At 44.3% G+C, this 72,089-nt stretch overlaps 1 protein-coding gene across 1 annotated transcript; it reads left to right on the forward strand.

Annotated features, from left to right (window-relative positions):
* Positions 1-9,448: 9,448 nt before the first annotated feature.
* Positions 9,449-55,458, forward strand: TRIM16 (tripartite motif containing 16). Its single transcript, XM_029600289.1, has 6 exons — positions 9,449-10,074; positions 20,903-20,998; positions 28,560-28,793; positions 29,453-29,624; positions 32,834-32,929; positions 53,243-55,458. Exons 1-6 carry the CDS (start codon positions 9,484-9,486, stop codon positions 54,088-54,090), a joined length of 2,037 nt encoding a protein of 678 aa, XP_029456149.1. The 5' UTR covers positions 9,449-9,483; the 3' UTR covers positions 54,091-55,458.
* Positions 55,459-72,089: the final 16,631 nt, after the last annotated feature.

The raw sequence follows: 72,089 nt of genomic DNA on the forward strand, positions 1-72,089 counted from the left end.
TCACAGACGGCTGCGACCTTTGCTGCTCACCTCATTTTTCCCTATAGCTCTGATTCTGGTGAAGATGGCTACCACTGCTTCTGCTCGCCAACCTCCCTGGCTTTCCCGGGACGGTGTGGGTGATCCTGGTCGCCATCTTGAATCTGGTGTAACTTAGAGCATGCGCCTGCCTCCATCTTATCCATATCATGGCGTGAACCTCGGGGGGAGTCCCCTCCGCATGACGTCACTGCCTACGTGTACTTAAGCCTACCAGACTTTCCTACCAACGAGTTAGCAAGGATTCCATCTTGTTCAATTCCTTTCTCAGAGACGCTTTGCTTCACTGTTCCTGCATTCCAGACTGAGTGACTCAGATACCCGCTCCTTGGGGGCCTTGCTGCATTCAAGGCTATCCGCTACTCAGAAAACCTTCTCTGTGAGTCACACCTTCACCAGCTTAGTGAGTACCTCTTGCTAGTACCACAGATGACCCTTCAGTGTTCCTGCTCTGGGTCTCCACTGCTGCTACAACAGTATCTTTACTACAACACCACGAGTGAGTACAAGACCTGATCTCAACTCTGCTTCTCTCTTGCTGAGCGATCCTCGGGTTACCGTACTTTGCGGACCACTACCAGATCCATGCTGTCATGTGCCTGCTGCCAACATCTATATCTGGCCTACCCCATGCTGCGGACCACTACCAGAGCTACCAAGCACAAGAACTATCAAGAGCCAAGTATTTCCGGGTTACCCCGCTCTGCGGACCACTACCATAGAATCCATCTCAGGTCTTCCTAATCAAGGACTGAGTTTACAAACCTGCTCCTTGGGTTTCTCTTGCTGTATAATAAATATATCTCTGACTCTTGTGTCCATCACTGCTGAGACCCCACCTGTCGTGGAGAGTCCCCACAGGGCTCTTCCCTGTGGGTGGAGTCAGCTCTCTCCACGACCCAAGGGCCCACAAACCAAGTTCAAGTATAACACACAATTGCAGATTCTGTACTGTCTACCCCAAATCTCTGCTCTGAATCCCCTACTCCGAGCCCCAGATTCCGTGTCCTCCTGAGTACCTACTTACCCCTAATTACCAAGACCCTGCTGTCTCCATCAGTCACCAAATTCCTGTTCTTTCCTTGTTTTCCCCCAAATTTTTGTTCTTCCCTTGTTCTCCCACCCCCAGTATCCAAGTCCCCCCTACTCTCCCCATCTCCAAGTGACAGCTCTGTTCTTCCCCTGCTCTGTGCCCACTAGTCCTCATTCTTCACCTGATCTCCCCACCCAAATCCATGAGACCATATTCTTCCCTTGCTCTCCCACCTAATTCCTGTTCTTCCCTTGCTCACCCCCAAAATCCCCATGACCTCCTTGTCTTACTCCCACTTTTCTAAGAAGCTTCTTGTCTGGCTGCTTATGCCCCCGGCATGGTGCCTCTTTCCTCTTTGAGCCTCATGGTTGAAGCTGGATCTCAGCTGTTTGAATCACAAGGCTCTGTCTCTATGGGGACCCATGTGGTTCAAATAACTTCCATTCATACTGCACATACAAACAGCTGATGTTTGAATCTCACAGGGCTCTGTAGATCCAGTGCTCTGCAGTTCAAACAGCAGAGCTCAGGTTTCAACTGTGGGGTCAGAAGAATAAAAAGGAACTGCCAGAACAAATTGGAGTGGGAAAGGTTGAACCCATGTTCTTCCTGCACTACCAGCCCCCACCATGAATCAGGCATTAATGCGGCAGGCCAGCAGTGCTCTTGAGCAGGCGCCTATGGCTGAGGCCATATTGGCCATAGGCTAGCTATGGCTCTGACAATCAGCCTCCTCTCCTGTCCTCCTTTATATGCAGCAACATAGTTCAGGATTCCCAGCCATGATCAGCCTTGATGTCTCCCGCCCTGTCCTGTGGCAGTGGCTCAAGAAGTCACAAACAGCAGCAGCCTGAGATCAGAGCACCACATGGGTGAGGTCAGCCTGCTCTTTTTGTTGCCAGCTAAAGTTGTTTGCTTCCCTTCCTGCATACCCCCTGTGATGGTCTTGGAGACTACTAGAAGTACTCAGACCATCGATTGGGAACTACTGCACAAGATAGGTACAGAAGTCAACAAAGCAGCTCTCTCTAGATGGGCTGGATAATAATAATACAATAAACTGACAAACTGAAAAAACATTTGATGCCATAGTTGTGTTTCTGGTGTCTTGTGCCAATTACAGCCTGAGAAAATGGAGGCTTGCCTTCCTTTTACATAAGGGAATAAAAATTATACCCTAGCAAACACCCATTACAAGATAAAGACAGTAGTATAAGTACATTCTGAGGTAACTTCTGATGTTATGATAATATCTGGCCTGGTTGCTTGTTCAGCTTTTATTCAAGCTGTCTCTATTAATCTTTCAAAACATGACAACTTTCTATTTTTACCCAAAATAGATATTTTCTCCTTCTCCTAGGCCAGGGATGGACAATGCTGGTTCTCAAGAGCCGCAAACAGGCCTGGTTTTTCAGGATACCTATAATTAATATGTATAAAATACAGGCATCGTGTGCCAATCTATCTCAAGGATATTTATTGTGGATTCTGGTCACCGCATCTCAAAAAAGATATTATTGGGATGGAGAAGGTACAGAGAAGGGAGACCAAAATGATAAGGGGAATGGAACAGCTCCCCGATGAGGAAAGACTAAAGAGGTTAGGACTTTTCAGCTTGGAGAGGAGATGGCTGAGGGGTGATATGATAGAGATGTTTAAAATCATGAGAGGTCTAGAACGGGTAGATGTGAATCGGTTATTTACTCTTTCAGATAATAGAAAGACTAGGGGGCACTCCATGAAGTTAGCATGTGGCACATTTAAAACTAATCGGAGAAAGTTCTTTTTCGCTCAATGCATAATTAAACTCTGGAATTTGTTGCCAGAGGATGTGATTAGTGCAGTTAGTATAGCTGTGTTTAAAAAAGGATTGGATAAGTTCTTGGAGGAGAAGTCCATTACCTGCTATTAATTAAGTTGACTTAGAAAATAGCCACTGCTATTACTAGCAACATTAACATGGAAGAGACTTAGTTTTTGGGAACTTGCCAGGTTCTTATGGCCTGGATTGGCCACTGTTGGAAACAGGATGCTGGCCTTGATGGACCCTAGGTCTGACCCAGCATGGCTTGTTCTTATGTTCTTAGGCCTTGTAGTGGCTCTTGGGGACTGGAGTTGATCTCTTCTGCCCTAGGCCACCACAGAGTGAGTACAACACCTGATCTCAACTCTGCTTCTCTCTTGCTGTGTGGTTCCTCGGGTTATCCCGCTCTGCGAACCACTACTGGATCCATGCTGTCATGTGCCTGCTGCCAACATCTATCTCCGGCCTACCCCGCTCTGTGGACCACTACCGGAGCTACCAAGCACAAGAACTACCAAGAGGCAAGTATTCCCGGGTTACCCCCTCTACGGACCACTACCGGAGAATCCATCTCAGGTCTTCCTAATCAAGGACTGAGTTTACAAATCCGCTCCTCCTAACGGGAGTTAGTGCATGCTAACGTTTTAATGCTAGTATGCACTAACAGGAGTTAGCACACACTAACCCGAAAATGGGGCCCACGAAAATAAAAACCCCAAACCAAGGAAAAACAAAGTTTCCCGGGGTTCCCTGAAAATGAAGCCCGAAACGAAACTATAAAACAATGCACATCTCTAATTAACAGTTATTAGCTAGGTAGACTTGGGAGTAAGATACAAGAAATAGATAAACTATTGGGCACCTGATGGGTACTTGTCACCCAGACTGGCCACTGTTGGAGACAGAATGCTGGACTCAATGATCTTGGTCTGACCCAGCATTGCACTTTTATTAGCCTGCAGTAAATATGTTTGTTAATTTGCAAATTTTTCAGAATACATGTAGTAATATACACAAAAGGAAAATTGCATTTTTCCTGCATCCTTAAACCTAAGTTCTTACCATAACCCCTTTATGATTTCCAGCAAGTTATTTGAAAACCATATGCTGTTTTTACCCAACTTTAATGCTGTAATTAATTTAAAGGGTTTAATAAACATGTAGATAAAGGTGAACCGGTAGATGTAGTGTATTTGGATTTTCAGAAGGCATTTGACAAAGTTCCTCATGAGAGGCTTCTAGGAAAAGTAAAAAGTCATGGTATAGGTGGCAATGTCCTTTCGTGGATTACAAACAGGTTAAAATACAGGAAACAGAGAGTAGGATTAAATGGACAATTTTCTCAGTGGAGGGGGGTGGGCAGTGGAGTGCCTCAGGGATCTGTACTGGGACCCGTGCTTTTCAATATATTTATAAATGATCTGGAGAGGAATACGACGAGGGAGGTAATCAAATTTGCAGATGATACAAAATTATACAGACTCAGAGTAGTTAAATCACAAGCAGATTGTGATAAATTGCAGGAGGACCTTGTGAGACTAGAAAATTGGGCATCCAAATGTCAGATGAAATTTAATGTGGATAAGTGCAAGGTGATGCATATAGGGAAAAATAACCCATGCTATAGTTACATGATGTTAGGCTCCATATTAGGAGGCGCTACCACCCAAGAAAGAGATCTAGGCATCATAGTGGATAATTCTAGGGATGTGAATCGGGCTTCGGACAATTGAAAATATCATCGATATTTTCAAAATCGCCAGAAATCGGGGGCTCCACCGAAACGATAGGAAAACCCCATGATACTGATCATGGGGGTTCTCTTATTGTTTTGGGGGAGGGCAGGAAAAACGGCACACAAAAATAACCCCTAAACCCACCCCAACCCTTTAAAACTAATCCCTTTGCTTCCCCCACCCCCCCAAAAACATTTTACAGATACCTGGTGGTCCAGTGGGGGTCCCGGGAGCGATCTCCCGCTCCCGGGCCGTCGGCTGCCACTAATCAAAATGGCACCGATGGCCCTTTGCCCTTACCATGTGACAGGGTATCCGTGCCATTGGCCGGCCCCTGTCACATGGTAAGAGCACTGGATGGCCTGCGCCATTTTTAAAGATGGCGCCGGGCCATCCAGTGTTCCCTCCATGTGACAGGGGCCGGCCAATGGCACGGATACCCTGTCACATGGTAAGGGCAAAGGCCATCGGTGCCATTTTTATTAGTGGCAGCCGACGGCCCGAGAGCGGGAGATCGCTCCCGGGACCCCCACTGGACCACCAGGTACCTGTAAAATGTTTTTGGGGGGTCAGGAGGGTGGGGGAAGAAAGGGATTAGTTTTAAAGGGTCGGGGTGGGTTTTTTGCTTATCGGCTCGGGCTCAGCCGATAAACAAAACCGTGATCGGGCCCAATGAAAAAAAAACCCACATGTGAATCCGAACCGGAATCCGAACCGATTCCGGTTCCAATTCACATCTCTAGATAATTCATTGAAATTGTTGGCTCGGTGTGCTGCAGCAGTCAAAATAGCAAACAGAATGTTAGGAATTATTAGGAAGGGAATGGTGAATAAAACAGAAAATGTCATAATGCCTCTGTATCACTCTGTGGTGAGACTACACCTTGAATACTGTGTGCAATTCTGTTCTCCACATCTCAAACAAGATATAATTGCAATGGAGAAGGTACAAAGAAGGGCGACCAAAATGATAAAGGGGATGGAATAGCTCCTCTATGAGAAAAAACTAAAGAGGTTAGGGCTGTTCAGCTTGGAGAAGAGACGGCTGAGGGGGGATATGATAGAGGTCTTTAAAATCATGAGAGATCTAGAATGGGAAATTTGTGAATCAGTTATTTACACTTTCGGATAATAGAAGGACTAGGGGTCACTCCATGAAGTTAGCATGTAGGACATTTAAAACTAATCGGAGAAAGTTCTTTTTCACGCAATGCACAATTAAACTCTGGAATTTATTGCCAGGGGATGTGGTTAGTGAATTTATCTGGGTTTAAAAAAAGGGTTGGTTAAGTTCTTGGATGAGAAGTCCATTGCCTGCTATTAATCAAGTTGACTTAGAAAATACCACTGCTATTACTAGCATCAGTAGCATGGGATATAGTTAGTTTTTGGGTACTTGCCAGGTACTTGTAGCCTGGATTGGCCACTGTTGGAAACAGGATGCTGTGTTACGATCCCCCCTGTTGCTGCGCTGCAGGAGGTATCTCACCTTCTCCTCTGGAGGCCGCTCCGAAGCCAGGGCCTCACCTGTGTACCATCCAGGAATTGCTCCAGGGCCTGGGAGGCCTAGCTGTCCTTGAGGCCTGCCTGTGGCTTGCTTGTGCTTGCTTGGACTTCCTGGTTCCAGCCACGCCCTTCTCCCTAGGGGCCGGCCCGCGACACTCCACCTCAGTTATAGGGCCAGCAAGGGGCGGTCCAGGCAAACTCCTCCCAGGGAGTTGCCTGCATCCTGCAGTATAAAAGGACTTTCACTTCACTTCCTACTTGCCTTTGGATTGGGCTCCACAGTTGCCTGTGATCTCTCCCGATCCAGGTCCACCATGGTCTCCTGTGTCTTGATGGCTTCGTGTTCAGTGTCTTCTTGTTCCTTGTTTCCAGTCCTGATGTCTGCCTTCGGATTGGGCTCCACAGTTGCCTGTGACCTCTCCCGATCCAGGTCCACCATGGTCTCCTGTGTCTTGATGGCTTCGTGTTCAGTGTCTTCTTGTTCCTTGTTTCCAGTCCTGTCTGCCTTCGGATTAGCTTGCACATCGCTGTGTTCTGTCTGCTGATCCAGGTCATCCGTGGTCTCACTTGTCTTGACGGCTCCCTGTTGCCTTGATGTTCGTTCCTGATGTCTGTACCTGATCCAGTTCCTGATCCAGTTCCAGATGTTCCTGCTTGCTTTAGGCTGCCAGGAGTGCAGCAACTTGCCTTAGACTGCCAGGAGTGCAGTAAACCACGGCAGGGGAGAAGAAAAAAGGGTTCACACTCACAAAGCGGGGAGTAGCTGGCTTGTTACGGCGGTTACTACCCCAAACCAAATGTGCCTGATACTTCACTTTCGATGCATATCCAGCATAGCTCCCTGCTTCAACGGCAGGGGAGAAGAAAAACAACCAATAAGGGCTGTATAACATAGTCTGAGTAAAACAAATAAGCATGGGTGTAGCTTGCTTATTGCGGCGGTTACTACCCCTACTACCCCTAACTTATCAGCTAGATATTCACTTGGATGCAGCTCCATCACTGCTTTCTACATTAATGGTGGGGGTAGAAGGGAAATAGAACCAAGAGCTAAGAGAAACAGATAAGTATGAGAGAAAAAAGTGTGTGAAGCTTGCTGGGCAGACTGGATGGGCCATTTGGTCTTCTTCTGTCGTCATTTCTATGTTTCTATGTTTCTATAAACCCACCGCTTCCTCTTTCCTGTGCTCGTCCTGCTCCTGCGGCTGTAGGACAGGGTGGTCTGTGACCAGTCCAGCCATGCTGGCTGTGTAGGGCGCCCTGAGAGACAGTGCCAATGTCTTGCTTTCCGGATGTCTCTGCCTGTTTCCCTGATGTTGGCTCCCGATGTTGCCTTGATGTTGTTCCTGATCCAGTTCCAGATGTTCCTGCTTGCTCCAGACTGCCAGGAGTGCAGTACCCCGCCTCAGACTGCCAGGAGTGCAGTACCCTGCCTCGACTGCCAGGAGTGCAGTATCCCGCTTCAGACTGCCAGGAGTGCAGTATCCCACCTCGACTGCCTGGAGTGCAGTACCTTGCTTCTTCCCTGCGCTCTCCCATTCTCATCGTGGTCCGCGACCAGCCTCCCTGGGCTGAGTAGGGCGTGTATGGGACAGGGTGGTCCGCGACTCAGTCCCACGGGTGGGCTGAGTAGGGCGCCCTGAGGGACAGTGCTCATGTCTCTGCTTCAGCCCTCGTCTATGATGTCTCTGCTTCAGCCCTCGTCTTTGATGTCTTCAGTGTTCTAAGGACTGTCTGCCCTCGTCCTCTGTCCGGCCTGCCGCCCTATGCCGTTACCCAGCGGCAGGTCCGAAAGGGCTTGGAACAGTCGGAGGACCGTTCATCAATCAACATTGCGTTGTTGGTTGCCATGGCCGTGCAGGTCCGACTGAGGGTCAGACTGTTCCATACTCCTGCTTCAGTACCTGCCTGGCTCACCATGCTTGCATCGGCTCACCTCCCACGGTGTGGCTTGGGGCTCCTCCCTAAGTCTTGCCGTGGCTCAAGGGCTCACCATCCGCTCTAGAGGCGGACGCGCTCCTCGTGCCTACAAGAGTACCCGAGGGCCTCTAAACCCTTGGCCCGTCGGCGGCGTGGTGGACGCACCCGTAGCATGCTGGGCTTGATGGACCCTTGGTCCGACCTGGTATGGCATGTTCTTATGTTCTTTAAAAAAGCACTGTTCCCACTTATGTGCGGATCCAGTGACAAAAGACAGTACAGCAGAGCACCATTTATCCAGAATGGTCAGGACCAAGGCCATTCTGGACAATGGACGTTCTTTGATAAAAGAATTTTGAATAATGAGAGGTTTTTTTCCACATAACAGATCATATGAAACCAACTAATTTTTGAATAATAGAAGTTTTCCAGAAAATGGTGATCTGCTGTAACCAGACTTTACACACTTGAGGTGGCTGTCTGTATGTTTCTTAAGTATTACAGAACTGCAGGACATGAAAGGCTCCTGTTTCGATAAAAGGCCATGTATTTTTGTAACCACCTCAATTGATGAGAGAGCGTGAGAAATAAATCTTGTAAATAAACAAATAAATACATTCAAACAAATTATTATTTATTCACAATTTCATTATTTTTGGACCATTTGGTATATGAGCAATACATCACACATCATATAAATAAACATAATAATAACAGGGAGGAGAATTTTCAAACCTCATTATGTGGATAAATAGTAATTTGAATGTGTAAATTGCCCTGTCTGAAAATTGGCCTTGCTTCTTGATGCGGCTAAATGTGTGCCTGGTGTTCCACAATGCATGTTCTTTTAACTGCATTTCAAGCAGGTGTTCCCGGGGTGGTGCGGGAGATGCATGTTTTGGGCAGAGGAGGAAATTTAAGATACGTGGATTGTAGTTTCAATTCTATGCACGTTATTTTCCAAGAAAAAAGTACCGCACAGAAAACAGATGCGAATGAGACCACCTGCGGCGATCTTTGAACCGAAAACACGAGCAGACCTTTCTCTTTGAGACTTGGTGCAGAGTCTGAAAATTGCCCCAGTAAGGTCTTCTTTATAACAGGCCTTAGATAGAAACATGCTTAAGTAACCCGTGTGCAGAATAGCCAGCAGTCTTTGCTATAACAAACTTTAATAACATTGTTAGATTGTCAAACTGTTGAATAGAAGCAGATATGTACACTATGCCTAAAACAACTCTTACAATCAGCGTGCAGTTTTTTCCGAAGGACTGTGTGACAGGCTTCTAAGCAATATGAGCTCAAATCAGGAAGCAAAGAGTTAATGGCCTGAAGCGGTCTGCATGGCTTAGGTGTGGCTTTTTTTTTTTTTAGGTTGGGTACGTATAAGTCAAGGCTGCAGAAGCAGAAGTCAGCAGCATAGTTAACGAAGGAGTTCCTGGAAAATGGCTGACAGTAAAACCTCTTCCAGCCTTCTTCCCAAACCCCCCAGTTGTGAGGATGTACCAACTTGTGCCACCTTGTCCTGTGGGGAGCAGGTCTCTCCAGGCAGCAGCCAAGAACAGAAAGCCAAGGAGGATTGTGGTGGTGGCAGCAGCAGCCTTGAATTGAAGCCAATTTCAGACTCCGGGTCTGCAACAGAGTTTGTCCCCGCTACAAACGGAGCCCAGGAGTGCGCCGGAAAAGCGAATGCCCCGGAGCAGGAGGCAGCTGCCCAGCATGCTGAGGACGAGAGCGAGGGGGTCTTGTGCGATTTCTGCCTGGAGGAAAAGGTGAGGGCGGTGAAGTCTTGTCTCACCTGCATGGTGAGCTACTGCCAGGCTCACCTGAGACCCCACATCGAAAACCCCAAACTGGAGAACCACAGGCTCTTGGAGCCAGTGAAAGACTTCGACCTGCGGACATGCAGCATCCACGGGAAGCACTTGGAGTGGTTCTGCCAGACTGACCTCAAATGCATCTGTGAGGACTGTGTGACCGAGGAGCACCACGAACATGATACTATCACATGTACAGAAGCACGGAAAGACAAAGAGGTAACCTCTACATTTATACATTCTTTTTTGTGTAAAGAAAGACTGTCAGTCTGCCTTGACTTAAGGAACGAAGCATGCTCTGAACAGCTGTTCACAAATGTATAAAATGAGTCCAGAGCAAAGTATCACCTACAACTTATTTGTTGACCTTTATTACTGTGTATCCAACAGAACATGACTATTATGATGCTTTACATTGAGAGAAGTGAAATGTGAGAACAGAAGTATCGCAAAGCAGGAAATTTATGTTTCATATGCTTCCAATAGCTTTATTTCTCATTTTAAGCTGCTAAAATTGGTTACTTTTAGATTAGGTGGCAAAAATGTTGTTTAAAAAATTGAATTTGCTAAGTAAAAGAAGTTGGCCTACATTTGCAATAAGAAAAAATCCTCAGGTATGTGAGAATTAAAGACAAGAAGGCACATGTTTTTGCTTCATGTATACCCATGACTGAAAAAAAATCTAGTGATTCAGGAGTATCTGATCCTAGAATAGGTTGCGGTGAGAGGGAGGGAGGGAGAAGTTAGTTAACCCTGAATATGGGTTAACCTGCATGGAGGTGGCAGTAAAAGCCCTAAACAACAACACCATACTAGGTGGACTGGATTATCTGCCACCATTTACTATGTACTATGAGAAACTCCTAATAGGAAATGACTTGGCATGATTGCCAGTTTTTTTTTTTCTTTTTGCTGGACTTAAAAGAAAAGAATTGCCTGTTCTTTTCCCCACACATCCAGACCCAACTGGTTTCTTTTTACTGTAACTGGGAGTTCCTGCAGCGCCTGGCATCACGTTAGTAAAATAACAAGGCCACCTTGATGAGGGCAGATGCATCTCACCTTTATGATATGACTAGCAGGTGCAGTCCTGGGCCTTTCATGTGTGTCATGAATGTCCGATGGATGCCAGGCAATGAAGATCATATACCTCCAATACACATTAAAAAAAACCCAATCTGTGTGTTTGTAATATGTACACTGAGAATCAGAGGGTGTGATTGTTTCCATTTCAGTGCGCTGTATCAGTATGCTGTAGTATGTGAACTCTTGGATTGGTGATTTAGGATTTCTTTGCTCCATCTCAAATGATCAAAAATGTATTTGGGTCTGTCTCCATGTGATCTTAGGAAAGCTACTTAGAAGTCCATATTTAAAAGCATTTAGCTGGATAACTCAGACGTTATCCAGCTAAATGAATGTTTCGATCCTTATCTGGCTAAATTTTAGCTGGCTAACTTTTTATGTGGCTAAAATTTAGGCAGATAAGTCAGGAGCATTCCGGGGGCGTAACTGGGAGGAGCTGAGTTAGGCAGATAATTTGTCCTGCTAACTCTGGTTGGCTTGTATACCTGTCATAATGTTATCCGGATAAAATTATCAGGCTAACTTTAAGGTAGCTGGGTACATTCAATGGTGCACCCAAGGTTGCTGAATATATAGGCAAAGTTAGCCGGGTAGCGCTAGGGGTAACTGTGCATCCCTAGCACCTCCGCAGCATCGGGTGCCCAGGAGAAGTGGCTGTGCGCGGGTTAGGAAAACGGACACTCGGTTTTACAAGCGAACATTTCCCTAACCTATGCACTGCCACAGGTTAGGGAAATGGACTCTCGTTTTCCTAATCTGACCGCTGGCAAGACATTGTTTTCTTTAATTTTTTTTTTAACTTACTCCTTTTTTTCGATTTCTCCGACTTGATATTGCCACAATATTAAGTTAGAGGAACTACAAAAAAGCAGTGTTTTCTGCTTTTCTGTTAACTTTAGTGGCTTCTCAAGACTTAACACCTGGTCTGGAACAGGCGTTAATTTTTGAGATAAAAAATGTGTGCGCTGGGTGCACATTTGTTTTTTACATAGGTGGGTAATAGCTAATAGCCTCATCAACATGAATTTACATGTAAGGAGTGCTATTAGCTATGTGCTGGTTTGGACCTGCATTTAGAACATGCTAATCCCCTTATTGCATAAGGAGTTATGGATGCATGTCCAAGCGCTTCTTAACCTATGCACTAGGATCAACACTCGATATTGCATTGGCCTGATTGTCTGTAAAGCATATTGAGTTGCCATTTGAATGGAAAGTGCTGTATAAATAGAGATGCTTTTCTATTATTATTATTATTATTAATAATAATAATGGCTCTAACAAAGCAAGGCTGAACCATTTCTGATGTTCCCAGAACATGCTTGAAGCATTCTAATTTATCTTGGCTTGCTGATAACAAGGAAATAGGATCATGCGGCAAGAAATCCCTTTTCTTTTTTGGCATGTAAGTGCCTTCCCAGGGCCTCTTGTCAAATTAGGATGACGTATTCTTTGAGAGGCATTCTTACATTGCAAGTGTAATTGAGGTCTGATATCTGAGTCACCTGCTTGGCAGATGGCTGTATTCAGATTCATATTTGGAAGTATTCCTTTAGGGTTTTTCTTAGAAAAACATCCTTCTGTACAGTGGCATACAGTAACATTTATGGTAGGGGATTCAGTCTCGTTCCTTCAGTCCCCTCTTCCCTTCCACATTTGCCACCTGCCCACCTGCACTCCCTCCCTGGTCTACAGCAGTCTTGCTCCCTCTCCCCTAGAAAGGAAAGACACATGGAACCTATATGGCATTAGGCCTGTTGTAACATGTAATGGGTGAGGGCTTGGCCCTCAAAAAGCCATGAATAAACAATTACAATATAGTAATCCTCCCATACCAAGAACTGTTCTAACTGCCAGCACTCAAACTACAATCCTACCAACTTAAAGGCAACACTGCAAATATTACATCAAGTTCTAAAACACCAATATACCTCCTATTTAGAAAGCAAAGCAAGCCAGGCTGCCTAAAATACCTGTAAAATAAAAAAATATATATGTACCTAAAAATATTGTACAAAAGCTTTTAGATGTGAAATAAGAGACATTCACATCTAAACACGGGTCCTATATTGTCTCAATTATCCATGTACAGTATTTTTGGATAATGCTTACACAGTTCCAATAAAAGCTATCACAGCCTGCTAAAAATACAGTTACTTCAACAGACAAATCTGCCATATCAAAACAATGCTAACTTAACTCCCAGGACTGAAACAGCAACAACCCTACCCAGGAAAGAGCAACACTGCAAACATTACATCAAGCCTTAGTAAGACCAATATACCTCTTATTGAAAACAGAAGACAAACTTTTATAGATGCCTACACAGAAAATATACACTAACAGAATCCCACACCTCAATCATGAATACAGAATACAGAAATACCCCTACCAAAGGCAAAATAAGACACAAAAAAACAATAATAAAAGAAAAACCATGTTGTGAGTGAACTGTTTAGTGGACCCTTGGGCCGACCTGTGAGAGAGGTGTACTACAGTCTCTGGTGAGTGACAGGTCGGGAGGCGGATACCAGGCAGGAGCTGGACGTGAGCTTCACCCTGGAAACCGGTACTCCCCCGGGAGGAGCCCGTAGGAATCCGGCCGCTGGGTCTTAGAACACGGAAGCTGGAGCTGAAGCAGGCAGGCAGGGATCAGGAGACAGGCAGGAACTGAAGCAAGCTAGGACTGAAGCAAGCAGGAACTGAAGCAGAACTGGCTACTGGAACCAGACAGGAACTGAAGCAGGACTGGCTACTGGATCCAGACAGGAGCTGAAGCAGGACTGGCTACTGGAACCAAACAGGAGCTGAAGCAGGACTGCCTACTAGAACCAGACAGGAGCTGAAGCAGGACTGGCTACTGGAACCAGACAGGAGCTGAAGATGTGTACTGGAACCAGGCTGGTGCTGAAGCTGAAGACGGATACTGGAACCTGGCTGGAGCTAAAGCCGAAAATGAGTACTGGAACCGGGCTGGTGCTGAAGCTGAAGATAGCCGGAGTCAGGCAGGAGCCATGCTGGGAGCAGTGGCGTAGCCAGAAATGAATTTTTGGCTGGGCCCAAGGTTAACATGGGTGGGCACTAAAAGTCTGAGCCATGGAATTCATATTCTTATTGATAAATACTTTCACACACACACACCTGACAATAGATTTCTAAATAATCTGCTACAGCTGTTATACTTTTAATATTTTAAACTCAATTACTTCAAGCAGCTACCAATGCTAAACCTAATATATAGTTATGAAAGCATTTCAATTATACTTAAAGAGATCTCAAGTGGCAGTATCCCATAACTTAAAAAGAACCATATACTAGTCTACTATAAAGACAGATATCTCATCATACATCACAGTATTCTGTGAGATGTTTTAAAACCCTCTGGAATGTTGTACCAAAATATTTCTACTTGAAAAAAGCTCAGAAAGGCAATGTACTTTTAGGATGGAACTAGGTTCAAACTAATTACAAATTCAATGATGAAGGAACCCTCTTTCCTATTTTCTTAAACTTATCAAACGCAGTAATTCATGACCATCATAATAGGCATCATTGTGTGGTAAAGTATACCTTTGTCACTCTGCCTTATGCTTAATCATAGGTCAGTCCATATTTTTAAGTGTTTTTGTTGCTTAATTCACCCCAGTGATATACTCCAAATTTCTAGCAATAATCTTGTTACATCAATTCAAGGATACTTTTGTTGAAAATTATGAACCAAACTTATCTGGATAATACGATGTTATTACTTCTTCTTAACCACCATCGACTTTGAGCTTGATGCCACACCAAGATACGCCATGCTGTGGAATATATTACGCCCTTGAAGAAGGACTCGATGCTAGTCCAAAACATTGTGAAATGTCGGGCATAGAACAGCAATATAGTGAATTCTCATATTGCTGACAGTTTGAGGGCATCAAGCTCAAAGTCGATGGTGGTTAAGAAGAAGTAATAACATTGTATTATCCAGATAAGTTTGGTTCATAATTTTCAACAAAAGTAACCTTGAATTGATGTAACACAAGATTATTGCTAGAAATTTGGAGTATATCACTGGGGTGAATTAAGCAACAAAAACACTTAAAAATATGGACTGACCTATGATTAAGCATAAGGCAGAGTGACAAAGGTATACTTTACCACACAATGATGCCTATTATGATGGTCATGAATTACTGCGTTTGATAAGTTTAAGAAAATAGGAAAGAGGGTTCCTTCATCATTGAATTTGTACCAAAATATTTACCATAATTGAGCAAATGCCTTATTAATCTGTATCAATAAAACAGATAAATATCTTTGAAGATTTCTTTTCCTTTCCTATGACTCAACTATTTAGTTTTAGTCTTCCTCTGATGCTGACATTTGCTGAATCGAATCCAGGGGCTCCTGACATTCATCCCCATTTCTTTACAAAGGAAGAACAGAAAAAAAGACTGTTCTGGATAAAGAGATGTCTTGAAGGTGGTCACACCCTTTGGCTGACAGCTGGGATGTATCCTTAGCAGTGTGGAGAGGATAACTGGGTAGACAGGAGAAAAAGGCTATCCAGCCCTGTCATTTACTAAGCTATCATCATGTAAACATACACTCTGCATCCACAAATAAGATTGATACAATTGCCTACATGCTAGTAAAATACCTCACCTCAGGCACACACACAGAACCGACCTTCACCAAAGTACAGAAAGACTACACATTATAAATATGGAGATAGAAACTGGAATGGAAAACCAAAAAAAGCCACTCTGCATGCAGTGCAAACCTGGAGAAATGGAAAGAGAAATATAGCACCTAACAGTCCCAGGATCTGCAATAATGCACACAAACTAAGCCGCAGAAAGTTACACCTGCATTATGGAACATATAACAACCCTATCTATGAAAAGGCAACACTACAAATATTAAATCAGGTCCTAAACACTAATACACCTCCTATTAGGAAAACAGAACAAGCCAAGCTGCTATAGAGCCCCACACAGAAATAACTGTAAAACTATATTAATAAATGTTTCAAAACAGCTGATGAACAGAATAACATCCAACAAAACTCATAAAAATTATTAAACATTGTCCAAATATCAATAAAATATTTCAAAACAGCAGACACATCACATAATACTCAATAATTAAAATGGCATTCAATCAAGAAAAATAAACTTAAAATGCCACTTTTACTTACCATCTCCAGCAACTCTCCTACTCCTTTCCCTTGAAAGCACATACCAGGAGCAGCAGCTCTGTCTCTCACACACACACCCCAGTCACCTCCCTGCCCAGTCTCTGTCTCACACACACCCCAGTCACCTCCCTGCCCAGTCTCTGTCTCACACACACCCCAGTCACACCCCACACACACCCCAGTCACCCTCCCTGCCCAGTCTCTGTCTCACACATACCCCAGTCACCTTCCCTGCCCAGTCTCTGTCTCACACACACCCCAGTCACCCTCCCTGCCCAGTCTCTGTCTCACACACACCCCAGTCACCCTCCCTGCCCAGTCTCTGTCTCACACACACCCCAGTCACCCTCCCTGCCCAGTCTCTGTCTCACACACACCCCAGTCACCTCCCTGCCCAGTCTCTGTCTCACACACACCCCAGTCACCTCCCTGCCCAGGCTCTGTCTCACACACACCCCAGTCACCCTCCCTGCCCAGTCTCTGTCTCTCACACACCCCAGTCACCCTCCCTGCCCAGTCTCTGTCTCACACACACCCCAGTCACCCTCCCTGCCCAGTCTCTGTCTCACACACACCCCAGTCACCCTCCCTGCCCAGTCTCTGTCTCACACACACCCCAGTCACCCTCCCTGCCCAGTCTCTGTCTCACACACACCCCAGTCACCTCCCTGCCCAGTCTCTGTCTCTCACACACCCCAGTCACCTCCCTGCCCAGGCTCTGTCTCACACACACCCCAGTCACCCTCCCTGCCCAGTCTCTGTCTCTCACACACCCCAGTCACCCTCCCTGCCCAGGCTCTGTCTCACACACACCCCAGTCACCCTCCCTGCCCAGGCTCTGTCTCTCACACACACCCCAGTCACCCTCCCTGCCCAGTCTCTGTCTCACACACACCCCAGTCACCTCCCTGCCCAGTCTCTGTCTCACACACACCCCAGTCACCTCCCTGCCCAGTCTCTGTCTCACACACACCCCAGTCACCCTCCCTGCCCAGTCTCTGTCTCTCACACACCCCAGTCACCCTCCCTGCCCAGTCTCTGTCTCACACACACCCCAGTCACCCTCCCTGCCCAGTCTCTGTCTCACACACACCCCAGTCACCCTCCCTGCCCAGTCTCTGTCTCACACACACCCCAGTCACCTCCCTGCCCAGTCTCTGTCTCACACACACCCCAGTCACCTCCCTGCCCAGGCTCTATCTCACACACACCCCAGTCACCCTCCCTGCCCAGTCTCTGTCTCTCACACACCCCAGTCACCCTCCCTGCCCAGGCTCTGTCTCACACACACCCCAGTCACCCTCCCTGCCCAGTCTCTGTCTCACACACACCCCAGTCACCTCCCTGCCCAGGTTCTGACTCACACACACCCCAGTCACCCTCCCTGCCCAGTCTCTGTCTCTCACACACCCCAGTCACCTCCCTGCCCAGGCTCTGTCTCACACACACCCCAGTCACCTCCCTGCCCAGTCTCTGTCTCACACACACCCCAGTCACCTCCCTGCCCTGCATTTCCAGCCCATGGCTTGAACACTGCCACTCCTCCCACCCTGATGACCCCCTTCTTCCTGCCCCACCAGCCAATCAGAGGCTTCCTCCTTCCACTGGCAGGAAGAAGGCTTCCGATTGGCCCGCGGGGGCAGGTCGAAGGGAGGAGGTTTCCCATTGGCCCACGGGGGCAGGAAGAAGATAGGAGGTTTCCCATTGGCCCGCGGGGGCAGGAAGAAGGTAAAGGGAAGTATTACTGGGGCTGTGGGACACCGGGAGCCGCAACACACCAGCTGATTTTATTTTTTTTTCTCCCTTGGGTGCCTGCTGATGCTGCCTGCTTTTATTGGCTGCAGTGTCTTGCAAAGAAATTTGGGTGGGCCTGAATGGAAAGTGGGTGGGCCACTGCCCACCCAGGCCCACCCGTAGCTACGCCACTGGCTGGGAGGCCAAGGAAGACAAGCAGGAATCGGACAGGAGACGAAGCAAGCACAGGGCCTGGTGAGACGCGTCGGGGCCCGGTGCAACGTGTGAGCGCTAGGGAACCCTGTTGCAAGGCCCTGACTGAGAGCAGGCGCCGGGGTTACATACCCCCCCCGGAGTCTGACGTCAGCGGAAGGAGCGGAGCGTCTCATGGCAGGAACAGGGCTATATCTGAGCCCTTCTTGTGCATGCGCGTGCGCGCGCCTAAGGCCTAGGCGTCCCCCGGAGAGCCTCCGATGGTGTTGCCCCTGCGAGGTCGCCGACGAACAGACCGGCCTGCGCACCGGCGGGTGCGGGAGGAAGGAAGTAAGGTCCCGGTCGTGACCGGGACCACAAAAAACCATACTAATAAAAAGAATACATATTTAAAAACAACTGGTGAACAGAACATCCAGTAATTAAAACCTCATAAAAATGTTTATAAAATTTCCCAAAATACCAATATATTTCAACACAGCAGACATAGCAAATAACATCCTGTTATAGTTGTGGACCCTTGGGCCAGAGAGAGTGGTGGTGTGACCACTGAGGGATTGCCCCCAATGGATCTCGTCTCTGGTAAGTGGAGCTGATGAGGACAACCCGGCTGGACCTTTACCTATACCAGCCCTCTTTCCCCGCAGGTTGAGCCCTTGGGTGCTGGGGCCGGCAGGACTTAGGTGCGGGTGCCTCGAGGAGGAAGATGAAGCTGAGAATGAAGACAGAGTCAGAGGTCTGGGTCTGTGCTGGCAGCGAAGGAGCGGAACGGAATCCAAGCAGAAGGTCCGGGGCAGGCAGCACACAGGCAAGAATGAAGTACCAGGACAAGGGTCGAGACGGGCAGCAGACAAGCAGAGACGAAAAGACAAGCCAAGGTCAAACCAGAAGTTCAAGCCGAGGATGAGGTCACAGGAACTGAGGATCAAGGAAAAGACCGAAGACTGGAATGAAGGCATAGACAGGAAAGCAGGAACTGGATCACCGAGACAGGTCTCAAGAACACAAGGACTGGAGTAGAAGCAGGAATGGAACCAGGATCAAGGCAGGAACAGGAACGAAGACATCTGGAATAGCAAATAGCACTCCAAGGAGATGACCTGTTGCAAAGGCAAAGGACTGCAGGATGCTGTGGGGTTTAAATACCCCTCCCTTGTGATGTCATCTTCTGGGGCCGGGCTAGGTTTTCCTGCTGTGGCCCCTTTAAAGGGCAGGGCCCCACGCATGCGCCTAGGGAGAGCCCCTGCCGGACGGAGGAGGACAGTGTTCGCGGCCATGCGGTAGGCCGCGGTTGGCCTGCCACGGAGCGGGTTGCGCCACGCCGGGCTGCAGCAGAGACTGGTGGAGGAGCAGGTAGGGGGGACCGGCCGAGGCCTGCTGCAGCCGGGATCCGCAACACATCCAATAATTAAATTAAAGATTTTAAAAATCTCCTGCTCTCCATACCTGGGATGTTTTGATTTCCAGTCACTCTAAAATTGTTGTGGATTGGGGGAGGGGGATCTGTACAAGCGTTATCCTCTCTCACTCTCACACACACACATTGGCTCTCTCCCACTAACTCATACTGGCTCTCATCTACCCACATACACACCAGTTCTCACCCACCCAGCTCTCTCTGTCTCACACACACACACACACACACACACACACATACATACACACACACATGGAGTCTTCCATCCACCCTCACGCATTCAGGGTGTAGGTCCCACATACACACAGGTGCTCACCCAGCTGTGCGCTCCCCCCCACCCCTACACACACCCAGGCTCTTAACTCACACATACACACATCCTCTCACCCACATATAGACAGGAGCTCACCCAACCAAGGAATCATCCACAAAACACAGAGGCAGGCAGTCACACCCACACACACAGCCTCTCAAACCTACATAGTCACACATAACCAGGCTCTCACCCCCACACCCAGGTACTAATCGACACACACACACACACACACACACGCTGTCACCACCCCACCACCCATGTTGTACCCTAGCCACACACATACACACACACACGCATGGGGTCCGCTGGCCATGCTAGGTTCTTCTTCTTCTTCTTTCAGGCAACCAGCGGGATGAAGTCCACTGGTGGCCACCACATCCTCCTCCTCTCTTCAGCTGCCAAAAGGATGGAGTCCACTGGCAGTCATCACTTCCCTCTTCTCTCTTTGGCTGCCAACAGGGCAGGCTCCATGGTGGCTTGCCAAGTTGTGAGGTGGGTGATGGCAGGAGTTGCATTTATCTAAACATTATCTCCTGCTGCTGTGAGGCTGGTCTCACAGTAAGAGCTGCGAGATTGGCCCCGTGGAGGCAGGCGATAATGTTTGGATAAATGCGACTCCTGCTGTCCGGTTGGTATAGAGAGGTGTGATGCCACTGATCGGATCGGGCAGGGGTTTGGTTTATCCCTGTTCTGATGTATAAAATTGAGTTGACACTTTGCTGAGAAACCTTTTGGGTTGGTGATTCACTGAATCCTTTCAAGGCCCTGGCTGCAAGCCACTGCTTCTATATCTACATCATCGACACCAAGGGGGATTCAGGTACAGTGAGGTCAATATTCAAAACACATTCAGTGCTTTAGTCAGATAAGCAGGACTTATGTGGCTAAGTAGAGACAGCTTTGCTGTGCTGCTGAATATACATTGTAACTTAGTCGGTTAAGTTATTTCGGCTAAGTTACTTAAATGGTCAGCTTTGAATGTTGCCCTCATTGTGCCTTGCTAGGTCCAGCATCTCTGTTCATCATACAGGAAAAGTAACAGTAGTGTCTTTTGGGTTGCAGTTAGATCTAGCCTGCACTTTGCTTTGTGTTACAGAGGGAGCTTCTTCAGACCACAGCAGACTATGATAAGAAGCTAAAGTCTGCAGAGAATGCCATCGTGAAGCTGCAAGCGAACATGGCTTCCATACAAGTAAGAAATCAGCCAAGATCCAGTTTTTTTTTTTACTTTAGCACCTGAAGTGCAAAATTATTGCAGTGACTGAAAAAAGCTTTTTTTCATAAGCTCCACTTAACTAAAGATCAACATAATCAATCAGACTCACCCCTTCTGATGTTACCACCAGGACTTTTTTGACTTTAATATGTCAACTATAGAAGAACACACACATGCAATAAAACTCACCTTAAATTAGTTTTAGCATGCGATTCTGTAAAATTGTAATGTGCATGTTAGTATGGAACTTAATGTACTATCACATGTGAAGAAAGGCAAAACATATTACACAAATCAACAAATATATTAGTGGTATTGAAAAATCTTACAAAAAGTTCCTTTCTAGTATCATTATCCCATCTTAACCTTGAAGCTTCATCAGGCAGTTGGAACCCAGCTCAAGGCATACTTTCTCTCCCCATCATATTACATTTTTGGCCTTAGTGAGCAAGATAAATAGAATGTAAGGAGACTAGACCATGCTATTTACCATGCACATGTTAAAGTCATATTTGCATATAATGCTCCTTCATTTACATATGGGTAAGCACTAATTTAGCGCATACACATTAATGTATTGAGGGACCATCTTAATATGCACTTTTATCCCATATTGCATTGTACACTATTTTTACAGTTCACAAAAGACCCTTGCCATGCATGCTAAATGATAAGGTTTAGTTCATAGATCCCAGCGTAAGAACTGTACCCAGTTTCAGATCTAAAATATTGTTATGGTTAGATGGCCCTCACTACCTTCTGAACATTAGCTTGTAGGCTACTTGATAATTGTTATAGCACATTTCCCATAAGATAAACAAATAAAGGGCAAATTTTCATAGCTATTTCCATGGATAAAGCAAAGTTGCTTACCTGTAACAGGTTTGCTGTATACAGCAAGACAATTCAGGTACACAAGTGAGCAATGTCATCAGACCATGCCATTGCTGAATGTGCTCTATCAGAGCTCAGAAAGAAGTCTTTCTGAGCACGTTCGGGTGTTCCCATGTAGCTGATTCCTTCAACTCTATTTGGAGAAAGGTGGGGTTATGTGACTAAATTGTTCTGCTTTCAATAGCAACTTGCTTTCTTTGCGAGCAAGCAGGACTGAATTCAGCATACAAGCGGGGATTCCCAAGCTGAGGGTTGCAAAGTAGTAAATAGATCCTTTAGTTTAGCTGTGAAGAAATTGCAGCACATAGAAGAAAGGATGGAGGGAGAGCTGAAGTATTTTGTTTAAAAAAAAAACCCTCCCACGTACTGTCTGGCCAAAGCAGCTGTCTCTGTGGGATTCATTTTCAAGATAATAATGTCTAATAATACCAGTATGGATAGAAGACCAAGTGCCTGCTTTGCAGACATCTTGAATAGAAGCAAAGTGAAGATGTGCTAATGAAATGGAAACAGCTTGGCCGTGATGCGCTTTTCCTTTGCTATGAAGTTGTTGGCCAGCATTCACTAGCAGTAGGAGACACAATCAGATAACCAGGTAGAAAGTGTTGCTTTATAGCACAGGTTGCAAACTCCGATCCTCGAGGGCCACAAACAGGCCAGGTTTTTAGGATATCCACAATGAATATACATGATATAGATTTGCATGCTCTGCCTCCAATGTATGCAAAACTATCTCATGCATATTCATTGTGGTTATCCTGAAAACTTGGCCTGTTTGTGGCCCTTGAGGACTGGAGTTCGCCACCCCTGCTTTATAGGTTTGAAAGAAACAACTGAGGATATTTTCTGAAAAGCTTAGATCTTTTTAAGAATAGAGCTCTTATCTAATCCAAAGTATGGAGGGCTGGTTCTTCCTTGTTAGAATGAGGTTTTGGGGAAAATAAATGTTGGTAGGACTATGCATTGGTTTAAGTGAAACTGAGAAACCTTAGGCAAAAAAACTTTGAATGAGTTCTTTACTTCCCTATTCTAAAAACTTTGAGTATAAGAAGATTGGACCACCAAAGCCTGGAGCTCAATTACTCTGTGTACTGTGCTATAAGAAACAGTACCTCCCAAGAAAGCAATCTGAGATTCAAATTTCAAAAGGAGGCTTCCTTAATTGAGAGGGAACAATATTTAGCTCCCATTATGTAGGAGGGATTTTTTTTATCAGAGATTGAAAATTGATGAGGGCTTTCAGGAATTTTGCTACCATCATATAATGAGGTGCTGGAAGATCTTGTAGGTGTTGATGGTATGCTACAACAGCACTTAAATACACTCTGATAGAAATGGTCTTTAACCCCAAATTGGAGAGGCTGAGGACATACTGAAGCAAAGTTGATGAACAAATGAATGGAACCTTCCTGTTTAATGCACAGCTGATGGCAAATCTTTTCTGCATATAGTTGTAAGAAAACTTAGTGGATAGTCTTCTTGCTGCAAGAATAACTTCTTTGATTTCCAAAGATAGAAGCATGGCCTGTACTATTCTGCTTTCAACATTCATGCTGTGAGTGTCAAAGAGTGAAGACTGGGATGAAGATACATTCTATCGTATTGAGAGAGGTGGTTAGGAAATATATTCTAGAGATGTGCATTTGTTTTTGTCGAATTGGAAAATGTCAATGAAATTGTCCAATTCGGCATGTTTCGGGGAGCCCGGAAAACGATCAGGATGTTCCCATTTTTTCGCGAAAAATAGTTTTTCAGGTTAGTGCGCACTAATGGGAATTAGTGTGTGCTAACTCCCATTAGTGCGCGCTAAATCCTGTTAGCACGCACTTCCAAAAACTAACAAAAAGTAACAAAATCTAACGGTATTTGTTAGTGCGCACTAATGGAGTTAGCGCCCACTAATGGGAGTTAGCGCACACTAACTCCCGTTAGTGCGCACTAACCCAAAAAAAGATTTTTTGCGGGAAAGAAAACCCCGAACTGCAAAAAAACGACACACAAAAAATGATTCACATCTCTAATATATTTTGTTGTATTGGTTGAACAATGTTTAGGCGTTGGAGGAAACACATACATCAGGCCTTGATTCCATGGAATGAAAAATGTGTCTAATTCTATGCAGTTGTGTGCTGGTCATTTGGAGCAGTAGAAAGGGAGCTTATGGTTGAACAAAGCTGTAGAGGTGTCTACTTGCATGTAAGAAATGCTATGATCTTTTACTGATTAATTGCCCTTAGGATACACTTAAGAAAATTTCTAGCAATTGGCAGACCATTCCTAAAGATTCCTTCTTTGAGGCTGGTCAGCCATCCCCTATAAATGTGGGTGGTACATGTATAGAGGTCGTGGTTGTAGTTTAATTTTTGGAGAGGAAAGAAGAGCGTGATAGTGCACCTTTTTAGGATTCACAGCCTTTTTAGTTGATTGGGGCCTTGCTTTCACCAGTGCCCTCATGTACCTGTGAGATACTGTCCTTTGGAGGGAGAAGACGTTTTCAAGGAGCTTTGTCCATTTTGGACAAGCTTATGTTCAGTAGTGAAGTTCCTGTTCAGTAGTTCCTGTTCAGTAGTGAAGTTTCCTTACATAGAGGGGGGCAGAATTTGTAACTGTTTATTCCTACCTACCTGTAAAAGGGAGAGGCTACAGTGTCCTCTGCTAGAAGAGAAAGTTTCCCTCTATTTATTGAACATTTTTCCAGTTGTTTGGGAGGACAAATTTTGCCATCAAGTCCTGCCCAGAGGGACTTTGTTTTGACTTTGGCTTTTTTTTTTTAGGTTTCTGTCATCAGAAACCCACCATTTGAAATTTACCGTCAGGGGAGTGATATAGGAGATCCTTGCCCTACTGGGACCTACTTCCTATCATCCAGGTGTGGAATTCCCAACATCACCACCAAATGGCTCAGTTTTATCAGCTTTAGAACTGGCACCCTTGGACAATTCTTTTTATATGAAGATTTTATTGAGATTTCTTTTTGTGAATTGAACTTTTCAAGCATCTTGGTTACAGTAAACATTATTTTGAACACCACATTTGAGTGTCTCACCTGGTTCTTCTGGAACAACAAAGCCCCAAGCAAGGACTTTAAAATTGTGAGTATCTTTGTGAGAGACTGTTTCCTGGTCCCACCCCTGTGAGCCTAGGGCCCTGGAGGTTTATCCTCCTCCATGGCAGTAGAAGAACCCTGGCATCTTGATAGCCTATTGAGACTGTGTCTGAAAGAAATAGAAAAGAGAGGAGAACTGTGAGTAAGATTAGCCTCAGGGTTTGTTATGAGCCCTTGATTCCAGGAGGTCCCAAAAGAAAGGGTTACATGCAGAATTTCCTACAGATGAAAGAGAAACTGAGTCATGATGGGATGGAATGACCATTAGTGAAATTGAAGATGGCAACTCAATGTGTCCACAAAGACATCTATTCTAAATGGACCAGAAATTCTGCTCTGTAACATTGCTGATTGAAACACTTTTTTCCCCTGTAGAATTTAGCCATTTTGCATCTTTTTCAGGTGGTGTATTGAAATGAATCTTGGATCTTTTTGCTCTTTTTAGAACAGACTTCAGCACAATGGTCTCATGAGGAAATTGAACGTTCTTGTGACCTAGACAGAGTTGTAGTCTATACTGAAGGTCAAGCTTCCTGGAAACCAGAAGCATTGAGAGAGGAGTTTGCCACAATTTAGTCTGAACATCTTGTAGGACTATATGAGCAGAAATAGGTTACTTTAGTGTTTGTAAGCATTTTTAGAATATCTAAAATCTACCTATGGATCTTGCTCTTCTGTTGACTTAAACACAATTGCTTCTGACATTTTATGCTGAAAAGTAGGGTAAGTCATGTCTTCCTGTGGAAAGGTTCTTCTAGCTGGTTTGGGTCTAAAGGTAGTCCATTGAGTCATCTAGAGATTGATAAGAGCAGAAGTTGTAAGAAAAATGGTAATCATTCTCTGAATCAGAGAGCTTTATAGGTCTCTAGAAGGTTTTCTATCTGTAGAAGAGATAGAATTACAAGACTTTTTCTGTTCTGACTATAAAACCTTCAGGAATGAGGATTGTGAAGATAGTTGTGTAGTTAACTTTTCTAAGATTGGTTGCATGAGCTGAGGAGGTGGAGTGGATAGAAAATTTCTTCTTATAATTGTGGACCTTCTTGGACCACATTTTTATCATTTATTTATTTATTTAGAATCTTTTCTATACCATCACAACGGTTTACATATAGGCACATAAATTCAGTAGGTGAATGTTTACAATGGTACATTCTAACAAGTGCCAAAGGGTTCGGTTACATCATGTCTAATTAAAAACTTGTTTGAAGGGTGAGTTAGATTTGACCATATATATATGTAAGTTACTTCTTTACAGGTATCATGAACGGATTATGTTCTGAAGTAGGTAGTAGAAGTACTCCTGAAGAAGTGTCCGATACCGGCAGCAAGATAGGTGGCTTATATATTTCAGACAGCTATTTGGACTTGGGATCTTCAGGTCAAGTTAAAGGAATTTTGGTGCTGAAGGGGTTTCTTTGGCCCCGGTGAAGATTAAGTCATTGGCATTGGTATTGATGAAACCAAGGTAGAACTTAATGGTGCTGGGGTAGAAGATGTTAATATCCCCAATAGTTTTACGCCAGAGGTGGATGAAGCTGGCATTGCTCATGCCATAGGCTTTTTAGCACAATGTTTCCTTTTGGATTTCCTCAGTGCCAGCAGAGAGAGTTTTTTTTGACTCCTTTTCGAACTAGTGTCCATAGCCAGAGTGTTTCTGCTTCAATGATGAGATCACACTGACCCATTTTCTTAGGTGCTAGTCCCTCATGGAGAGGACAGCTGGAACTTCAATTTGAGATCTCTGTAAAGAGTCTGTGGGGACATTTGTCCATATGCTGCACAGTTTCCAACTTTATGGGTAAGTCCCAAATAGTGTAGGCAGAGCTCATGAAAGTCGAGGCGTGACATTTTTGTAGTTGCCTTTGGCACAAAGCTTGAATGGCATTTTTCACAACATGACAAAAGATGAGAAGCACAAAAGAAAGGATACCTAATCTAATTAATTAATTAATTAATTAATTATTTTTTAGGAGACTTGAATGAAATATTACTGGGAATGATTCCAAAACATTTTTTAAAATTTTGAAACAAAACAAAATAGAGAAAATGTTTTCTCTCTCTCTCTCTGCACTTTGTCACATTCTTTCATTTTAATGGAAGACTTGCACAACGGCAGCTGTGCAGAAACATCTGTGCATGCTTAGAAAGACTTCTTAGTCTTTCTGAGCTGTAAGAGAGCGCATTTTGCATTGGTGCTGTCTGATGATGTTACCCACTTGTATGGCTGAATTCAGTCCTATTGTCTACAGGAAAAAAACAGCATTTTACCCATGGAAATGGGCTCTTATTTATTTTACTACTATTTTCTATACCAGCTTTCACGACCAAGATTCGCATCAAACCGGTTTACATTTAACAGGGCGTGCATTGTACAGAGAACTCAAGCAACAATAACTGGTGCAGGAATTATAGCTACAATAAACAGGGAAATACAACTGGGAGCATAGGAGTAAGAAGAACAGAGATAGATTGAGAACAGAATTATTTACAATGAATATTTAAAAGAAGCAAAATTAATTCCAATGTGGACTGACTGATTTAATAATGGCCATCTTCAAATTGGCCATCCTGTATGTGGGTAAGGGTGCAGAGTCCCGTGATATGCATGCTTGTACCTGCACTGTAATGGAAGCATTCCCGGCATGGGGTTAGGTTGGGGGAGGAAACAGCATTTCATGGTATTGCATTTTCATAATATCTGGAGGAAAAACAGATGCAAATCTCTGCAGGAAGATTTCCCTTGGGCAATTTTCAAAGTAAAAGTATGTATGTACTTTTCCTTTGAAAAGTAGTCCAAAGACCATGGTTAAAAAGTATCCTTGGACTTGGCAGCTACACGGGTGGTATGAAAATTGCCTCCTTACTGTACGATATTAAATGAAAAATCCCAAGATTATGCAATAGGACTCTTAGACTTCATTAGCAGTAAAACCTGAAAGTAAAATAATCTGATAATAAAATCTTAAGTGCATCCCCCGCTGGATTGTCAAAAGAGAGACGCTCATAACTATTCTAAATGTGTATGTGCCTCTGAGAATTGGTCACACTTTAAATTATGATGAAAGAGCTGCTGTGAGACAAATGCAGCATTTTATTACAGAGAGCTCTATGAATTTTAGGGATCTTATCATAAGGTAAATCCTAAATCTATATAATTACCATTCAGGCTGAGCTCTTACCCTACCTTCTTTTTTTTTTTTTTTCTCTTTCTGGCAGATTGAACTGCTCCCGTTTTTCTTAATTACAATAGAGATGTTCATAATTCTCACCTCCATAGGAAAAGCAGGACTCCCAACTCCTGTCTGCGCCATAGGATAAGAATTTAAAACTTGAAGCCATCTGATAACACCACTAGACAGTAATCAGAACCCTTCATGTGCAGTATGTTAAATGTGACACCATTTCCCGTGGATTCCTTTCATATACATATAAACTGATCCTGTCATTCTATGTTATACCTTCCTCCAAGTATACTAGATAACCCACATGTCCAAATGAATAATGTATGTTTATGAAAGGCCTGTTTTCTGCCAGAACTCTGTTGCTGAAGCCAAAGGTTCAATAAATGCACAGTTCGATGTTCTGCTGGAAACTGTGAAGAAAGCCCAAGCCCATGTGCTGGACTTCTTGGAGGAAAAAGAGCGTGCTGCCTTGAACCAATCCAACGGAATCAGAACTCACCTGGAGCAGAAGGGCATCGAGCTGAAGAAAAGCAAACGCAAGTTGGAAGATCTGGCCAAGCACAGGAATGAAGTTTGTTTCCTGCAGGTACGTCACAGAGCAGAAACTATTTATTTTTAAGGAGCTGTGAAAGTGAGAACCAAGTAAACAGGATGTTGCTGTGCTGTTCGTCATGAGAAACCTGTGTGTACATTATTAAGGGGCCTGTGAAAAACAGGCAAGCACTAGCTGAAAAGTTGAGGAGGGGGTTTGTAGAACATGTGGCTATATCCATCCTGCTATCCTGCTGTTTATTTCTAAACTGAAACCATATTTCTACAAAAGCAATTTGGAGTAATAAAACAGAGATGGAAGGGTGGCTTCACTGAAATTAAACAGATATTAACTGAATTGTTGGTGAATATCAAAGAACAAGTTGAACAAGTTTAAAATCATTTTTGGGATATCGCCCACAGCTGCAGAGACTATTATACCCTCTGGTTAAATAGACTCTTATTGTTTACAGAGTGCTGGGTGGCTACCTGTCTCTAGGCTATAAGGAACAAGTGAACCAGATCTAGAATTTTAACTCCAGTTGTCAATGTTTTACATTAAAACCACTCTGAGAATTCTTTGAAATAAGGGTTGTGGCTGTGAACAGTCTCTCACCTGTAACCTGGAACAGGGTGATGATCTGAACTGAATAAACCTGGGGTCAGAGTGTAAATGGAAGGATGTACAAGATCCTGCATGTCTGTTTATTGCAGGAATACTACGAGTTTAAGAAAAATGCGGGGGATGACACACTGCCCAGTGTCTACATTGGACTGAAGGATAAGATGTCAGTTATCCGTGATGTTGTTTTAGAGTCAACTAAAAGCTTGGTAGAGATTTTACAGACCTCATACAAGGACAAGCTGCAGGACTTTGCAAAGGAAGGTGAGTTCCTCCTGCCATACCAGATGGATGTTTCCAGGAGTATATTTGACTTGGTTCAGTTAAGCTCACAGAACGTGTTTAAGTACTTGGACTTTGAGAGTCTTACTCTTCGCATAAAAGATTTTGGATGAGCAGAGAAGACTCTAGGCATCTCAAACTTTTGCAATGCTAAGCCTCCCCTTTCTTGAAGACATTCCCTTCCCCCTATTCCTGCCTCACCCATACCTCCACAATCAACAAAGATTTCCAGTTTCTAGTCTTTGCCTCTTTCAAATTATTTTTGGTGTCCCAATGGACGAACTCACTGCAACTGCCCCAGTCCCAACAATGACAAAGTTTTTGGCACTTTTCTACTGACTCCCTTTGGCTGTTCCTTCTCTTCTTATAATGCAGATTTTCTTAAAAAACACATTTTGGTTGAGAACTTGCATTTCCCTTGAAAAAAAAATGAATTAACCGCTTTATGTGGTTATAGAAAACTTTCACAAAACAATTTTTTGTAGCTGAACTAAAACGTAGTTGTTGCTGGGCTATGTGTCTACGTCTCTTATCTCTGTCTAAGGCCTGGATTCTCTATGGTCGCAGACCTTAGAGAATCCGACGGTAATGGAGGGCGGTCCTGCGATAGCCGGCAGCGATTGCTGCCGGCTTTTGCAACAAATAAGTACACCATAAAAGGTGTAGTTATTTGGCGCGAAACTGGCAGCGATAAGGAATCTTACCTTTCGCCGCCAGCAATGTGTCCGCAACGTCGGCCCCAGAGCCGCCTCTTCTGGGGCCGACCCCGCCCTGAGCTAGCTATCGCATTCTATAGCATTAGAGAATGACCCCCTGCTATTAAGTTCACTTAGAGAATAGCCACTGCCATTAGCAATGGTTACATGGAATAGACTTAGTTTTTGGGTACTTGCCAGGTTCTTATGGCCTGGATTGGCCACTGTTGGAAACAGGATGCTGGGCTTGATGGACCCTTGGTCTGACCCAGTATGGCATTTTCTTATGTTCTTATGTTATGTTCTAATATCACATTCAGGGGTTTCCTAGATTTAGTGATCCAGCTACCTTTTTCTTAAAGTAACAATATCTTTTTTCCTTTTAGTTTTCTATCTCCATCCCAATTCAACCATTGCACCACCATCTCCCTCTGGAAGTCAGCTAATATGGAGCTAAGTCTAGATACTAAGATGTCCATATTCAAAGGGATTTGTCCAGCTAAGCTGTGACTTAGCTGGATAAACTCCAGAGGTTTAAATATCCTGCTGGTCTGAACTCCCCCAAGTTATCTAGCTAAATGATTAGCCACATACAATTGATCTGGATAACTTTGGGCATTCCTGGGCAGGCCCAGCTTATTCAGATAAGTTACCTAGCTAACCCGCTCCTTAACCGTGTAGCTGGATAATTTGAACCTTAACCAGCTATATTCAGAATATAAAAGTTTAAAAAAAAAACCTTCTGGGCTAACAGACCAAATCCCCACCTCCCAAAACAAGTACAAAGCATATCTGGGGCATAGCTCTTCATCCTCCCAACCTTTCCAAAAGAATTAAAATGATGCGAGCCATAGCAGCCCAGGGAGCTTCTCCCATCCTATGGAAAATGGCATAGGAGCTCTGGTCCTCCTCCTAACCCCCACTCTATCCTTCCCACCATGTCAGAGCTATGCTAGACGCCGCTGAGATGGGTACAAATGCATGCTCCCAGCAACCTTGTGGGTATTGGGGATTCTGGGTGGAGTGGGAGGATTGGGTAGGGGCTACAGGGGGAAGGTTGGAAAGGGTGAGGATGAAGGTGTGTGAAACGTCTTGGGCCTCTGTAGCCCACAACAATTTAATTCTTATGGGAAGAGGTTTTTCAAGGGGATTAGACACTATGCCCCAATATGCTGTTTTCTTAATTTAGGGTGGGGGTAGGGAGTGGGGGATCTGGTTGGCTGGCCCAGAAGTTTTATGTTTTTTTAAGTTTTCTGACTATATTCTCATCATAGGCTGCCTCAGTGTGCGCGTATGTAGTTTGGCAATAGATGTATGCACATATATCCATTGTGAGCACATACTCTCCATTCATGAGATATGCGTGTACCGCCGAAATGAATCAAACAAATCGACCAATGAATGGACATCCCTGTAGGGTTCAAGTTATCTGACTTAATGTATACAGATATCTTTAAATCTAACCAGTTAAATTCAGAATATCACTGATTAGATTTAAAGTTATCCAGATAACTTTACCCAGAGAAGTTTAGCTGAGTATGTTCAGTGGGAGACTTGTCCTGCTGAATATTCGGCTGAAGTTATCTGGTAAAATTATCCAGATAATTTTGCTGCTTGCCGGCCTACTGAATATGAACCTCTAACTGTTGGCATTCAGTGAGGACTGGCACTCGTTTCCCCCAGGGACTGTGAATACTGCTTCTGCAACATCCAAGTCCGGTGGACTCAGAGGGCAAAAATCTGGCCTGGGAGCTGAATCCAGGTCTTCTGCATGGTGGAACATGGCACATAACACTGAGCCTCCAGGCTGGCCCAAAGCAACCTCACCATTACTCTTAAAGTAGCAACAGTCTTACATTCACCACATGGTAAAAATGTGCAGTGAATATGAGGACAGTCTAAACATGATTGAAGGGAAAGACCTGCTGAGCAGACTTACCAGATGTCGGGAAAGTAAATAAATAAATAAAAGGAGATTTAAAAAAGCCAGTGGAGAAAAAAATGAAGTTTTTGGAGGTTATGAGGCTTTTTTGTTTTTTAATCAGACCAATAAAACAGATGTTGTGATATTGTCATGCTCCCTCTCCTAGCTCCTCCTCCAATTACTGTCAGCACCAATGGAATTCTATTTGAAAGGTGGAAAGAACAGGCAATGGTATAACAACTCCAGGTCACTAGAGCCACAAATAAGTGTTTGAGATATGCAAATGTATTCACTGTAGAATGTCTGAAAATGAGACCTGTGTGTGGCACTTGTGGACTAGCATTGCCCATTCCTAGCCTAAGGAGCATAATGAGATTGAGAAGCAGAAGGAAAAGGAGCTCTACTACTAACAATAAAACCTCTTGGGCCTTCATTGATACCAGCCAAACCAAACATATGGTTTTTCTTTCTCCTTTTTTACATGTAAGATGTGCTAAACAGTGAACCAGAAGATGTAAATATATTCTCTCTCTCTTTCTGCATTATCACCAATGATATATTTCCATTTATAGAGGACTATGGAATCAAAACGATGGTGTCTGCCATTGTTCCAGCCAAGTACCGCATATCAGCTCCTGAGCCCAAGACCAGGAATGATTTCCTAAAATGTGAGTGACCTCATTGTCCAGAATCAAAAAGTCATAGCTGTATTTGCTACTTTTGATGAAATGCTGCTGCTGCTGCTGCTTATAAGTTTTATTTTTTTCAGTGGGACTTTTCTCTTTATTTCCCTTGTTGTATACTATAGAATAAGTGGAGCTGGTTCTGTCCCTGATTATATCTCTCTTCCGCTCCCCCTCCCCCATACCCACCATGGAGTACCTGAGTTATAGCTGGGTATAAGGGGATTATTTTGTGAATTACCTATGCAAAAAAAACCGGTAGTGTTTGCCAATCCATAGCAACTGATTATAGAATTATTTATGGAATTATTTATTTAGAAAAATATATAGTAGCATTTAGCATTAATATTAACTAAGTTTTGCTGTTTATTTCTTAGAAATTTGCCACTTGTTGCTTTTATGCACAAAAAGGTTTGGCATTAAACCCCATGGGAAAAGCTTTAGTGAAAAAGTAATAGCAGGAACTTAGTTTTCACATAGCCTCATACCTACCCCATTTGCTAAACCTTTTGGAATCTGATAGAAGTCTGGTACATCATGGTTTTGTACCACAATTGGCCTGATGTTGGCTGGGAGGTCAGATTCTGAGAGTGTGGAGAGAGAGAACAGGGGGAAGGAGGATCCTTCATAACTCTTACCCTTTCTTCCTCCCCCTGAGGATGTTTTCCCCACCTTTTGGGTTATGAAAGTAGAAAGCATAAGGTTCCCAATGGAAATTCCCTTCTGCAACCAATCCAGGCCCAAATATCTGAGACATACCAAGGCCAGATTTCACTTGGTCAGGAGGAGCAAAACCCTTCTGCATGGTCACAGCTCATGAACATAGACCCAATTGTAATACTTGTTTGCAGGTGTAAAGAAATGCATGGGTTTAGGGATAATAGAATTGGATTAATTTTGTGAGCTAGTAAAAGTTAATATTTGCAAGTGAAAACAATTGTTTGTCTTAGCGATTAACTTTGGATGTATTTTGTGAGCTAATATAGGTTAGTTTTTGATTGCAAGTATAAATAATTGTATGTGTTTAAGGAAAATAGACTTTGGACTAATTTTTTGAGTTAGTAAAAGTTAGTATTTGTAAGTACTGGAATTGTGCATTTGCAAAGGTCACTTGTTCTGAAAAGGTGAGAGTATTGGTTCCTGGGCAATTAGTCACTAGTTTGATTCCCATCCACTGTTTTTCCCACATCTCCCTTCCACCCCAGTCATTTTTTTGTTATATAGATTACCCCCTCCCAAATTAGGAGAAAAAAAATCTTCAAAATAAGAGTCATTTAGTGATTTAGAATAACAAGCAATTAACTCTGACCTTTAATGATTGACTAATTTTAGTCTTGTTGCTGGTCAGTCACAAACTAACATGTCACCTAGTTATCAATTTAAAAACTTTAGATTTAAAAGACATCAAATAATTTAAAAACCGTAGTCAAATGTAAGTGAGAGGCATACCTACTCCCTAATCAGCTTTTAAAACTTTACCAATTCAGTAAAATAAAGCTTTAGATGGAAGTCCAGCAGCAAGTTGGGGGCTATTCAGTCTTTTGCACTGAGTGCCACATGTATGATTTTCTACCTTTTGGTGAGAGTTGTATATGTGTACCCAGTACAAAGAGCATCTGGCTCTCAGAGTGGTAGACCTGGAGAAGCTGAGGCAAGTAGAGAGGTATATAGAAGAGATCTTCAGGGACATAGTAGAGCGATTCCAACTCCAATCAAGCAGTCCTTATGTTACTTTGGTGCAGCAAGGTCACTTGGCAGGAGACCATGACCTTTGTGTGGGAGGAAGTGATCTCATACTGAGGATGTGTCTCCAGGGCATGTGCCCAAGTGAAGGTTTAGGACAGCTGTTGTAGTGATGATTCTAGCATTAGGAGTGTAGATACCTGGGCGGCTATTGGGTGTAAGGATTGCTTGGTAATTTGCCTGCCTGGTACAAAGTTAGCGGATTTCACGTGCCACCTAGATAAGATTTGAAAGAGTTCTGAGGAGGAGCACACATGATATAAGAAGGTGTAAGAGGGAAGTTATGGAGGGTAAATTCAGAACCTCCTGGGTTGATTTCTCAGAAATGTTCCCCATTTCATGCTCAGGACCTCAGAGGTAGGATGAGCTCCAGAGTCTCAATGCATGGATGAGACAATGGTGCAGGGAAGAGGGTTTTAGATTTGTAAGGAACTGGGGAACGAAGAGCCTATTCTGATGGGATGGTCTCCACTTTTACCAGAATGGAATCAGGCTGCTGTCACTCACATTTAAAAAGGAGATAAAGCAGTTTTTAAACTAGACCATGGGGGAAAGATGACAGTCACTCAGAAGCATATGATTCAGAGGGATAATGGCAAAACAGAGAAGTTGGAATATTCCACTTGTGATCAAGACTGAAGTAGCCCAGATGTACATATACAAAAAACACTCAAATGTGAATGAATCTAAACTGCCTGCATCGTTTGCTTACAAGGCGGTTGTGAATACAAAAAGAAAGTACAAATAAAAAACATACTTTAAAATATCTGTATTTGAATGCCAGAAGTCTGAAGAGTAAAACTGGTGCATTAGAATATATGACTTTATACAAGGATATAGACATTATAGGCATTTTACAGACCTGGTAAAAGGAGGATAATCGGTGGGATACAGTGATACCAGTGTATGAATTATAGTGATATGATCGTGCAGATCAAGTTAGTGAAGGGGTGGCACTATATGTAAATAATGGCTTAGAGTCAAGCTTAATAAAAATTCTGCAGGAAACAAAATGCAAAGGGAAGTCTTATAGATAGAAATTCCATGTGTGATAGATAGGAGTATGGCAATATCTATATATATACCGATCACCTGGCCAGGATACTATGAAAGGCTAGCTGAAATTTAAAAAGCAAATACATTTTGCAACTCAATAATAATGGGAGATTTCAATTACCCCGGAATTGACTGGTCAATGTCTCATTGGGACATACCAGAGAGGTTAAGTTTCTAGATGCCATAAATTATTGCATCATGGAGCAGCTGGTCCCAGAAATGACAAGAAGGGCAGCTATTTTTTATCTAGTTCTCAGGGGAACGCGTGACCTGGTATGAGAGGTTACTGTGGTGAGGAAACAAAGCAAGGGTGATCATAATGTAATCAAATTTTACATAATCACTGAAGGGAGGTCATTAAATAAAACTACTACAGTAGCATATAATTTTAAAAAGGGATACTAGGACAGAATGAGGAAATTAGTTTAAAAAAAACTACAAGAGCCTGTTGCAAGAGTTAAAAGTTTGTATGAGGTGTGGACATAATTTAAAAATACCATTTTGGAAGCTCATATAAAATGTATTCCATGCATTAAAAAAGGTCAACAGAAGATCAAATGACTACCAGCGTGGTATAAGAGGCAGTTAAAGCTAAAAGTGCAAAAGTACATATTACACTGATTCAGGAAACCCCTGCACATAAGAGGGTCTCCTGAGAAACGTGGGGGTTCTGGCACGGGCACTGTAGGCCGGTGAGTCGGCATGGGTGTAACAGGATTAGGTTTGGCAGACGTCGAGGTGGAGTCCAACCTAGTACTCAGGTTATTTATGGCTGCTGCCAGAGTTCCCAAGAATTTTTGTTGTTCAGAAATTCGTTATGCCAGGCCTGGAATGGCCTGGAGTGTCGAGATCTCTGCTGGGTCCATGGACTTAGCAATCTGTTAAAACTCATGGGTTAGTGGACCCTTGGCCCGAGGTGAGAGATGGTACCGCCCACAGGGAGGAGCCCCACTGGGGAAGGCAATGGCCCGCAGGGCGGGGTACCTCCATAAGTCTCCACGAAGCAAAGTAGGAAGGCAATGGCCCACAGGGTAGGGTAAACCTACATTGAATCTTCACAAGCAGAGTAGAATAGTAATGGCCCGCGGAGTGGGGTACACCCAGTAGTCTTCATGAGGAAGGTGGTTCCGGGAACAGCCCTGAGGAGCAGGGGAGCTGGTAGGCAGAATCCAAGGTGCAGGGGGCCCTCTGATGAGCGGATAGCCAAAGACAGGAGCAGGGCCCCCGAGAAGCAGGTACCCGAGAGTGTCTCACGCCAGGATGCACAGGAACCAGAAACCATAGAGAGATCAGCTGGATTCAGCAAGGAAGGAACTCATTGCCAAGTCGATTAGGGCCAGGCCCCGATGGAGCTTAAGCGTCCAGGGCTAGTGATGTCAAGAGGAGACGCCCCTGAGGTTCCCGCCCAGGCATCCATAAGGAGGGCCAAGTAGCGTGCACACGTGCCTAGAGAGGCCCGGAGGAGACATGGCGGTCGGCGGCATCCTCGCCGCCCTGGGAAGTCCTGGAACGGAGCAATGAGTGACAGAAGCGGCTGGTGACAGCCGTGAGTTTCCCCAGGGGAGAGAGAGAGGCAGAACATACAGTGAGTAATAGCGGTCGCAGCCATCTGTGACCGACAGTCATAACACCCAAATGTTGAAAATGGGCAAGAGCATAAGCACTGATAAGTTAGATGTAAAACAGTAATTAGAAAAGCCAAGACAAGCTTTGAGAAAAAGCTTGCTAGTGAGGCAAAAAACTAACAACAACTTTGTCAAGTGCATTTGAAGCAAAAAGCCTTTGAAGAAGTCAGTTGGGCTGCTAGATGATTGAAAGGCCAAAGAGGTATGCAGGGAAGGCAAGGAAATAACAGACAAGCTGAATTAATTCTTTGCCTCAATCTTTATAAAGGAGGATGTTGGGAACCCACACCTGAAACATTATTTAATGGTGGAGATTCTAAGCAACTAAAACAAATATCTGTTACAATGGAGGATATAATAGATCAGATTGACAAACTAAAGCATAACAAATCACTGGTATCAGATGGCATCTATCCCAGAGTTTTAAAGAACTAAAACATGAAACTGCAAATCTGTTACTAGTCATCTGAAACCTTTCATTTAAAACAGCCACCATTCTTGAAGACTGGAAGCAAGCCAATGTGACACACATTTTTTAAAAGGGCTCCAGGAAACTATAGACCAATGAGCCTGATGTCAGTGATAGGCAAAATGGTAGAAGCTATTCTTAAAAACAAAATCACTACTCATATAGACATGGCTTAATGAAGATGAATCAACAAGTTTTTAGCAAGGGGAAGTCTTGACTTACCAATATTTTAGAATTTTTTTAAGGTGTAAATAAAAATATAGATAAAGGTGAGCCAATTGATATATTGTGTTTGGATTTTCAGATGGCATTTGCAAAGTCTCCCTTGAGAGACTCCTCAGGAAATAATAAAGTCATGGGATAGGAGGCAGTGTTCTATTGTGGATTGGTAACTGACTAAAAGGCCAGAAACAGAGAATATTACAGATGTAAATCGTGTGATTGATCGTCTTAACGATCAATTTTGGCTGGGGGGGGGGGGGGAGGGAATTGGATCGTCGCGGTTTTGTTTTTTTTTTTAAATCGTGTAAATTGGGGGAGGGCGGGAAAACCGGCACACTAAAACAACCATAAAACCCACCCTGACCCTTTAAAATAAATCCCCCACCCTCCCGAATCCCCCCAAAATGTCTTAAATTACCTGGGGTCCAGTGGGGGGGGTCCCGGTGTGATCTTCCACTCTCGGGCCACAGGTGCGTTAATAGAAATGGCGCTGGCGCCATTTTGGTTTCTGTCCCCCGACGTCACGAGCGCAGGAGATCGCTCCCGGACCCCCGCTGGACCCCCAGGGACTTTTGGCCAGCTTGGGGGGGCCTCCTGACCCCCACAAGACTTGCCAAAAGTCCAGCGGGGGTCCGGAAGCGAGCTCCTGCACTCGAATCGTATTTGCCATATTGCAAAATGGCGCTGGCCGTATGGCCGTGTGGCCAGCGCCATTTTGCAATACGGCAAATACGATTCGAGTGCAGGAGCTCGCTTCCGGACCCCCGCTGGACTTTTGGCAAGTCTTGTGGGGGTCAGGAGGCCCCCCCAAGCTGGCCAAAAGTCCCTGGGGGTCCAGCGGGGGTCCGGGAGCGATCTCCTGCGCTCGTGACGTCGGGGGACAGAAACCAAAATAGCGCCGGCGCCATTTCTATTAATGCATCATTGGCCCGAGAGTGGAAGATCACACCGGGACCCCGCCACTGGACCCCAGGTAATTTAAGACATTTTGGGGGGGTTCGGGAGGGTGGGGGATTTATTTTAAAGGGTCGGGGTGGGTTTTAGGGTTGTTTTAGTGTGCCAGTTTTCCCGCCCTCCCCCTTCCCCTCCCCCTTCCCCCGATTTACGATTTTTGACGATAAATCGGGGGAATTCCTATTGTATATCGCCTCTAACGATTTTTGACGATTTAAAATATATCTGATGATATTTTAAATCGTCAAAAAACGATTCACATCCCTAGAGAATATGACTAAATAGTCAGGTTTCAAAATAGAGAGAGGTCCACAGGGATCAGTACTGGGGCCTGCACTGTTTAGCATATTCATAAATGATCTGGAAAAGGGAGTAAGTGAGGTAATTCAATTTGCAGATGACACAAAATTATTCAAATATGTTGAAACAGCAGCGGATTGTGAGAAACTGCAGAAGGACCTTGTGAGATTAGGAAACTGGGCAACTGAATGGTAAATGAAATGTAATGAAAAAAAGTGCAAAATAATGCACATAGAGAGCTATAATCCCAACTACATGTACACGATGCTGGGTTCTATATTGGGAGTCACTACCCAGGAAAAGGATCTTGTAGACAATATGTTGAAATCCTTGGTTCAGTGTGTGGCAGTGGTAAAAAAAAGCAAATAGAATGTTAGGAATTATCCAAAAAGGAATGGCAAATAAAACAGAAAATATCATATTGCCTCTGTATGGAGCCATTATGCGATCACACTAAGTATTGTGTGCAGTTCTGGTCGCCATCTCAAGAAAGACATAGTAGAACTAGAAAAAGTGCAGACGATGGTGACAAAAATGATAAAGGGGATGGAACATCTCTCATATGATGAGAGGCTATGCAGGCTAGGGCTCTTCTGCTTGACTGAGAGGGGACATGATAGAAGTTTATAAAATCATGAGTGGGGTGGAATTGGTAAATAAAGGATGGTTATTTACCCTTTCAAATAATTCTAAAACAAACTAATAACTAGCAGATTCAAAACAAATGGTTTAAAATACTCTCTGAAAACCAGCGGGATGGAAGTTCTCACATATGTATGGCAGTTCTTGCATATGGGTGACATCATCCAAAAAAGCCAGGCACAGAAAAACTATATCAAAGTTTCTAGAACTTTGATGGAGCCTCACTGATCATGCCCACAGCATGCTACAGCTACTATACCATGCTGAGCCCATAGGCTGCAGTTTGAGCCTTTTCACTTTTTTTCCTGAAGTTTCAATACAATTTTCGTAATTTTTTTCTTCAGGATTGGATGTCAATCATGAAATCCCTTGGTCTCATTCCTTATTGTACCCTTCATTTTTCTTAAATTTCCATTTGCTGCTATTTTCCAGTGATGGCACCACCCCACTGAGTTCAATTTTGTATCCCTTTTGCTCGGATATGTTTAATAAATTCCAGTGGTGCCCGCGATATGGCAGAACCATATCTATCATGGCCACCAATTAATAATGTGTCCTGTGCTTAGGGGTATCACATGATATCTGGGGGTGCTCTAAGTGTTGAGAAATGATCCTGAAAGGACAACAGTCCTGACTGGATCTTATGGAATGTCTGTTTGGGCACTGGAGGTCTGGTATTGGCATCGGAGGCATAAACATCAAAGGACCGGCAGCTGTACAGATGGCAGGAGAGCCTCCTCTTCTAGGAGGTACCTGAGATCCAGGCAGAGGAGATACTACTTCTGCCCAAGGAGTCATTATCCTCTATCCCCTCAGTCCTATTTGCAGGAGACCTCTCACTCCTGTCCAAGGCAGCTGAGGGCACCTAAGCCCGAAACAGCATCCCAGTTAATACCTGGGATGGGGTTTTGACTGGATCACAGAGGGTATAGCCAGGATCCCAATACCCATGCCAGAGGACATTCTGGTTGGTTTTGTGTAAGCTGGTGGTCCGGTATAACTTCAGATGTGTGGATCTTTAGCATCATCAAAAGGGGGTACAAGTTGAACTTATAAGCTCTTCTGCCAAAATGACCCTCAGAGCCATCTTGGGGTCAGTCGCTGCATCAGAAAGTGCTTCAGATAGAGCCCTCCTCCCTCTTGATGGCCAAAATGGTCGAATCTATTTCACTTTGGCAAAAAGGGTGGGAATTTTATTCCCACATATTTTCTGATTCTGAAGAAAATACCTAAGAGCCTTGAACAAATTCACAGAAAAGAGAAAAATTGAAGATGGTTTCCCTGGGCATCTTAATACCCTTTCTTCAAAAATGAGACAGGCTCTGTCCTCTCGACCTAAAGGATGCTTACACTCATATAGAGATATTTCCAGGTCACAGAAAATATCTCCTTTTTGAAGTTGGAAGCGACTATCTCCGGTGTCTGCCATTTGGGCTAATGTCTGCCCTATGCGTCTTTACAAAATACCTAGACATGGTGGCACACTTACACAAACTGGGGGTGCATATGTTTCCTTATCTGGAAAATTGGCTGGTCAAGTGCAAGTCTCAGTCTGGAGCTGAGGAATTAATCTGCATGACCATCTGGGTGCTGGAGTTACTAGGGTTTGTAATTAACAACACCAAGTCTCACCTCAGTCTGTCACCTCAACTGGAGTTTATCAAAGCTCTGCTAGACATGACTCAGGCAAAAGTCTTCCTTCTGCAGCAATGGGCCACAACTTTTATGGCCATACCAGACATCACTGTGGCACATGTTGAGGCTGTCAGGCTTCATGGTATCAACAGTGCATGTAACTCCCATAGCACATCTATACATGAGAAGCACCCAGTGGATCTCAAGGACTCAGTAGCTGTCACACAGAATCTCTGGAACAGCATCTGGATCACACAACTGCTCAGGGACTCTTTGTCCTGGTGGTGGGACAATTCCAATCTGGTCAAAGGACTTCCTTTCCAAATTTCTTTGATCCAAATTGTCCTCATGATGGATGCATCCAGCCTGGATTGGAGAGCTCATGTAGATCGATTCTGTACCCAGAGCTTTTGGTCTGCCAGGAAAAACTGTATTAGATAACTTCCTGGAACTCTGGGAGATCTCTGGAGTTTCAGAGATCGGCTGTCCAACAAAGTTATTCTTGTACAGATGGACAATCACGTGGCAATGTATTACATCAACAAGCAGGAAGGTATGGGGTTGTACCTTCTGTCTCAGGATGTTGTCCAGCTGTGCGGCTGGGCCATCTCTCAAGGGATGGCTTTCAGAGCCACTTACCAGGCCAGTGTGGAGAACGTGTTAGCGGACAGACTGAGTTGATCGTTTCAGCCACACAAGTTTTCCCTGACCCAGGGGGTAGCGAACCACTCCTGGGGAACTTTAGTGGTGGATCTATTCATGTCTCCTTGGAACAAGAAGGTCCCACTCTTCTGTTCCAGACAGAAGGTGCATAACAAAAAAGCCTGGGATGCTTTTGCTCCTCATTGGGGAAGAGGCCCTCTACATACTAGCAGAATCATAGGATATGTATCAAAGAAGACAAGGGGATCATGATTCTCATAGCTTCTGTCCCCTCTATGCTGTGCATGTATGCACATTCACAGAAGTCATGAACCTTGCGCACATAGCAAAACATGGCGCACACAAGAAATCCCAATGATATTTGCATTATACTGGCTCATATTACACAAATTTGAACTTGGCTTATAAAAAGTTGCAGAAGCAGTCATTCAGAAATTTCAGAGACCATTGTTCATAGCACCCTTTTGTCTGAGACAGGTCTTTTTCCCACTCCTCTGGGAGATATCCATCTGGGCGTTGATCAGGCCAGGGTTTTCCCCAGATCTCATCTCTCAGGATAGAGGCAGGTTATGCCATCCCAATCTTACCACTTGGATGTTGAGAGGTTGATTCTGCAACGTCTTGATCTCTCACAGGATGTCTCGTATTCTTTTGTCTTCAAGGAAGGCTTTCACAAGAAGATCCTATGGACTGGAGGAGGTTTACCATGTGATGTGACCACAGGCCCTAGATCCTTTTTCCTGTTCCACACAAAAATTGCTTGTTACCATCTACATTTATCTGACACTGTCTCAAGAACAGCTCAGTAAGGGTCTACCTTAGTGCAATTGGCACATGCCATCATCATCTAGAAGGTAAACCCATCTCTGTACAGCTTTTAGTTGTACATTTCATGTGGGGTCTGTTCATTTGAAGCCTCCTATCAAACCTCCTGCTATGTCATGAGACCACAACATGGTTTTGGCCCAGCTCATTAAAGCTCTTTTTGAGCCGCTGCACTTGTGATCTGAGTACCTGACCTGGAAGGTCATAATTTTGGTGGTGGTTACTTCAGCACTGTCAGATTTAGAGGGATTCTTTGATCTGAATCCCATTTGTAGTGATGCATTGGGGCTGCTAAGGCCTGGATTACACAGTTAATTAAATAATGAGGAACTGCTTAAGGATGAACAGGTGACAGAGGGCTATGTAGCAAATTAAAAGATAATGGTAAGAATAAAACCAGTTATAACCAGTAGTTGTTTACTTCTAAAAGGCCATTAGGATTGCATAGGCATACCATAACTTATGATTAATGAATATTAATGAGTAAAATATTGCAGTTCTGCTTTTAATAACCAATCAGTGAAGTGTCCCATTTCTGCTTTTTCTAGACATATATAAAGAGTAAATAATTAATTAATAAGAGTATAAAACTGACAATTTATAGGCTGAATCTTAATGCCTTGTCTTATATGAAAGAAAGCAGAAGTGAGAAAGTGTATTTAAGAAAGAATTGTAAGTGCAAAGGCATGAATTGCTTCCTGATTCTTGGTGGTGGCAAGCCTCTCTATGCGTATATATTTATGTAATAAAGGGAACTAGCTCACTGCAGCAAGATGGACTGTCTGATTTGATTCTTTTTACTGTTTTACCAGGGGAAATAAGGACCTAAAAAGGTAATAAATTAGCTCAGCGTGCAGGATCAGTGAGCTTCAGACTCTTATAACTTATCCACCTTATACCAAGTTTTCCCATCCTGAGTTGTGCACCCATCCTAAGGTCTTGCCTAAGATGGTGTCAGAATTCTATCTTAACCAGTCAATTCTCCTTCCAACAGTTTTCCCAGGCTTCATGCTCACCAAGATGAATAAGCACTGCACAGTTTGGACTATGAGAGAGCCTTGGCCTTCTGCCTGGAAAGGGCTGAAGCTTTTAGGAACTCCACCCAACTTTTTGTTTCGACGCCAACAAGCTGGGGATCGCCAAAGCCATTGCCAAACAGACACTTTCCAACTGGCTAGCAGATTGCATCTCCTTCTGGATGGGATTGAATCTGGTGGGCTATATCAAGGCTCACTCTGTACAAGCCATTGCAGTGTCAATGGCTCACCTGCAGTCAGTCCCCATGAAGGAGATCTGCAAGTCTACGACGTGGAGTTCTTGCCACTCATTCACATCTCATTGGTATCTAGGTAGGGATAGCTGATGCCACAGTAGATTGATCACCCTGTCCTGTGGAATTTGTTTGAGATGTACAACCCAACTCTTTCCCATCTAGGGCCTTTTGTTTTTGTTCCAGGCTGCTCCTATAGGTTAAGGATAAAACAAACAAAAAAAAGGCTTGTTTTTAGTTCTCTGAAGATAGCAGGATGTCAATCCTCACAAAATCCACCTGGCTAATAATGTGGATTATCTTCTCCCCACGAACTGGTTTCTCCATTTTTTTATTGTTTTTTGCTAAATACAAGACTGAAGGGACCCCACATGAACACATGGTATAGTAGCATCCGACGGGCATGTCCAGTCTAGTAACTTTGACACAGTTTTTCTGTGCCGGGCTCCATCGGATGATGTCACTTGTATGTGAGGACTTATGTCCCTCTGCCCTTGGAGAACACCTGCTACAGGTAAGCAACTCTGCTTTTTACTCAATGCATTATCAAGCTATGGAATCTGTTGCCAGAAGACATGATTAAGGTGACTAGCACAATGGGGTTTAAAAGTGATTTGGACAAGTTCCTGGAGGAAACGTTCATAACACATTAGCTAGGTAGAATAAAGAAAGTTATTGCTGTCCCTAGGAGTGTGTAACAGGAATTAGATCTACTGTATGGGACCAGCCAGGTACTTGCAACCTGGATTAGCCATTGTTGGAGAAAGGATGCTGGGCTCAATGAACCTTGGTCTGACTCAGCATACCACTTCTTATGTTCTTATGGATTCACTGGGGGAAGCATCATTGGCTATACCTGAATATATCCACTCACTCTCACTCACTCACTCACTCACTCTCACTCACTCTCTCTCTCTCTCCTCTTTCCACGTCCTCTCCTTGATTCCTGCTTATGTGTGGCTGTTGCCTCAGACTAGATTCAGTCTTGCAGTTTGAACTGCAGTATCCCACATAGTTCAAATGTTTATTTTATTTATTTTACATATACCTCATAATCAGTAAAAACTATTTATTTATGTATTAGGCAATAAAAATGGTTCACCAAAGTACATACATAATCAAAACACATACACTAAAAACAAACACTAGACCATAAAACAAAATAAAATGATCATTAATAGTCAATAAATATAAAAATACAAAAACAGAACAGCCAGAACAAACACATTAAACACAAAAACCTGAATACTGAGCCTGTCAGTAAAAAAACAACGCCTGCCCAACAAGAATTCCACTGCCTTAGGGACCAGCCATGCTTTAACATGTTTGTGAAACTTCAAATAATTTGCATCAGCATGCTGTTCCAAATCTGGAGGGGGGGGCCTCAACTGAAAAAAATCCTAACTGTATATCATTTTAACCATATTTTATGGGCTGAAGATGATGATAGCACTAGCAGACAAACCTGTGAGGATTTTAAAGGTCTGTGTGTCGTATACCAGGCCAGTTTTTTCCATAAATACTTAGAGCATGTTTCTCATAGACTGAAAAATAATGGCTAATAACTTAAATTTTGCCCTTTCTGCAATTGGCAGCCAATAAAGGGACCCTAACGAGGGAGAAGCCCTTTCAGATTGCAGCTTTCCAAAAATAAGCTGTGCTACATGGCCCACCCATGGCTACACCACTGTCTGATTCAGAGTTGGAGATAGTTTAATTTCCAGTTGCAGTCAGTAATGACTACTGATAGAGAGGCTGAAGGTTGCATGGCAGAAGCCAGGTATGTCTGTATCTGTCGAGGTGATACACTTTGGAATTGTTTTGCTGTGTTCGTGATGTGCAGTCACTACTAGCATTGTTTTCAGTTCTCTGTTTTCCTTTTCTCTTAGTGTTTCACCTCTAAGTATTTTTCTTCCCCCTACCTTTTCTGCCTTTTCCTTGTTCCATTCCACTTCCACTTCCCCACTCCCACCACAATTCCTTTCTTCCTTCTGCTTTGGTTTCTCTCTAACTTTACCATCAATTACTTTTTGGCTTATTTTATGGTCCAGTCCAGGTTTTCCCAAGCCTCTCATGGAGGCATACTGGCCAGACGGGTTTTCAGGATTATCCATAATGAATATGCATGAAATAGATTTGCCTACCTGGGTATCCAAAATATGCAAATCTGCAAATCTATCTTATGCATAACCCAACTGGGTACATGTGCCTCCAGAAGAAGGTTGGGAAACCATGGTCTAGTCTATCTCCACCCCCCACCCACACCTATCCCCGTTCTGGGTTCCCTTTCTCAATACTTTTCTTTCTTATCCTCCTCTGCATCAATTTCCCCTGTCTTTTCCTTTTACCTGCCCCTTTAGAGCACCTCTCTTACATTAGGTGACCACATGTCACAGAGTAAACACTTTTTTATCCCTTCTTCCTAGAGCAGAGATTCTCAACTAGTGTTCCATGGCACATATTTTGGCCATTTGAAGAGGGGAGATGAGGATAGATCACAGCCACTGTTGCTGGCAGCAAAGTCTTGCTTTTTTACCCCATGCTACAGCTTTTGGCTGCCAGAGGGCCTAAGTGAGCAGCGCTCCGCCTCCTACTAATGCTGTTGCCTCCTCATCTGCCAGCTTCTTTCTCGATGGGGTTAATTTACACACAAGTTTTTGAATATAAAATAGTAGGGATGTGAATCGGGTGTCTGATCGTTCCCTCTTTCGGGATCATCTGGCCGCGGGAAAATCTCGTTTTCCCATGGATCCCCATTTTCTTTTTAGTGAAAAATCATTTTTCGGGGTAGTGCGCGATATTTCAATTTGTTAGAAAAACAATTCACATCCCTATAAAATAGTATGCACACAAATTCCAGCTCCAACTTCCAGAATGCCTTTTGCCAATGCATATAAAAGTATGCATGAAATCAGGTTATGTGCTTGCATTTATTTGTACTGAACCCAGAGTTATTTTAGAACAGCTATTTAGGTGCATAAAACTGTGTTTATGTACCTACAGGGCTTGAAAAATCAGGCCACAATTAAAAAAAAGAAGAACAAGCATGGTGCCGAGAAAGAGGTTATCAAAGCCAAAAAGGCATCTTTTAAAGAATGGAAAGGAGGATCTAATGAGGAAAATAGGAAGGCCCATAAGATTAGATGTAAAACCTTAATACATCAAGAGCGAGAGAAAATTTGAGGAGAGACTTGCAAAAGAAGCAAAAGCTAATAATGAAAGCTTTTTCACATAGATTAAAAACAAGAAAAATGCAAGGGAGTCAGTCAGACTGTTAGATGACTGATTAACAGGCGAATATTCAAAGGAGTTGCACATGGAAATGCAACATATTATCGTGGCAATTTTCAAAAGCTATTTATCCATGTTAAGTGCCTTTAACCTGGGCCAAACCTATTGACAAGTCAATGGCATATATTGTAGCATATTTCAAAAGCCCACTTTCATGGGTAAAGTTCATTTATAAGTGTAAAACCCAGTTTTAAGCGCATTAATGCTTTTGAAAATCAGGCCCTAAATGAATTCTTTGCTTAAGAACATAAGAAATTGCCAAGAGTCCATCAAGCCCACTACCCTGTTTCTAATAGTGGCCAATCCAGGTCACAAGTACCTGGCAAGTACCCAAACACTAAGTGGATACCATGCTACTGATGCCAGTAATTGCTCTGGTCTTCGAGGAGTACGTTGGGGAGAGGCCCACATCCGAACCCTTCCTGTAGGTAATGATTCAGAAGAACTAAATCAAATCAGTGTGAATCTGGAAGAGATATTATAACAATCTGATCAAGTAAATAGTCATGATGATATTCACCTCAGAGTTCCAAAGAAACTCAAATATGAAATTGTGGACCTGTTGCTACTGGTAATCTGTAACTTATCATTCAAATCTGCCTCTAGTCCTGAGGATTGGAGGATAGCAAATGGAATGCCAATTTTCAAAAAAGTCTTCAGGGATGACCCGAGTAACTACAGACTGGTAAGCTTGATGCTTACCAGTCTGTAGTTACTCGGCTTCTAGGAAAGGCTTCTAGGAAAGGCTTCTAGGAAAAGTAAAAAGTCATGGGATAAGTGGCGATGTCCTTTCATGGATTGCAAACTGGCTAAAAGACAGGAAACAGAGAGTAGGATTAAATGGGCAATTTTCTCAGTGGTAGGGAGTGGACAGTGGAGTGCCTCAGGGATCTGTATTGGGACCCTTACTGTTCAATATATTTATAAATGATCTGTAAAGAAATACGACGAGTGAGATAATCAAATTTGCAGATGACACAAAATTGTTCAGAGTAGTTAAATCACAAGCAGATTGTGATAAATTGCAGGAAGACCTTGTGAGACTGGAAAATTGGGCTTCCAAATGGCAGATGAAATTTAATGTGGATAAGTGCAAGGTGATGCATATAGGGAAAAATAACCCATGGTATAATTACACAATGTTGGGTTCCATATTAGGTGCTACAACCCAAGAAAGAGATCTAGGTGTCATAGTGGATAACACATTGAAATCGTCGGTGCAGTGTGCTGCGGCAGTCAAAAAAGCAAACAGAATGTTGGGAATTATTAGAAAAGGAATGATGAATAAAACGATGAAAAGGAATGATGAATAAAATGTCATAATGCCTCTGTATCGCTCCATGGTGAGACCGCACCTTGAATACTGTGTACAATTCTGGTCGCCGCATCTCAAAAAAGATATAATTGCGATGGAGAAGGTACAGAGAAGGGCTACCAAAATGATAAGGGGAATGGAACAACTCCCCTATGAGGAAAGACTAAAGAGGTTAGGACTTTTCAGCTTGGAGAAGAGACGACTGAGGGGGGATATGATAGAGGTGTTTAAAATCATGAGAGGTCTAGAACGGGTAGATGTGAATCGGTTATTTACTCTTTCGGATAGTAGAAAGACTAGGGGGCACTCCGTGAAGTTAGCATGGGGCACATTTAAAACTAATCGGAGAAAGTTCTTTTTTACTCAACGCACAATTAAACTCTGGAATTTGTTGCCAGAGAATGTGGTTCGTGCAGTTAGTATAGCTGTGTTTAAAAAAGGATTGGATAAGTTCTTGGAGGAGAAGTCCATTACCTGCTATTAAGTTCACTTAGAGAATAGCCACTGCCATTAGCAATGGTTACATGGAATAGACTTAGTTTTTGGGTACTTGCCAGGTTCTTATGGCCTGGATTGGCCACTGTTGGAAACAGGATGCTGGGCTTGATGGACCCTTGGTCTGACCCAGTATGGCATTTTCTTATGTTCTTATGTTCTTAAAATGGTGGAAGCTATTGTTAGGAACAAAATGACTGGCCATATAGGTAAATGTAGCTTAATGGGAGAAAGCCAGCCTGGATTTTGCAAAGTGATGTCATGTTATATTAACCTATTAGAACTCTTTAAAGATATGAATAAGCATGTAGATAAAGGTGAGCCATTTGCATTGTGTATCTGGATTTTCAGAAGCTGTACCTGATTCACTATGGGTTTTTCCCATAGACTCAAAATGGGAGAAAAGCCTTAATGAATCTGGCCCTCATTTGATAAAATCTTTCATGAGACTCCTCGGAAAACTAAAAAGTTATGGAATAGGAGGCAATGTCTTGCTGTGGATTGATAACTGTTTAAAAAAAAATAGGAAATGATATAGGTATAAATGGTCAGTTTTCCCAATGGACAGAGGTAAATTGTGGAGTGCCCCGGGGATCTGTATTGGGGACCAATGTTGTTTTAATTTATTCACTAACAATCTGGAAAAGGGAGCAGCGAGTGAATTGATCATATTTGCAGATAACACAAAATATTCAAAGTACTTAAAACATACTATAAGTAGACTGTTAGGATCTACAGAAGGACCTTGAAAGACTAGGGAATTAAGCATCTAAATGGCAGATTAAATTTAATGTGGATAAGTACAATGTGATGCACATATGAAAAAAAAATCCGAATTGTAGGTGCATAATACTGGGTTCCATATAGAAATAATCACCCAGGAAAAAGATCTAGAAGTCCCTGTGGACAATGCATTGAAATACTCAGTTCGGTGTGTGGCAGCAGTCAAGAAAATAAATAAAATGTTAGGAATTATTCAGAAAGGAATAGAGAATAACATGAATAATAAGACTTGCCATACTGGGTCAAACCAAAGATCCATCAGTGGCCAATCCAGGTCACAAGCACCCAGCAGGATCCCAAGCGATAGATAGATTCCACACTGCTCATCCCAGGAACAAGCAGAGGATTTCCCCTTTTCCTCCAGAAACGAGTCCAAACCTTTTTGAAATACAGCTATACTAATAGCTTTAACCACATCCTCTGGCAATGAACTCCAAAGCTTAATTATATGTTGAGTAAAAAAAACATTTTCTCTTATTAGTTTTAAATGTGTAACCTAGTAACTTTGTACTCTTTGAAAGCGTGTACAACAGATTACTCATTTATAATAATGCTTTTATTTAGATCAATGGTGTGACTGCACTCACAAGTAAATTTTAAAAGGAGTGTGCACTCATAAATGCTCATATGGGGCACATGAGCAAAAATATGTTCAATTTATATCATCCATGCAAGTATATCAACAGGCTGGGTTGGGAGGGGGGGAGTGTTAAAAGGGTCTACAGATCCTTGCGCCCTAGGCTCTCTCTCTTACGCTCTCTCTCTCCCCAAGTATTCAGACTTGTGCCTCATCAGGACCGGTAATAAAATTACGCAGGTAACATGGCACTCATTGCCATGGTCAGCCTTGCAAAATTCAGGTGTTACATGCGTAAGTCTTGGCCCCACCCTGGAATGCCCATGCCCTGCCCCTTTTCTGCCTCCTTATTCATTGTGGGGCAGATTTTAAAAGGGTTACGAGCGTATATTATGCGCGTAACCCCGAAAACCCACTCCTGCATGTGCTGAGCCTATTTTGCATAGGCCCCGCGACGCGCGCAAGCCTCGGACGCATGTAAGTCCCGAGGCTCGAAAAATGGGCGCGGTGTGGGAGTGGCGTGGCGGTCTGGGGGCGGGGCATGGGCTTGGCCAGAGGTCTCTCCACTGGGTCCAGGGTTCGCACGCCAGTGCTTGGCCGGCGCACGCAACCTATGCCTACCCAGAGGCAGGCGTAAATAAAAAAAAATAAAGATAGAGGGGGATTTAGGTAGGGCTGGGGGGCAGGTTAGATAGGGGAAGGGAGGGGAAGGTGGCGGAAGGAAAGTTCCCTCTGAGGCCGCTCCCAGGAATGGGGAAAGCCATCAGGGCTCCCCTAGGGCTCGGTGCGCGCAAGGTGCACAAGTGTGCACCCCCTTGCATGCGCCGACCCCGGCTTTTATAACATACGCGTGGCTGCGCGCGCATGTTAGAAAATTGGGTGTAGATTTGTGCGTGCCGGGTTGAGCACACAAATTTACGCCTGCGCGTAGGTACGAATATCTGGCCCCATGTGCACACAGGTATGTACACACATATGGGGCCATTTTTGCACAGGCAACGCTTTTGAAATCTACCTGTTTGTGTGCAATTCTGGTCACCCCCAACTCAAGAAAGATATTACAAAACTAGAAAAGATACAGAGAAGGGCCACAAAAATGATAAAGTGGATGGAGCTTATTCTTTATGAAGAAAGGCTAAACAGGTTTGAGCTCTTCAATCTGGAGATGAGGTAAATGAAACGGGATATGAGAAAAGTATATAAAATCATGAATGAGGTGAAACAAATAAATAGGGGACAGTTATTTATCTTTTTAAATAGTATTAGGTCTAGGGGGACACTCCATGAAACTAGCAGGTGGCAGATTTAAAACAAATTGGAGAAAATATTTTTTCACTCAGATTGGAGAAAGTATGTTTCCCACATAGTGAAAATGTGGAATTTTTTTGCTGGAAGATGTGGTCAAGGCATCTAGCATCGCTGGGTTTAAAATGGCTTTGAACAAGTTCCTGAAGAATAAGTCCATAAACAATTATTAGTCAGATGGACTGGGGGAAGTGCCCACTTATTCCTAGGAGTGAGTAATAAGAAACTGGATTACTGTTTGGGATCTTCCTAATGACCTAGATTGGCCACTGCTGGCGACAGGATGCTGAGCTTGATGGTCTGACCCAGCATTCTGTCTGACTCAGCATGGCACATCCTCATGTTATTAGGAGACGATGGTGCTGAAGTTACTGGGAGGGGGAAGAATGGCAGGGAAAACGGTGGTGATGCCAGGGGGGGGGGGGTGGTAGGGGAAGGAAAGGAGGGAGGGAAGGGGTGATATTAGGGAGTGGGGGAAGAGAAGGGAAGATGGCAATTCCAGGCGAGTGGGAAAGGCGAGAAGAGCAGGGACTGATGCCAAGAAGTGGGAGGGAAGGGAATGTGATGATGCCAGAGGCCTGGGAGGGAAGGGGAGTGGTAATTCCAGGGAGGATGAGAGGGATAGCAAAAGGTAGTGATGCCAGGTGGTTTGAGGAGGAGGGAGGGAAAAATAATAATGTTGGGAGGATGGGAAAGAGGGAAGGGAAAGTAATGATGCAGTGGGAAAGGATGGTAATGATACCGAGTGGGAGAGGAGAGGAAAGATGACGGTGTGCCATGACATAAAAATGATTGTGAATCACTGCACTAAAATGCTACTGTTATACAACTCTTGTCTATTCTACATGGTTTTATTACACATGCTTTGTCTCTTTTTTTTTTTATTATTTCTCTTAACATTGTCCTTGAGTATGGCAAAGGGTTGGGGTCCTCCAAAACTGACTTTTTCAGTGCTAGTCCTGAAGGTTGAGCCCTTCAATGCCACTTTCCACTGAGAGGTATCTTTTCTGTGTAACACTATCAGCTTGAGTATGATACAACACGTCTTGTGCATTGCAGCATTGAAAGACTGCATGACCAGACATGACTTTGTAATAACCCCTTTTTTTCTCTTTTAAATATATTTAGATACTTGTGCATTAACACTTGACCCAGTAACAGCCCATCGATTTCTCAGGCTTCTGGAGGACAATTGCAAAGTGACCAACAGTTCTCCCTGGCAACATCCATACCCGGATCACCCTGAAAGGTTTGAACACTGGCGCCAGGTGCTCTGCCTAGAGAGCCTGTTCATGGGTCGCCATTACTTTGAGGTTGAAATTAAAGGTGAAAATATTCATGTAGGCATGACATATAAATGCATTGACCGGAAAGGGTCAGAGAGCAACAGCACCATTACAGGCAATGATTTCTCCTGGAGTCTCAAATGGAGCGGCAAGGAATTCTCTGCCTGGCACAGTGATGTCGAAACACTGCTCAAAGCAGATAAATTCAGCAGAGTAGGCGTCTACCTCAATTATCCAAGAGGGAGTTTGTCATTTTATGGAGTCAGCAGTGATACAATGACTTTGCTACACAAGTTTGAACATGAATTCACGGAGCCACTTTATGCTGCTTTTTGGCTTCCGAAGAAAGAAAACTCTGTACAAATTATTGGACCGGATGGAGAAGAAGAGAAAACTCAACTGCCAACAACAACAATAACTACAACCTCTTCTGTGTCTGCTACTACCATTTCATCAGAGAGAGCAGCTTCATCAAGTACCCCTCCAACCCCCACAACAGAAGTCCTTGTCAATACTACAGTGAAAACTGTAAGAATGGAAACAACCATCATTCAGGGACCAGGAACTGCCACTAATGGTTGTTTGTCTTCAGTAAGTGACTCAAAGATGGCTGAGTCTTTGAACTTTTTATCCAATGTTTCGGTGAAAACAACATCACCACCTTGTGGCTCAATAGTTACTACTGTTTAGATCCGGTTGGGTTTTTCTGTTACTCCTGCCGAGTATTAATTTCGTGCATGTAAATTAAGCATGCATTATGTAAGCTGCATACAGGAATTCTGTAAGAGGTATTCAAAATGGCCCTGTGGTGAAAAATAGTCATTACAATGGATTCAAAATCTCAGGCTGATTCTTTCAGCCGCTGACATTATCAGACACAAGATTGATCATTGCTTTGATAGTGATTTCTAGAAGGATCATCCTAAGCCCTAATAAATTTCTACTGTGCAGTTACTTAGTGTAGTAAAAAGTAATGGTTCTGCTGTGTTTCTTTTGCAGAGCTCTTTTGGTACAGAACAATCATACCTATAAGGGAGCCCGGACCGACGTGCCGCGAATGTGCAGTAGAGAGCGGCTGGGTCAGATAGGCTGCGCATGCGTGGAAGAGATAGTTCCGATGGATGTGCTGATTTGACACCCCAAGGCAAAGCTATGGTCCCTCTGATGCCGGGGAAGGGGGGAGGGAGCTGGGACGGCCGGCGCATGCATGGGATCGTCCCTCCAACGCTGGGGAAGGGGGAGGGAGCTGGGACAGCCGTGAGACGCCTCGCGAGATCCCCCTCGGCTGCCACTGCAGCTCCTGCCACCACCACCGCCGCCGCTGCCTCCGGCCCTTCGTGGTGCTGGGGGGGAAGGTCGGTCAGACCAACAAAGCCTGAGCCCGTCCCTCCGCCGTTGCCGGGGAAGGGGGGAGGGAGTTGGGACGGATGGAGCACTGCAAATCTCACCCATTTTAACGGGCATTAAGGCTAGTCTCCTATAAGTAAACCAAAAATAATATTTAGTTAAACTGACTTTTATTGATAGAGACCCACATCAAGTAACAGCTTCCACGCGATGAAGCTCTTTGGATAGGTGCTTGCCTGCTTGCAATGCTAGATAGGAGCCCTAAGCCAAAGGCAATGGCATCTAACTAGATAACCATAGTAATTATTTGGCCACAGAGTCTGCTATCATTATGGGAAAATGTAATTTAGCAAATGTAAATTCCCCTTTACAAGGAAGTCACAATTCAATTCACTGCTGAGTGCTTATCCACTCATTGCAGGATTGGGGACACAGGCTCTGTGATGGGGACTGGCTTAGCCTGGAGTACCTGTTAGGGTTTGTGGTTATGTGGGCCCTGGGCTGAGGTGCGAGATGGTACCGCCCACATGGAGGAGCCCTGTGAGCCTCACCATCGGGAGGCGAGGTCTCAGCTGCTGGGTATGACGGGCAGCAGGAACTGGAGATGAAGCAGAGAGAGAGTGACACTGCCCGTGGAGCGGGGAGTGTAGCAGGAAAGTCACACAGACACAGAGGTGCCAAGGATCTGTGTAGTGGGGTAAGAACATAAGAAAATGCCATACTGGGTCAGACCAAGGGTCCATCAAGCCCAGCATCCTGTTTCCAACAGTGGCCAATCCAGGCCATAAGAACCTGGCAAGTACCCAAAAACTAAGTCTATTCCATGTTACCATTGGTAAAGGAGGTGGCTATTCTCTAAGTGAACTTAATAGCAGGTAATGGACTTCTCCTCCAAGAACTTATCCAATCCTTTTTTAAACACAGCTATACTAACTGCACTAACCACATCCTTTGGCAACAAATCCCAGAGTTTAATTGTGCGTTGAGTAAAAAAGAACTTTCTCCGATTAGTTTTAAATGTACCCCATGCTAACTTCATGGAGTGTCCTCTAGTCTTTCTACTATCCGAAAGAGTAAATAACCGATTCACATCTACCCGTTCTAGTCCTCTCATGATTTTAAACACCTCTATCATATCCCCCCTCAGTCGTCTCTTCTCCAAGCTGAAAAGTCCTAACCTCTTTAGTCTTTCCTCATAGGGGAGCTGTTCCATTCCCCTTATCATTTTGGTAGCCCTTCTCTGTACCTTCTCCATTGCAATTATATCTTTTTTGAGATGCAGTGACCAGAATTGTACACAGTATTCAAGGTGCGGTCTCACCATGGAGCGATACAGAGGCATTATGACATTTTCCGTTTTATTCACCATTCCCTTTCTAATAATTCCCAACATTCTGTTTGCTTTTTTGACTGCCGCAGCACACTGAACTGACGATTTCAATGTGTTATCCACTATGACACTTAGAGGGAGACCCAGGAACAGGGGCAAGCAGGCCGGCGATAGCTGGTGGAGGCCATGAGTTTACCCAATGGAGGCAGTGCAGTGAGGCAAGAGGTGAGCAACAGCGGTCGCAGCCATCTGCGACCGACGGGTGTAACAGTACCCCAAAGGGGATCACTCTTAAAAAAATAAATAAATAGTCCTCATTCCAAGTGTTGTGTTCCGAACAAAAAGATTTTACTGAAGAAAGTCAAAAGAATAGTGTACAAAAATATAAAGTCCAGAGTTACAAAATCAAAACAGGAGACAGTTCTTTATGTTCCAAACTCACATAAAGACAGTTCAGTTCCTTATGCAAGCTTATGTATTATTCCAGAACCCTGGAATCTCTTGATATTCTTAAAAAGGTGTCTGACTCTTCAGACCTCCAAAAGAAATTTAGACAATCCTCCTCTTGCTCCAAGGATTGCTCACAGATGACTGGCTTGACAGGAACATATCTTCTCCCTGTTGTCCAAGGGTCGATCTCTCCCTGGGTCAAACCCATACCATTCTCCCATGAATCAAATGAAACCTTAAGGCAGAGAGCATCCCTTTAGCTGTCTCTGACATCTGTCCTCAATGACCACTTCAAGAGCTCTTCTCAGTAATCCATGAAGTCACCATTTACTGTATACTCTGAAAATACTGACCCACCCTTTAGGGGATGGACCCTCCTGTCACTCCTAAATAACTCACAACCTCCCATTATTAGATGGTTTCCAGTTTAAGCTCTAATGAAGTCTAGATGACTTTACACAAAACTGAACTTTTCCCAAGAGGTTTTTTTAAATTGCTAACTTGCAGCTGCTTGGCTGTTGGATGAAGAATTTTTGTAAGTACTTTGAGATCTGAGAGCATTTGGTATTTTAATTATTTAGGAGATAGAATGAGTTAATGTAATTAAGCAATGGAACACAAGGTGCTGTATAATAATGGTGATAATGCTCCACTTTGCAGAGTGCTATACATTCACCAGATGTGGTAGTGTTATAATAACAAAAAATGGCAGGAGGTATATTTATATAGTCTGCATTTATTTGATGGTAGAGACCATGCAGATAATCAGTTATGTCTGCTTTTGACTTACATGATTTATCATTCTAATATTTAATGATGCCCCCCCCCCCCCCATGTACTTTAAAAACCTTTTGAAATGCACAGTAAAAACATCTAAAAGCTGTGAGTTTGTCTTGAATAGATTGCAGGCTGTACAGAGGGACTGTTTATTACATTTTTTGTACAGTGCTACATACATAGCATAGTACTATAGAAATAATAAGTTGTAATTGTAGAAGTTAAAGTTGTCAATAATCTGCAAATATCTTCTGCAATTTCTACATCTTGCAACTCACTGCTGCTTTATCGACCTCTAAAGGTCTGGCACCATATTTTAAGATGACAGAAGACAGTTCATTTTTCAGTTTCAAACTGGTTTCAAACTCTTTTGGTAAAGAAAGTTAAATGAAGAAAACACTGTTGCCTGTGGCAAATTTAAGGCCCGGCCGCACTATCTTGTATAGAGGGGTATGTTCAGGTTTCAGCCTTCGTGGAAAACTTCACGCCTGGTGGGGATACTTCCAAATTTTCCAGAGGCAAAAGACTTTGCTTAATTATGCTTCTGTTCCTTTGCAATCTGCTTTGTGCTTTTGCTACTTATTTATAGTTGTCATATTATATTATATGAAAATCTTGCTAGTTAACAAAATACCTTTTGTTTTAAATAAGCTCAAACCATTAAGCCATGCCTTGTACTGTTTCTGTGTGGATTTTTCATTTTGAGTTTCAGATAAGGTGTTATCGAGCATGTTTGACCTGGCTGGTCAAACTTCACTGGATTAAGTAACTTGTATAAATCGAATGCTGTGTGAATTTTCAACAGTGTCGTGTAATCGATTTTTCTCGTACTGTTTCCTGACTTTAAGAAGAAATGTCACTCAAACCAAGGAGCAAGAGCTGCACAAGACTCTCAAGGGGCCTTCAGTGGGCCTAGCTCCTCTGTACCGCCGAATTAATAAAGTGGAACAGAATCAACTGGAATTGTCACATTGATTTAAATGTTAGATCGTCACAATCAAATGAGGCTCTTTGGACACTTTTCTCATTGCCAGCTGCCCCTGCATGTGCGCTTCATCCATACAAACTGTATGCTTTGAAAGCAGTGTTTCTCAAACTCCCTTAGGTTATGCCCCCCCCCTCCCCCCTTTCTTTCTTCCCTGTAATATTTTTGTCCCCCTCACCCAAAAAAAAGGGTTAAATTAGCTTTTTTTTTAAATTGCAGTACAATGCAATTCATTACGTCAAACCAAACTTCTCATGTACCTATCGCCCGTACCACAATCCACACTATACTCTCCGGAGGTGGCCTGTCGCTCAGTTTGAGAGGCAGTGCTGTAGGCGATGGTTTCGTGAGTGTTAATTATTGAGTACCATGGGATAACGGCTGGTGACTCAGCATGGCTTCCTAGCCAGGAGTTGATTAAACCTTTATTGACCCATGTTCTTAAGTCAACTTGCTTTATTGACTTTATGATTTTAAACAAGAACCATTTCACACACATTGTATTAGCATTTTCCTGTCTCCTATTTCTTGCAGATAGTGAAAGTACAAATATATACAATTTGGATCTCCACAAATCTGTTCTAACTTTCTTTGGGTAGAAGGTGAAGGTCTGGGTAAACTGGCGTAAATCTTGGTCTACTGGTGCTTAAAAGTACATGCACAAATAAGTATATGCAAAAGTGAGATATGTGCATATATTAGGCAACTTTATAAAATAACCTATGTGCATAAACCATGGGTTATTACATGCACATATTATAATTATTTAATGCTTATAATATCCGTGCATACTTTTATAAAATGTGTACAAACTATATGGATCCCTGCATTAAAAAAATATGCATGTCCAGAAATGTACATGTGTACTTTCAGGGTGCTGATACACATTTTATAAACTGTGCGGCTCCCTCTGCACACTTTATAAAATAAAGGCATAACTTTAAGTACACCTACTTATGCATGTATGTGCTAAGGTATATACACTATTGAAAATTACCCTTTTAAAGCCTACTGTGTGTATCCTGTAGTCATGTCACACACATACATTGTGTAAAGGAAAATAGCAATAATATCCACTGGGTATATTTATTTAATAAATTTATATTCTGCTGATCTACAATTCTCAGAAGTTTACATCAGCATATACACAATTAAAACACAATAAAGCAAAACAATATCAGTAAATAAAACAAATAAATACAAAAGAAAAATTCATACAAGCACAACAATAACAACAGAAAACCCAACAGAAAGTTCACAACAAGCAGAAGATGCTCTCTAGTATATGCCATACAGAACAAGTGTGTTTTCAGCAACTTCCTAAAAGAAAGTAAGTCTAACTGTACCCTAATCTTATCAGGCAAGTTATTCCATAGACTAGGGGTGGCAATAGAAAACATTCTATTTTGGGACATAGCAAGTTTAAAGGACTTATGAGATGGTATCTCCAAGAGATTTTGTTAAGCAGGACACTGCCTCTGGACCGGGCCCCAGTATTGGGCATGAGCCCGGGCCTAGTCCAAGGCCCTGGTGTTGGGATCCAGCCTATGGGTCAGGCCCAGATAGCAGGCCTGGGTCTAGGTCAAGGACCCAGCATTGAGACCTGGTCTCGCGCCTACACCTGGGCTGCGATGCTGGACCCCAGCATCATGCTTGGGCGTAGGCAGTGGCTTCTGCATTGGGCCGAGGCCTATGCCTAGGTGAGGTCCAGGCCTCAGGCCTAGGCCCATGACCTGGTCCCAGCATCGCACTTGGGTGGAGGCTACAGCCCCTGCTTTGGGCCTCGGCTATTCCATAGGCGAAGCCCCAGCTTCAGGCCTGGGGCTAGGCCCAAAAGATCACCCTTTTTGTTTTCAAAATGAAACATGAAAACCAAGAAAATTTTGTTGGATTTTCAATCATTCACTTTGAGAATGAAATGAATTGAAATAGGAAATTTTGTCTCATTTCTTATATCATTTCTCCTGAATGCTCATCCCTATTTTTTCTTCTCCAAAGGGGCATGACATTTTTTCATTTTGTTTTTCTTTTTGATAGTTGTTTCTTGTTTTGTTTAAATAAATAAAACTAACAAACAACAAAACAAAGGAAAAACCAAAGAAAGGAAAAACCAAAAGAAAACCAAATGTCTGTGCATACCTCTAACAAACCTGGCTTGCACTGAGGAGGAATCAAAAGAAATGTTGTTCCCCTGGTTAAAAAGAAAAATAAATGAAAATCTTTACTCTTAATGAGCAGCCAGGAGCTCTCAACAGTGGCTGATTAGCATCTGGGTCTATCTGGCAAGCTGCAAGTTCAATAAAAATTAACAGAATTAGCTGAAATACAGGCCCTCCAATAGCCTGATCTGTCCTGCAAGCTACATGCTCCTCATGCTGATCAAATTGAGCTGTTGGTTGTGGGAAGCCATCTGGAAAAGGCCAAGGCAATCTAAGATGCTGGGTAACAGCCGCCCTAGTGTCGGTGGCTGTTTGCAGGGCATATGGCGACTGCTTAAGTTGATGGTGGTGCACCAGAAAATTTTCTGCGGACATGTGACTGAAAAATAAGAATTTTTTGCTGCTCCAACAGAATTTTGTATCCCCTTTCTGGGTATAGCTAGAAGTTGGCAGCACACTTGATACCAGGGCTTAGTGACAACTTAATGCTATAATTCCTCCAGGGCGGAAGGAATTCCTAAAGAGTCAAGGTACTTTAGTCAGGGGCATTGCTAGGTACTTAAAAGATCCGGGGCACAGGCCCATAGGTCCTTCCCACCAATACCAATCTCCCCTTACCCCAGACATTGATAATTGTCTTGAAGATAAAAGGGTAATCAGTGGCATATGTTGACATTTATAGCAGAGGATTCAGTCTTGCTTTTATCCTCCTCTCCACTCCCATCCCACCCCATTTAAGTCACTAGTAGTCTTGTTCCCTCAGGCCCCTCTCTCCCCAAGACCAAAAGACACTAGGAATCCATATGGCATTAGGCCTGTTGTAACAAGTATTGGGTGTGGGCTATTCAGAAAGCCATGAATAAACAATTACAATATAGTAAATCTCCTGTACCAAAACAACACTAAGCATTAGGGATGTGAATCGTTTTTTGACGATTTAAAATATTGTCCGATATATTTTAAATCGTCAAAAATCGTTAGAGCCGCGATACAATAACAATTCCCCCGATTTATCGTCAAAAAATTGTAAATCGGGGGAAGGGGGAGGGGAAGGGGAGGGGAAGGGGGAGGGTGGGAAAACCGGCACACTAAAACAACCCTAAAACCCACCCCGACCCTTTAAAATAAATCCCCCACCCTCCCGAACCCCCCCCAAAATGCCTTAAATTACCTGGGGTCCAGAGGAAGGGTCCCGGTGTGATCTTTTACTCTCGGACCTCCGTGCGTTGTAGAAATGGCACCGGCGCTACCTTTGACCTGTCATATGACAGGTCAAAGGTAGCGCCGGCGCCATTTTGTTTTTTTGTCCCCCGACGTCAGGAGCGTAGGACATAGCTCCCGGACCCCCGCTGGACCCCAGGGACTTTTGGCCAGCTTGGGGGGCCTCCTGACCCCCACAAGACTTGCCAAAAGTCCAGCGGGGGTCCGGAACGATCTCCTACTGCAGTCAAATCGTGTTGCCGTACGGCCGGCGCCATTTTGCGCAAAATGGCGCCAGCCGTACGGCAACACGATTCGACTGCAGGAGGTCATTCCGGACCCCCGCTGGACCTTTGGCAAGTCTTGTGGGGGTCAGGAGGCCCCCCCAAGCTGGCCAAAAGTCCCTGGGGGTCCAGCGGGGGTCCGGAACGACCTCCTACAGTCAAATCGTTTTTCCATACGGAAAATGGCGCCGGCCATATGCTGTATGGCCGGCGCCATTTTCCGTACGGAAAAACGATTCGCGGTAGGAGATTGTTCCGGACCCCCGCTGGACTTTTGGCAAGTCTTGTGGGGGTCAGGAGGCCCCCCCAAGCTGGCCAAAAGTCCCTGGGGGTCCAGCGGGGGTCCGGGAGTGATCTCCTACGCTCCTGACGTCGGGGGACAAAAAAACAAAATGGCGCCAGCGCTACCTTTGACCTGTCATATGACAAGTCAAAGGTAGCGCCGGCGCCATTTCTACAACGCACGGAGGTCCGAGAGTAAAAGATCACACCGGGACCCTTCCTCTGGACCCCAGGTAATTTAAGGCATTTGGGGGGGGGTTCGGGAGGGTGGGGGATTTATTTTAAAGGGTCGGGGTGGGTTTTAGGGTTGTTTTAGTGTGCCGGTTTTCCCGTCCTCCCCCCCCCCCCCACTGGACCCCAGGTAATTTAAGGCATTTTGGGGGGGTTCGGGAGGGTGGGGGATTTATTAAAGGGTCGGGGTGGGTTTTAGGGATGTTTTAGTGTGCCGGTTTTCGATTTACACGATTTACACGATATTTAAAAAACCCAAACTGCGACGATCCGAATCCCTCCCCCTCCCAGCCGAAATCGATCGTTAAGATGATTGATCACACGATTCACATCTCTACTAAGCATAAATATGAAAAAATCTACTTGCAAATATTATATCAGGCTCTAAAATACCAATACATCTTTTATTTGGAAAACAACAAACTAGCAGCTAGATTCATCATTTTGCTATAAATTTCGCGATAATAGAGCCCTTGCTAAAAACAAAAAGGGGGGGGGAGGGGGTGCATAGTTAGGATAGTTTGCTTGATACCGTATCACATAGCTATTTTACCACAATGGGTCCCTCTCTAATCAGTTGCTGTGAGATAGGCTTCATGGTAGCCTGCCAGGTCATGGGATAGGTGGCAGCAGGAGTAGCGTTTAACTGAACGTCATCTCCTGCTGCTGTGGGCCAATCTCATGGTAAGAGCTTGAGACTCTTCCTGCAGCAGCAGGAGATGACGTTCGGTTAAACATAACTCCTGTTGCCAGTTTGAGGGGACAGGGGAGGTAGAGAGGTGTATCGCCACTAATTATATCGGGCAAGGGTTTGGTTTATCCCTGCCCGATCTGATGTATAAAACTAGGATGGCATTTGCCAATTTGTAGCAAAATCTATGGGCTGGGGATTCACTGAATCCCTTGACAGCCCTGACTGCACACAACTGAAGGTAACTGAGACACAGTCTGTCCCATCAGTCTCTCTCTCATCCACCCTCCCTCTTCTCACCTTCATCCTCATCACACGTCCTCTTTGATTCCTGGTCTTTCTCCTTCCAATCTCCCTTCTCCCTTATTATCATCTTCCTCCTTTGCATATCTCTTCTCTCCCTCCCATATCTTCCTACCACTCTCCCCTCCCTCCTATTGCTTGCCTCCCCATCTCTCCTCTTTCTTCCCTCATTATACCAACCCCACCTCCCACTTTTTCACATCTTTACTCTTTTCCTATCTGATCTTCTTCCACCCATGTCACTTCTTCCCTTCATAGTCTACTACTTCCCTCATTTCCTACCTCCATTTTGTACTATCTCCCCACAGTCACCTCAAAATCTCAATTCGTATGTGGGGCGATCAGCCTAACAGACACTAGTCACTGTACTCCTCATGTTCTCCAGTAGGAGGTGTATTGGTATTCTGGGACCCAGTGTAATATTTACCTGTGCTTTTTCACAGGTTAGGTTACTGTTGTTTGAGTCCTTGATGTTACAATAGGTTTGCTGTATAAATGTTGAGTGTCTTTTTTGCAGGGTTCGTCTTAGTTCATAATATGTCTGGCAGTGGAAGGAGTTTGTGCTGATATTACTGTGAGGTGACACCAGAATTTGAAAATATCTTTTTTATATGATGAGCTATTAGAGAATCATCCAAGCTCCATTGTTGGGTGAATTTCTGTGGATGCACAGTGTGATACAGAACTGAAGATGCAGGATTTATATTGACATTCTTTCCCTTTCTGTATACCAGGGTTTCCCAAACTTTTAGCCAATGTGATTGTGACCCCATTTTAGCACTTGAAAATTCACAGGACCCCAGAGGACAACCAAACCTAATTAGCAAGGGTGTAGTTCGCCTCCAACAATCCCTCCATTCACCATTCCTGCGCTCCAACTGATCCCCTCTCTCAACCTCCATCCCCCTCCAGAGGGCCTCTCAACCTCTGCCCCTCCAGCTGATCCCTCTTACATCCCCCAGTTCCACTCTCTTTCCTAACCTAGCAGCTCGCTCACTCCAGCTTTCTACATCCTCCCCACTGAACTTCTCTCACCTCCAAGCCATTTATGAAACCCCAATTGATCATCTGTCATTCTCTCTCTTTTCTCACATACCTCCCCAGTTGATACTCTCACCCCTAGGTCCTCTCTTGCATCCCCCCTCTCACCTTCCACAGCCAATCCCTCTCCCGCTGATCCAACTCTCAAACCCTTCCTGTATCTGATCCCTCCCTTCAAACAGCCCCCATCCACACATCCCCTTGACTAGGATCTGCAGCAACATTTTCCTTTGGGCCTCAGGCGATAAGTGGATGACAACTAGGGATGTGAATCGTTTTTCAACGATTAAAATTATCGTCCGATAATTTTAATATCGTCTTAAATCGTTATAGAACACAATACAATAGAAATTCTAACAATATATCGTTACAAATCGTTAAATCGTGTTAGTGCGCACTAACGGGAGTTAGGGCGCACTAACTCCCAGTTAGTGCGCACTAACTCGAGTTAGTGCGCACTAACTGAAAATGATACAAATTGACACTTTCCAGGTCAGTAAAGGTCAGTTAGGAATGAATATGTGTTCCTATTGGCTGGCAGCCCTCTTATCTATTGATGTTAACCAGGTTCCCACTGAGGTGATGGTTGGGGGGATGGGAAATGGAAATGGAAACTCAGGAACACTAACAGAAAACGATACAAATTATTGACACTATCCAGGTCAGAAAAGGTCAATTAGGAATGAATATGTATTCCTATTGGCTGGGTGCCCTCTTATCTACTGATACCAAGGTTCCAACTGAGGTGATGGTTGGGGGGATGGGAAATGAAAACTGTTGGTAGTTGACAAAAAAAGTAATGTGATCAGTCAATATGACTAGAACCTGTGCCCTATTCCTGATACCAGGGGTGTTGTGATCTTCCTGCACTCAGTGCCCTATCCCTGATACCAGTCTGAGACAGCTCCCTCCCTGCATTAATAGTGAGAGGCTGGCTTCACAGACAGGGGGGAGCTGCCTGACCCTCACTCCTGACTTCCCCCATGTCCCAGCTAGTGAATGGTGTGTGGGTGAGGGGGGGGGGGGGGGGAGGATGGTGAAGTCTGAGACAGCTCCCTCCCTGCATTACTAGTGAGAGGCTGGCTTCACAGACAGGGGGGAGCTGCCTGACCCTCACTCCTGACTTCCCCCATGTCCCAGCTAGTGAATGGTGTGTGGGTGAGGAGGGGGGGAGGATGGTGAAGTCTGAGACAGCTCCCTCCCTGCATTACTAATGAGAGGCTGGCTTCACAGACAGGGGGGAGCTGTTGACCCTCACTCCTGACTTCCCCCATGTCCCAGCTAGTGAATGGTGTGTGGGTGAGGGGGGGGGGGGAAGGATGGTGAAGTCTGAGACAGCTCCCTCCCTGCATTACTAGTGAGAGGCTGGCTTCACAGACAGGGGGGAGCTGCCTGACCCTCACTCCTGACTTCCCCCATGTCCCAGCTAGTGAATGGTGTGTGGGTGAGGGGGGGGGGGAGGATGGTGAAGTCTGAGACAGCTCCCTCCCTGTATTTCTAGTGAGAGGCTGGCTTCACAGACAGGGGGGAGCTGCCTGACCCTCACTCCTGACTTCCCCCATGTCCCAGCTAGTGAATGGTGTGTGGGTGAGTGGGGGGGGGGGGGGGGAGGATGGTGAAGTCTGAGACAGCTCCCTCCCTGCATTACTAGTGAGAGGCTGGCTTCACAGACAGGGGGGAGCTGCCTGACCCTCACTCCTGACTTCCCCCATGTCCCAGCTAGTGAATGGTGTGTGGGTGAGGGGGGGAGGATGGTGAAGTCTGAGACAGCTCCCTCCCTGCATTACTAGTGAGAGGCTGGCTTCACAGACAGGGGGGAGCTGCCTGACCCTCACTCCTGACTTCCCCCATGTCCCAGCTAGTGAATGGTGTGTGGGTGAGGGGGGGGGGGAGGATGGTGAAGTCTGAGACAGCTCCCTCCCTGCATTTCTAGTGAGAGGCTGGCTTCACAGACAGGGGGGAGCTGCCTGACCCTCACTCCTGACTTCCCCCATGTCCCAGCTAGTGAATGGTGTGTGGGTGAGGGGGGGGGGCTGAGGATGGTGAAGTCTGAGACAACTCCCTCCCTGCATTACTAGTGAGAGGCTGGCTTCACAGACAGGGGGGAGCTGCATGACCCTCACTCCTGACTTCCCCCATGTCCCAGCTAGTGAATGGTGTGTGGGTGAGGGGGGGGGCTGAGGATGGTGAAGTCTGAGACAACTCCCTCCCTGCATTTCTAGTGAGAGGCTGGCTTCACAGACAGGGGGGAGCTGCCTGACCCTCACTCCTCCGGGGTATTGTGATCTTCCTGCACACAGTGCCCTATCCCTGATACCAGGGGTGTTGTGATCTTCCTGCATGCAGTGCCCTATCCCTATTAATACCAGGAGTGTTGTGATCTTCCTGCACGCAGTGCCCTATCCCTAATACCAGGGGTGTTGTGATCTTCCTGCACACAGTGCCCTATTCCTGATACCAGGAGTGTTGTGATCTTCCTGCATGCAGTGCCCTATCCCTGATACCGGGATGTGTGCAAGAAGATCACAACACCCCCGGTATCAGGAATAGGGCACTGTGTGCAGGAAGATCACAACACCCCTGGTATTAGGGATAGGGCACTGTGTGCAGGAAGATCACAACACTCCTGGTATTAATAGGGATAGGGCACTGTGTACATGAAGATCACAACACCCCTGGTGCCAGGGATAGGGCACTGTGTACAGGAAGATCACAACACCCCTGGTGTCAGGGTTAGGGCACTGTGTGCAGGAAGATCACAACACCCCTGGTGTCAGGGTTAGGGCACTGTGTGCAGGAAGATCACAACACTCCTGGTATTAATAGGGATAGGGCACTGTGTGCAGGAAGATCACAACACCCCTGGTGCCAGGGTTAGGGCACTGTGTGCAGGAAGATCACAACACTCCTGGTATTAATAGGGATAGGGCACTGTGTGCAGGAAGATCACAACACCCCTGGTGCCAGGGTTAGGGCACTGTGTGCAGGAAGATCACAACACTCCTGGTATTAATAGGGATAGGGCACTGTGTGCAGGAAGATCACAACACCCCTGGTGCCAGGGTTAGGGCACTGTGTGCAGGAAGATCACAACACTCCTGGTATTAATAGGGATAGGGCACTGTGTGCAGGAAGATCACAACACCCCTGGTGCCAGGGTTAGGGCACTGTGTGCAGGAAGATCACAACACTCCTGGTATTAATAGGGATAGGGCACTGTGTGCAGGAAGATCACAATACCCCTGGTATCAGGGTTAGGGCACAAGTTCTAGTCACATTGACTGATCACATTACTTGTTTTGTCAAGCTACCAACTGTTTCCATTTCCCATCCCCCATATACTGTCAGTGGGAACTTTGGTAACATGAATAAATAACAGGGCAGCCAATAGGAATACATATTCATTCCTAAACTGACCTTAACTGACCTGAAAAGTGTCAAATTGTATCATTTTCAGTTAGTGCGCACTAACTCCCAATTAGTGCGCACTAACAGGAGTTAGTGCGCACTAATCGGAAAAAACGATTTTTAACGATTTTTTAACTAAAAAATCGTGCCTAACACGATTTTCTTGCCCTGCCACACGATTTCTATCGTTAAGACGATATGGAAAACGATTCACATCCCTAATGACAACTAATGGAAGAGAGGGCAGGCTCATTACAGGGGCAACATTTTTCTCTTAGGTAAGTTCAGTGATAGGAGAGAAGAAGTGACAACCTGCACAGATCTGTGTACACTCTGCCCACTCTTCCCCAATGGCTGGTCCAATGCCTGATGTTGAACTGCAACTGGCAGCAGCATTAGTAATGAAAGCCAGAACAGGATCTGTGAGCCAGTAAAAGCTCACAGGCCCCACAGTGGCCCCAGCCCCTCCTCACACATGGCTTCCTGCTAACGTGGAAACTCAAGCGAGGGCAGGACCATTGCAGGACCTGAGAGTGCATGCTAGCTCAAAGATCCACTACTTCTGCTGCTGGTGATGTGTCTGGAAAGGACTGCTCTTTGAGGCATTTGTGACCCCAGCTGGAAGTTTTCTGACCCCGTTTGGGGTCCCGACCCACAGTTTGGGAAGCTCTGCTGTATATATTCCAGACTTCACTTTCATAGCCATATAGAATTAGTTGAATTAAGCTTTCAAATAATTTTAATAGTAGTTTTACTAGAAGTGTGAAACTAGCCAACTTTTTAAAATTACACAGAACACCCTTTGTACTTTCTTATTGAGACTTTTTTATAGCCCATTTTAAAGCAGGGGCCATGCTATGCAGGTGGGTGTGATATGAGGAAATGTCATTTTGGCTCCCCCCCCCACAAATTCTCCTTTCTAGAGATGCCACTGATTTTCTGTGACCTTAAGCATTAGTACAAGAAGGATGGGGGGGGGGGGGGGGGAGGGCACTGGAGCAACACACAAATGCATTGGCCCCCGGGCGCCAGAGACCCTCGGTGCACCACTGGTTTTCTTTTTATTTGTCAGAAAAGACTTAACAAGTAAGTTGTGGCACTTCCATCTCTGATTAGTTTCCTCTGCAGGACCTCAGGGTTCATCCTTTTCTGTGGTACTTTTTAATTTTTACCTTTGTCTGCTATGCAAGATTCTTTCTGGTCTAGGACTCAATTATTAAATTTACACGGATGATATTCAACTGTATTTTCCTTGTGGCACTGATCATCAGACCACAATGGGCCTTTTATCAGTATCACTCCGCAGCCTTGGCGTTATCATCGACAACCAATTCTCATTAAAGAAATTCATCACAGCTACAATCAAAAACGGATTCTTCAAGCTACACACTCTAAAAAGAATCAAACCGCTTCTACATCCATATGACTTCCGAAAAGTATTACAAGCAACAATATTGGCAAAACTGGATTACTGCAATGCCATACTACTAGGTCTCCCTAAAAACACCATACAACCATTACAGATGCTTCAAAACGCTGCTGCTCGCTTACTCACTAATACCCACTGCCATGAACACATTACTCCAGTGCTCATGTACCTTCACTGGCTTCCTGTAGCATCTAGGATTCTATTCAAAGTTCTCACCCTCATTCATAAGTCGATTTATAACCAAGATATGCAATGGTTCTCCAATCAATTCATCTTCCACACTTCAAAGAGACCAATAAGAAAAATACACCAAGCCAAACTTGTGTCTTCTTCACTTAAACACATCAAACACGTTGCTACAAGAGACCGCTCATTCACTATTGCGGGAACCAACATCTGGAACAAAATGCCCACAGACCTGCGTCTAGAACCCTGCCATAAGAAATTCAAGCAGAACCTCAAAACTTGGCTGTTCGAACAAGCCTACTCTCAATGATCTTTTCCATTTTTCTGAAATGCCAATTACTTGTTCTTGTATCTCTGATCGATTGATTATGATTATCTTGTATCTCTGATCGATTGATTATGATTATCATTAATTTAATTGTTATTAGTTCTTAATTTTGTTCTTAATTTGTTCTTAATTGATTTATTATGTACACCTGATTTCGTTCTCATATTGACTGTAAAGCTTGTTGCTGATTTACTGTTTATTGTGAACCGAGGTGATGTTATTAACGTGCCGCGGTATATAAAAAATTATGAAATAAATAAAATAAATAAATAAATATAAAAAAAACTGGTTAATACATAATAGGTTCTCTAAATTGAAATAAGACCAAAGTTGTTTTCCTTAGCAGGGAAAATGAGAACCCTTTTCCTTCCAATGTGGACCTTTTTGGTCATTCCCTTACTATTAGCTCGTAAACTCATACTTTAGAGGTGATTGTTGATTTTGATGTGAATCTTAAGATTAAGTCCAAAATTCAAAAATCTTATTGGAAGCTCAAAATGTTCTAGTGATTAAAGCCTTAGTTAAATCAAACTCATTTTTGTACAGTAGTCCAACTGCTAATTCTTCTTAGTATTAAATACTGTACTTTGCTTGTCCTTGGTTTGCCTCTTTATACCATCAAAGCTATCCAGGTCATTCAGAATTCTGCAGCCAGAATAATCACAGGTACTTTTCATTTTGAACACATTTCTCCTTTACTCAAGGCCCTTTAAGATTTGGCAGCTGGGATTCAACAAGAAGTGCAGAGTCATGCACCTGGGATGCAGTAATCCAAAAGACCAATATGAAATGGGGGAGGGGGGGAGGCTGATGTGCATGGACCAAGAGTGGGATCTTAGGGTGATATCGTTTCTGGCGACCAGAAGATGGCAATGCAATGTGATAAGGTGATTGCTGAAGCCAGAAGAATGCTGGGCTTCATAGAGCAAGGAATAACCAGTAAGAAAATGGAGGTGGTGATGCCCTTATACAGGTCCTTGGTGAGACCTCACATGGGGTATTGTGTTCAGTTCTGGAGCCCTTATCTCAAAAGGGATGGAGGCGGTGCAGAGAAGGGCTACCAAAATGGTGTGGGGTCAGTATCAGAAGACTTATGAGGAGAGACTGAAGGATATGAATATGTATACCCTGGAAGAGAGGAGATGCAAGGGTGATATGATACAGACCTTCAGGTACCTAAAAGGTTTTAATCGTGCAAACGTCAGACCTTTTCTGTTGGAAAGGAATCAGTAGAACTAGGGTCACGAAATGAAACTCCAAGGAGGAAGCCTCAGAACCAACTTCAGAAAATATTTCTTCACGGAGAGGGTAGCGGATGCCTGGAATGCTCTTCTGGAGGAGGTTGTGAAAACCAAAACAGTGAGGGAATTCAAGAGTGCATGGGATAAATACTGTGGATCCTTAAAGGCTAAAGGATGGAAATGAAGAAAAGAGTGCATGGAGTAACTTGATGGTGCAGCGGTTACTACCCTTAACCAATAAGCCTTGATACGGTTGATGCAACTCCATCATTGCTCTCTGCTTCAACTGTAGGGGGAAAAGGGGAATTGGATTCATTCAGCAACTGAGGGCCCCGACTTTTACAGTCTAAGGAAACAAGTATTGGGGTAACTTGCTGATGAGGCAGTTACTACCCTTAACCAATAAGACTGATAGTTTGATGCAACTCAGACATTACTCTGTGTAGGGCTGGTGCAAGGGGATTGGGTGCCCTAGGCACCTTCAGCCTTGTGCCGCCCCCCTGTTGTGCCACCCTCAGCCCCGCCCACGGTCGCAGCCCCGACTCCTCCCCCCCAAAAGAAAACTTACAAAATACCTGGTGGTCCAGGTGGGGGCCCGGGAGCAATCTGCTGCTCCCGGGGCCTCGGCTGCAACTAACGAAAATGGCGCCGGTGGCCTTTAGCCCCTACCATGTGACAGGGGCTACCGGTGCCATTGGTTGGCCCCTGTCACATGGTAGGGCTAAAGGCCACTGGTGCCATTTTGCTTAGTGGCAGCCGAGGCCCTGGGAGTGGAAGATCTCTCCCAGGCCCTCCGCTGGACCACAAGGGGGGCATTGGGAGGGTGGCACGGTGAGGTGGGGGCTGGCAGAATTTTGAAAGGGCACTTTTTGCCCTTTCAAAATTCTGCCACCTGCCGCGGCACCCCCTAAATCGCGGCACCCTAGGCATAGGCCTAGCTCGCCTAGTGGTTCCTCCGGCCCTGACTCTGTGCTTCAACAGCTAGGCATAATAGCAATCAATGAGGGCTAGTGTGGG

Source organism: Rhinatrema bivittatum, chromosome 4 (genome assembly GCF_901001135.1).
Source record: "Rhinatrema bivittatum chromosome 4, aRhiBiv1.1, whole genome shotgun sequence".
In the NCBI taxonomy this organism is placed as follows: Eukaryota; Metazoa; Chordata; class Amphibia; order Gymnophiona; family Rhinatrematidae; genus Rhinatrema; species Rhinatrema bivittatum.

Bases quoted from the DNA above. Each gene is read 5' to 3' on its own strand.
- TRIM16 (XM_029600289.1), top strand. From the start codon at position 9,484: ATGGCTGACAGTAAAACCTCTTCCAGCCTTCTTCCCAAACCCCCCAGT. The intron at 10,075-20,902 runs GTAACCTCTACA...TTTGTGTTACAG, and splicing joins AAGCACGGAAAGACAAAGAG to AGGGAGCTTCTTCAGACCAC. The intron at 29,625-32,833 runs GTGAGTTCCTCC...TTCCATTTATAG, and splicing joins GCAGGACTTTGCAAAGGAAG to AGGACTATGGAATCAAAACG.